The sequence below is a fragment of the Triticum aestivum genome, chromosome 3B (assembly GCF_018294505.1).
Source record: "Triticum aestivum cultivar Chinese Spring chromosome 3B, IWGSC CS RefSeq v2.1, whole genome shotgun sequence".
Classification (NCBI taxonomy): domain Eukaryota; kingdom Viridiplantae; phylum Streptophyta; class Magnoliopsida; order Poales; family Poaceae; genus Triticum; species Triticum aestivum.
Genome location: NC_057801.1, coordinates 639,045,844 through 639,117,932, shown reverse-complemented (window position 1 = coordinate 639,117,932; position 72,089 = coordinate 639,045,844).

Sequence of the window (72,089 nt, the reverse complement as noted above, 5' to 3'; positions counted from 1 at the left end):
TATCCGCGGATCCTGAGCTTTTCATGGGCTAAGTTGGCACACCCCTGCAGCGTTTAAACTTTTGAGATTCGTGCCCGCGGTTATTTGGCAGATGGAAATTTTTAATGTCCGGTTGTAGAGAACTTGACACCAGACTTGAATTAAAATACACCAACTGTGTGTGTCACCATGATGTCTCTTTTTGGGTGAGTTTGAGAAGAGAACACGGTGGGGTTATGTTTGAACGTAGGTAGTTCAGGATCACTTAGTGATCATTACTATTTTCGACCATTTGTGTATATTCTCATCTTATTCTTGTACTCGTAAGTTAGCCACCATACATTGCTTAGTCGCTTGCTGCAACCTCACCACTTAACCATTCCATACCCATTAAGCTTTGCTAGTCTTGATACCCATGGTAATGGGATTGCTGAGTCCTCGTGGCTCACAAATTACTACAACAAAAGTTGTAGGTACAGGTAATGTGATGATCATGACATGACAGCGATGTTTTCTTGTTTTGGAGTTCTTCTTCTTCTACTTCTTCTTTGTTCAGGGGATAGGTTCCTGGTCGGCATCCTAGGCTAGCAGGGTGGATGTCCTTTGAGTTTCTTTTTGTGTTTCATCTGTAGTCTGATGTTGTTCTTATGTATGATGTTGTTGTATTCATATGGCATTGTATGTCTTTTGTATGTATTCCCATCTATTATGTAATGGTACGATGTAATGATATCCACCTTGTAAAGTGTTTCAATATGCGGCTCTATCCTTTGTAGGACCTTTGATTTCGATAGGATCGCATATTGGGTGTGACAGCCGAGTAGTGATGAGGTGACCAACTGAGTGGCGACGCGCGGGGCGGCCAAGTGGTGATAAGGTGACCAACCGAGTGGCGACGCGCGGGACGGCCGGGTGGTGATGAGGTGACCAACTGAGTGGTGACGCGCGGGGTGGCCAAGTGGTGATGAGGTGACCAGCCGAGTGGCGACGCACTGGGCGGCCGATTGGTGATGAGGTGACCAACCGAGTGATGACGCACGGGCGGTCGAGTCACTGCATGTTAGTCGTCTTGATGCAACCTTCATCCGAGTTAACCTGGATGTCATCGTGTTACTCGCCAGAGCAAAATACATGTCCGTCCGAGTGAATTACTGTGCTGTCCGGAGACGACGACGGGACGAGTGACCCTGCAAGTTAGTATAGCAAGTATAGCCATGAATATTTATTGCTGACCAAAAACGCCCCTAAGTTGATGCCTTTTGGAAGGACTTATAGCCCGTTGGTTATAGTGCATGCATGTGTGCACTAATAACTGCCGCGGTAAGAGGGGAAGTAATAAAATGAGCGCGTTAGTTTTGGCTGTAGTAAACAAGTAATTGGTGCCAAAAAATGCTCACCTAATTGGCCGCTTAATGAGGTGATTATCTTAATGAAATGGTAACTGGCCCATGAATTGCACTTGGGCAAGTGTGTTTGCCAATTGAGCGCATGCATGCACTAGCACTACCATACGGGAGTGCACGGAAGCATGCCTGAGTCAACCCGAGTGGAGCATGCGAAGATACATGCATGTGCGGCATAACTTTTTGGTACAGACGCATCTAGTAATTCTAGTAATTATGCATAGTGGCTATTGGGGCATGCGAAAAGACCATGTACGCAGAAAGAGAGAGCGCGCCCAGTGCGCCTAATTGGCCGCTTAATGAGGTGATTACCTCAACGAAATGACCAACCAACTACACGAAGAATTATGAAGCCCACGTTATGCAGTAGGGATTGTGGGGTACGTACTCTTCGATGTAGACGAAGCAGACGAAGGAGGCACATGTGTTGTGGTAGCATGTGCTACCGGTGATGTAGGCAAGGGCCGGCGAGCACGCCGCTTAGTGGCACCTGTGGCGCAGGGCTACCGAGCGCATCGCAGGGCGGGCGGCCCCGATGATGGGCCGGGGAGTGCGGTTGAGGCCGTCAAGTGCGGCGCAGGGCCGACGAACACGGCATAGCTATCCACCGCCCCAATGATCGGACGTGTCCGATCTCTTCGCCTACTTGTCCGCATGTGCGTCGGCCATGCACGAGGGAGTGGCGTGGCGTTCGCAGATGAGATCGAAGATGACATGTGAATGGTGCAGAAGCGCAACGTGATTGAAGAAATAACCATCCACATCACGGCTCGATTGACGCCAAGCCCCACGGTGGGAGCCAACTGTCGTGGGAACTATTCCGACAATAATAAGGGATAGGGTAAAGGAGCATGATCTATCGAGATGCAAATGGGTTACACGGTGGTTTTAGCGAGTTCGGGCCTCTCACGGTGGAGATAACAACCCTACGTCTCGTGCTCTAGAGAGGCTTTGTTTCATCGGAGTATGTATCCGGAGATTACAATGTGTGTGAGCGAGAGAGGAGAACGGATCCCCATGCATGAGCTAAGTCCGAAGAATAGAGAGGAAGAGAGAAGTAGAAGAAAAAGAGCCCCCCGTCTAGTGGTGGGGGTGGCTTATATAGAGTGTGCCACCCCCTTGCCTCTTATGTTACAAAGTGAGGGTGTTAATGCCATAACTCGGGCTACTACTAAGATGATGCTTCGAGTGCCCTGTCGATTGTTGGTGTTTGCATATCCAAGTGAGATCAGGTACTCCGAGTGGAATGAGTTCATCGGATGGAGTGCTATGATCCGAGTGGTTGTTGCCATCCGAGTGGATGGTTTGTCGATTGCCGAGTGATGCTCTGGGCCCATATGATATCTGGACCCCATGCTTTATGATCTTTGACCCTTCATGTGCCTACCTATTATGTGTGTCCCCAACATGGCTGTCACCCCAGGAAATAAGCTGTCAGTATTCTCAGATATGGTCACCTTTCTTCAGGTGAAGACATATGAGAGGATGACCAACAAATCATTCGATGCGATGTTGGCTGCTTTCCGCAAATCTTTCCCAGATGCGTCTGAGCTGCCACACACCTACAGTAAAATGAAGAATTTCCTTCGTGCAGTTGGAATTGGATATGATATGATCCATGTTTGTAAGAATAAATGTGTTCTATTTCGGAAGGATTATGTCAACTTAAGTGAATGCCCAAAATGCAAATCATCAAGATGGAAAGATGGCGATGATGTGAAGAGGATTCCTCATAATGTTCTGAGACATTTTCTAATTATACCAAGATTGCAGAGGTTGTTTCATGATGCTGAAATAAGAGAGGATGTACTGTGGCATTCTAGGAATCAGGAGTAAAAAGATCAGAATGTAATGAGCCATCCATCTCATGGTAGTGACTGGAAAAGCGTCAATCAGAAACACACAAAAATTGCTGCTGACCCGAGAAACATTAGACTTGGCTTAGCTTCGGATGGATTTGACCCATTTGGCCACCAGAGCGCCACATATAGCATGTGTCTAGTGCTTGTTATCCCTTACAACATGCCTCCAAATGTCTGCACCAAAGAATCAAACTACATGATGGCCTTGCTCATCCCAGGTCCAAAAAGTCATGGAAAGGATTTTGATTTATTCATGGAGCCTCTTGTGGAGGAACTTCAACAGCTATGGAGGAGTGTTCTCACTTGAGACCTATATAGCAGCCCACCAGCTGATTTCTTTCTGCGTGTTGTTATAATTTGGTGCATCCATGATTATCTGGCTTTGGGAACTATGTTAGGGCGAACGACACTTGGTTACAATGCATGTGTTCACTGTGATAGGAATCGCTGTCATACGCAATACTTAGCAAGATCTGTTACATTGGAAACCGCCCTTCCTTGCCAAGGACAAGCCGTGTCCTACAAAATACCGAAGATATGTGTTCAATGCAACACATGAAAACCGTGATGAGCCAAAGAGGCTCACCGCCGATAAGTTGCAAGTGGAATTAGAGAAGCTCAGGCATATTACACTAGGAAACCATCCTGATAATGGTAGTTGCAAAAGGAAGCATGGCAGGGTAGAAGAGAGAATATTGTTTACCCGCAGGTCCACTTTGTGAGACTTGGAGTATTGGAAAGATAAGGATCTGCGGTATAATCTTGATGTGATGCACACTGAGAAAAATATATGTGACAACATTATCAACACACTTCTCAATATTGAAGGCAAGACGGAAGATACCTTATAATCTAGGATTGATTTGACACACGTAGGTATCAGGAAGGATTTGCAGGTGGAAGATGAAGGTAAACCATGGGATATGGCACCAGTTGTGTATGTCTTGGTCAAGGTAAAAAGAAAAGAATTCTGCAAGGTCCTATCACGTGTGAGATTCCCACATGCATTTTCTTCCAACCTTGAAAGGAGAGTCAGTGCAGATGAAAACAAGGTACAAGGGTTGAAAACTCATGATTGCCACGTCCTACTTCAAAGGGTTATACATGTTATCCTTAGAGGATTGGGCCACCCTGACTTATATAGAGCAGTTGCAGAGTTGGGACAATTCTTCAGAGAACTATGTAGTAGAAATATCAAGATAGATGCTTTGAAGCGTCTTAGAGACAAGATACCAACTATTCTATGCGACCTTGAGAAGATATATCCTCCAGCCTTCTTTGATGGGATGGTGCATTTGGTTGTTCATCTACCTGATGAGGCACTACTTAGAGGTCCAGTACAGTATGGTTGGATGTACCCTATTGAAAGGCGGCTAGGCACTTTCAAGGGCTATGTTAGGAACTGAGCTAGACCCAAGGGTTCCATTGTAGAGTCCTATATTGCTATATAAGCATTGACATTCTGCTCAAAATACGTTGAAACAGCTGATCAATTTAGCAAAGAGGTGGGTGAAGACAATCCCGGGCTCAATGTTTTTGATTGTTCTGTTTGAGTTATAGGGAAGAGTCGACAAGACGACAAACCTAAAGATTTAGACAAAATGGTTTGGTATGTGTTGAATAACTGTCCTGAAATTCTACCTTATATCGAGTAAGTGCTAAGTACTACATCTTATACATCGTAATCTACTAAACTTGCAGCACATTCTTATATATTTAGATGTTTGACATGATCACTATGTTGTGCAGCATCTACAAAAAGGAGTTACTGCCGCAAAATCCAAGAAACATTAACAAACTGGTTATGGCAGGATTTGCGAAATGTTCAAAAGCCGTGTAAGCTTTTGAATTGCACTGTCAATTTTTTAATATATTGAGTACATAAGATGAACAACTTGTCTATTTTCTAACCACAAGTTAAGAATATGCGGGAGGATGGGTAGGCAGCTAATGAATACTCGGGTAAGACATTATGAATCTTGCATTGTTGGGGATGTGCGCTACAACACCCTTGCACGCGATGAAGGCAGGAAGACACAAAATAGTGCCATCATGAGCATGGATAAGTATGGCGAAGAGACAACTGCAATGTATGATAACATAACAGACATTGTTCAATTGTAGTATATCTCTAGTTTCGAGTTTAATCGTTGTGTGGTTCTGTTGTGCTTTCGTTGGTATAACCTGTTTTCCAGGATCGCAAAATCCAGAGCTGATGATTAATTCAAATCCATCAATGTCAAGGTGGCGTACCAGACCTACAAGCCTTTTATTTTGGCAAATCAAACAACACAGATATTTTTCTTCGAAGACATATTTGCACGTAGCAATGACTGGAGAGTATTGCAAAGATTTGAGCAGAGGAGTTCGTTTAATGAAGTTGCACAACAAGATGATGCTTACACATCTCCTGATGTAGAAGATTCCATATATGTTCCTAATATATTTGAGAACCATCACATCAATGGCGCTGGCGAAAAGATTGCCTGTCGGGCTGTGGACATACGAGAATTGATCAATAAGACGCCAACGTTCGAGGACATTGAGGATGATGAAGAAGAAGACACTGGGGGGAATTACGATTTAGACTGATACACATGCCGAAGATGTTCACGTTGCTGCTGTGGATGATGATTAGATTTTTTTTGTCGTATTTGCCTGTCAGAAGACGTTTTTCATCTACTATGTGAAATTGTGTTTGCTATGACAACTGAAACCTAATGAACTTGTTGTTTAGTATTTTGCTATGAGAATATCACTAATTATGTCTGTTGATTTGTGTTTGGTGATTGTATGACGACTAAAACATGATGACATTGTTGTTTAGTTGTACTCATATTTGGCTATGAAACTTGTACTTGATGACATAGTTTGTTGTTGGACTGCAATTTGCTCGACGTCTTCGAATGGGAACAAAGTTGATCAGACAGGGCCTCTGCTAATTTATTTATTTATTAGCAAAAGGGACTCTGCTATTTATTTATCTATGAGCAAAAGGGGATACCCCCCCCCCTCATTTCCGTTAATATAAATCATTAGATGTTCACAATAGTACGCCCAGCCTTCTAAACAGGTCTCATTCATTACTAGTTTCAGCAAAGTGCTCATGTCATAGCCACTGAATACATCACGAGTGCTACGTACATAGCAAATAAAGAGAATATCATCCTACAGAACACATCGATTTAGCCCATTATCTTCACATGGTCTTTCATCTCCTCATTGCTGTCAAGGTCGTTCAGCAGTAGTTGCTTGGCCATGATCAGAGGAACTGCATCTTTAACCTTCTGCTCTGCATCTTCCTCTTCTGTCATTCCTACAGGTACTTGTCCAACACCCCAACCTGCCGATATTGGGATTCCTCGGCTCACAAAATAATCAGCATAGTTGCATTCCCCCACATCAGCAACTTCCCAGAAATACAAATCACACGAATCTTCCCTTTTCTGCACGAATCAAATTGGAAGATCATCAACCAAACTATTAAAAAATCAGCAACTGAAAGCAACGGAACAACACTTAAACATATTATTACCCCATGATTCGGGCATTTGTAGAAGACTCGGCCAGGGTTGAGGATTGTGGTTGAGATGCGGCTGATGACTCTGCGTGATTTGTAGCAGTGGCACCACACCAACGGCAACGGGTTGCGATGAGCAACCGGCTACGGTGCGTGTGCCGGCAGAGGTGTGATGAGACCCACAGGCGATGGTACGGGTGGCAACTTGGCGCATATCTAGTTGTTGCCTGCTGAAGAGCAGGTGGAGGAGCAGCCAGCGGACATGGTTGTTGCGACAAGAGCTTCTGATGCTAGGCAGAGTAAGTAGAGAAGAGGAGAAGTGAACATTGGATATATCAGTTTCATTACTTGCAGAGTAGCATAGCACCATATATAGTCTAGGTTTGGATGGGAACCAGCAAGGAGCATGTCTCTCTTTTTCCTAAAACTCACCAACGCCTCTTTACTGGTACACTAGCCTGTTCTGTACGCCTTGTCTTTGATTTTCCTTCTTTTCTTGCGAGGAAGGAAGGAGGACAAAATTCAGAGTTCCTGGGACCCGAACCCAAGACCTCTCGGTTGAAAACCAAGGGTGCTAGTCACTTATGTGGCGAATGTTCCCTGGGAGGAGGAGGGTAGACAAACACATTTTCCTCGTAGTTTTAGTTGCAACGCAAGATCGAACAGCCGCAGTTTCGGGAATGTTATCAGGCGAACGAGCCCAATTTTTCTTTTCTTCCTATATATAAAAAAGTATGCTACTTGGTGTCACCTTAGTCAACAAACGATTGTGCCAACCTTGACCATTGGATTGACATTCAATTTTTGTCATGTTTCTTCCGTCTCTTCTTCCTCCAGTCGCCAAAGCCAAACCAATGCTGGCCGGACGCCTGCCCCCGCCTCCCACGGCTGGCTGTGCTGCCGCGCACGCATCATGGCCACATCGCACCCTAAAACTCTACACATCTTCCCCGGCTCCTGTTCGTTCCCGTCCGAGGCCTCACCATCGTCCTTCGCCTTCGTTCTCTCATCGCGGAGTTGCACTCCGGTGTTGTTAACATGGTCAACAACCGAGAGGAATAAGGAGATGACTGTACATGGTGAGGATGACAGTAGGGACCCACCAGGATCATGGCAGTAGGCAAGAAAGTGCCTCCTTTATTACAAGAAGGAAAAGGGTTCCTCCTGATGGTTTCCTCACATATGGGTGGCGCACCACTGTCAACGTAGTCAATAAGAGAGATAACTGCACAAGGAGCGGCAGACACCCAGGACCCAACAGCGCGCGCAGTAAAAAAATTCGGGACAGAGAAGGGTATCAACTGGGTTGTGCGGGAGCTGTGGCCCGTCTAGCCCAGGGTTTTATTTCATATGTTTACCACATGACCAGCCCTGTTTTTTTCCTTTTTGAAAATGGCTAGCCCAGCTATTTTGTTTTTTTGCAGAATAACCAACGTAAGCCTACTTGGTTTTCTACGCCCTGGTGGGCCAAAAATCTTTTAAGACGAGGAGGGATGCATTCGGGCATGCCCAGAATATGGGCTATAATTAATAAGAAATGGGCTATAAGTAATAATAAATGGGTTGTAAAATGAAAAAAAATACAGCAAATAAGCAATTAGTTCCAAAATATTTTTTCTTTCGAATTTTGATATTTTAAATTTCATTGTTTTGTGTGGGTAATATTTCATTGGATTTGAATTCAGGTATGTTTAGTCTTTAAATTAATTTGAATTTGGCTAGAAATTTCGGGCTGTATGTTGTTTGGGACAGATTTGGAGGCTGACTTGTGGATCTACTAGGTTGGCGCGTATGAAAGGATTTGTCAACTTAATCCACAAACGATTCTAGCAGCAGTGACTGTGGGATGTTAATCCAATAGTCATGTTGCTTCTTCAATATCTGATCTTCTTGCTCCAGCCGCCCAAACCAACGCCGGTGGGACTGCCTGCTCCCGCCTACCATGGACGGCTGTGCTGCCGTAAAGGCCGCACCGCCCCACCCTACTCCATCGCTGGCCAGGCCATTCCTCTACTCACCCACACCTCCTGTTATTTTACGGCAATGGCAGCCAAACCACTAAACCCTCGTACTCCCCACCGCGTGGGCAACCACTGTCAAGTCTTCTCGGACTCCAGGTCGTTCCCTTCCTAGGCCTCGCTGTCGTCCACCGCCCTGGTGCTCTCGGCGTGGCGTGGTCAACATGGTCAATGAACGACATCCATCGGAAGAGGACTGTACATGGAGAGGCTAACAACTGGGTCCACGGCCGCACACAAGGAAGTGCCTCCTTATTACGTGCAAATTAATGATTCCTCCACCTGACAGCAGGGACCCACCAGAATGGCCTATGTATTTCATGAAAAAAACGTTCCTCCTGCTGACAGCTCGGACCCACCAGCTATATTTTTGCACGGAAGGAGTGCCTCCTTATTACGCACAAAAAAATGAATACCCCCCTGCTATCTAGGACCCACCGTAGTTGGAGGATGACTTGTGGGCCTACTGACGAGGACGAAGGGCTTTGTCAACTTAGTGAACATGAACGATTGAAGCTCCAGTGACCATACAATGTCCATCCAACGGCCGTAGTGCTTCTTCAACCTCTGGTCTTCTTACTCCAGCCACCCAAACCAGCGTTAGTCGTGCTGCCTGCTCCTAACTGCTGGAACCCACCAGCTACATCTTTGCACACAAGGAAGTGTGTCCATATTATGGGCAAAAAATATGATTCTCCCCCTGACAGCTAGGACCCACCAGCTATATCTTCGCACGCAAGGAAGTGCCTCCTTACCTCCCTGAAAGCTGGGACCCACCCGGTCAAACCATATGTAGGTTTGTCTATCTGGTCGCGAACGTGTATGTACATACTGGTCGATCTGTCTGTCTGTAGGCTGCAGCATTGAACCGTGGCCGAGTAAGGAAGGGCACGGGTCATAGTAGACGCGCAGACATAGCATGTCATGCTGCCTCATCTATATCATGTACACGTACATACATACAAGGGTGCAAGAAAGTAAATATGACCACCTACTCGCGCATATGTACGGCCAGGGCTCATGTACATGGAGAGGCAGCGGAGAGTAGCGACGACGACCTGTTCATCAGCAGCCAACCGGCTGGGTCAGAACGAAGGAACGGTGTCATGTTCACTGGGAGGCAACAGAATGTATCTTGTTCATCGTGAGCCAACCGACTTGGACGGAACAGCCAAAACGAGGCCTGGCATACCGCGGAATGGAGGAAACGGCCTTCTGTTCGACCGCCTATGGTCAAAACGGGATCCTGTTCACCAGGAGGGTCTGGCGTACAGCAAAATGAAGGAAACAGACTTCTCTTCAAACTCCTATGGTCCAAATGGGGTCCTGTTGATCTGGAGGGGTGTGGCGTACCGCAAAACAGAGGAAACAGACTTCTCTTCGACCTCCTACAGTTGAAACTAGGGTCCTGTTCATTAGGAGGGGTGTGGCGTACTGCAAAATGGGACTCCACAGGATACTGTTCATCCATCGTCTACTGCCTCGCTCCAGCCTCCACGGGCTACTGTTCATCCACCGTCGACCTCCTCCACCCTCCACCTGCGACTGTCCATCCATGACGTCTCCCACCTGCCTCCACCAGCTACTGTTCATCCATGGGCTCCTATTCATCCAGCCTCCACCGACTACTGTTCAACCAGCCCTCCACGGGCTACTGTTCATCCAGCCCTCCACTGGCTACTATTCAACCAACCCTCCATGGGGTCTTGTTCATCCACCCCCAATCGGCTTGATCGGGGTCCTGTTCATCCAGCGGCAATGGCCTCTACTACCACGGGATCCTGTTCATCCAACCCCCACCGGGAACTGTTCATCCCACCCCTAACAACACTCACTGCTCATCAAGAGGGAGCAGGTTCCGTCGGCTTCAGTTAGCAGCAGTAGCGAAGGAATTGCTCGATCGGGTTCAGTTAACAGCGAGGGATCGATCGATCGCTCGGGTTCAGTAACGCGTACCCAGTGCAATCACTCGAGTTCAGTTAGAGCCCAATGCCTCGCACCGATGCGCGTACATGTATGAGAGAAATGTGCAATCCCTCCGTGCATCACACATTGCCGACCACCCACCACAACCAGGAACTCCCCGATATTTTCCTCGCCCTCGCTTCTACCACGGTTTTTTCTGTCATGGATGGCCCAAAGAATGTCATGCAGGTGTGTCTCCGGCCCGCCCAGGATGAAAAGCCCATTTTTGTCATAGAAGTAGGATCCGACCACATCTGTGATGATACCGGGCTTTGTCACAATTATCGTCATAGATGTTTAATAAGCATGACACACACAAAAATCATTCGGCCCAAAATGTCATGGATGTGTCTTTTCTTTAGTGATGTGGGTTGTGCTAGGGAGTAATTGTGGTTTAGTAAGAACATTGGTATTAAGGTTTGTGATTCCCAAAGCATGCACGTATAGTCTCCAATTATGCTATGAAGTTGGAGCATGATTTATTATTGATTGTCTTCCTTATGAGTGGCGGCCGAGGACGAACGATGGTCTTTTCCTACCAATCTATCCCCCTAGGGCATGTGTAGTACTCCCTCTGTCCCATAATATAAGACGTTATTACATCAAATATACTCACATATTGGATGTACTAACACCTTGTATTATGGGATGGCGGGAGTAGTACTTTATTTCAAGGGCTAATAAACTTTCGCAATAAGTATGTGGGTTCTTTATGACTAATGTGAGTCCATGGATTATACACACTCTCACCTTTCCGCAATTTACTAGCCTCTTCGGTACCGTGCATTGACTTTTCTCACCTTGAGATGTAATGCAAACTTTGTCGGTGCATCTAAACCCCGTGATATGATACACTCTATGACACATAAGCCTCCTTATATCTTCCTCAAAAGATCCACCATACCTACCTATTATGGCATTTCCATAGCCATTCCGAGATATATTGCCATGCAACTTCCACCATTCCGTTTTTATGACACGCATCATCATTATCATATTGCTTTGCATGATCATATAGCTGACATAATATTTGTGGGTCAACCACCGTTCATCATTTTTTATACATGTTATGCTAGATCATTGCACATCCTCGCCAGAAGCATTCATATAGAGTCATATTTTATTCTAGTATCAAGTTGTAATTTTTGAGCTGTAAGTAAATAGAAGCGTGTTTATCATCATATTCATTATTAGAGCATTGTCCCAAGTGAGGAAAGGATGATGGAGACTATGACTTCCCCACAAGTCGGGATGAGACTCTGGAGGAAAAAAAGAGGGGCCAAAAAGAGCCCTAGAAAAAAGAAAAAAAGAAAAAAGAAAAGAAAATGAGAGAAAAGGAGAGAAGGGGCAATGCTACTATCATTTCCACACTTGTGCTTCAAAGTAGCACCATGTTTTTCATATAGAGAGTCTCATATGCTTTCACTTTCATATAACTAGTGGGAATTTTTCATTACAGAACTTGGATTCTATATTCCAATGATGGGCTTCCCCAAATGCATGAGGTCTTCATGATCAAGAAAGTTGGATGCACACCCACTTAGTTTTTTTAGCTTTCATACACTTACAGCTCTTAGTGCATCCGTTGCATGGAAATCCCTACTCCTTGCATTGACATCAATTAATGGGAATCTCCATAGCCCGTTGATTATCCTTGTTGATGTGAGACTTTCTCCTCTTTTTTTTCTCCTACCACGGTACTCTATTCCACCCATAATGCTATATCTATGGTTTGCGCTCATGTATTGCGTGGGGGTTGAAAAAGCTGAAGCGCATTAAAAAGTATTAACCAATTGCTCAGCTTGTCATCGGGGTTGTGCATGACAAATACTTTGTGTTAAGAAGATGGATCATGAGAAGGCTATATGATTTTGTAGGGATAACGTTCTTTAGCATTGATATTTCAAAAGACATGATTGCTTGTTGGTATGCCTTATTATTATTGTTTTTAAGTCGAACTATAGACTATTGCTTTGAATCATTCAGATCGTATTATTCATCCCACAAAAGAGAGATTACATGATGAACATGATAGGTAGCATTCCACATCAAAAATTCTGTTTTTATCATTTACCTACTCGAGGATGAGCAGGAATTAAGCTTGTGGATGCTTGATACGTCTCAAACATATTTATAATTTTTGATTGTTCCATGCTATTATAGTATCAATATTGGATGTTTTATATGGAATTATATATCAATTTTTGGGACAAACCTATTAACCTAGTGCCCAGTGCTAGTTGTTGTTTTTTGCTTGATTTTGGCTTTTTAGGAAATCAATATCAAACATAGTCCAAACAGAGGAAAAAACTTTGGATTAATTTTTTATGGACCAGAAGAGACCCTAGAAGGTTCGGGAGAAGACCCGACGAGCCACGAGGGAGCGATAAGCTCGAGAGACGCGCCCCCTACACTTGCGGGTCCCTCATGGCACCTCTTGACCTAATTCCGCCTCTATAAATTATCAAATATTCCCCTAACACCAGAGAGCCACATGAAATAATTTTTTTGCTGCCGCAAGTTTCTGTTCTCGAGAGATCCCATCTGGAGGCCTTCTCCGGTACATTGCCGGAGGGGGAATTGACCACAAAGGGGCTCTACATCAACCTTGCTACCCTTCTGATGATGTGTGAGTAGTTTACCATAGACCTACGGGTCCATAGCTAGTAGCTAGATGACTTCTTCTCTCTCTCTCTCTATCTTTGATCTTGAATACACCATTCTCCTCGATGTCCTTGGAGATCTATTTGATGTAATCCTTTTTGGGGTGTGTTTGTTGGGACCTGATGAATTCTGAGTTTATGATCAGATTATCTATGAATAGTATTGGAGTTTTCTCTAAACTCTTTTATGCATGATTATTATTGCTTTGTATTTCTCTCCGATCCGTTTATTTGGTTTGGCCAACTAGATTGATTTTTATTCCCATGGGAGAGGTGATTTGTGATGGGTTCAATCTTGCAGTGATCTATATCCCAGTGACAGAAGGGGACAAGACACGTATTTGTATTGTTGCCATTAAGGATAAAACGATGGGGTTTATTCATATTATTGAGTTTACTTTGTCTACATCATGTTATCTTGCTTAAGGCATTACTCCATTCTTTATGAACTTAATACTCTAGATGCATGCTGGATAGCGATCGATGTGTGGAGTAATAGTAGTAGATCCAGTCAGGAGTCGGTCTACTTGTCTCGGACGTGATGCCTATATACATGATCATTGCCTTGGATATCATCATGATTATTCTCTTTTCTATCAATTTCCCAACGGTAATTTGTTTACCCAACGTATGCTATCTTCAAGAGAGAAGCCTCTAGTGAAAACTATGGCCTCCGGGTCTATTTTATCATATATTAAAATCCAAAATACCTTGCTGCAATTTTATTTTATTTACTTTATTTTATTTTGTATTTTTGTTCTATCTATCTATCTCTACAAGATTTGGTCCTTGCAATTAACCGTTGAGGGATTGACAACCCCTTGTTCATGTTGGGTGCAAGTATTTGTTATTTTGTGTGTAGGTACTACTAAGGAGATATTGTGTGGTTCTCCTACTGGATTGATAACCTTGGTTCTTAATTGACGGAAATACTTATCTCTAATGTACCGCATCATCCTCTCCTCTTCGAGGAAATCCCAACATAGCTCACAAGGAGCATGCATCTTCATATTGATCTTGGGTGTGCGTAGGCACGATTATTTTTGTTTTCTACTATGTTTACCATTATTGGCTTCGGAGCAGTTGAATGAGTAGGTGTAGGTTGTGATCTAAATCACATGTGGATGTGAGGGTTGATGTTCTTACTATGTTTGCCTCGAGTGTTGCTTTGCTTCAGTTTATTGATGGTATGATGTAGCTTTCTTACAAGGTTCTGACAATCGATCGGCTTTGGCTGTCGATGATCTGCTAATAGTTCCTTGGGCTTCATCATAGTCGAGAATAGTGAACCTTGGCGTACATGAGAGGGTGCCAAAGATGGATGATCTTGAAGGGGGTCATACGTATTAGACGAAGTTTAGTGTTGGGCGAGAGATTTTAATTAAGTCTCTTTCCTCACACAACAAGAAACTTAATCTAGCATTAATAATTATCGCCTTATATTGTGGATGTAGGTAGATATTATTATTGTTAAATCTGGTTAACCGTGTAACTAAAATTTGTTAAAACCGATTAGAGGGCGTCTAACTTGCTTTTACAGAGCATGCATATGATGTGAGATAGGCTTCGTCATGATAATGAGTTTATGTATGAGATGGTCATATGTTGTAATGTTAAGTGGCATGCATGTCACGGCATGATGGCTGGAGCCACGAGATTGCCTCGTTAATATAAATATCATAGAGATGGCTAGCAGGTTATATGTGACGATTGCAAGCATACAGGAGGACCCCAACATGGAGAAGGTGTACTAAGGCGCAGGACGAAGAGCTATAATATCGTGCCATGGCAGAATTTTTTAATTTGGTGCCACTGCAATGTTTTCTAAAATGGTTGCCATGGCAACGTTTTCTAAAATTGCCTCCATGGCAGCATTTTTGAAATTGTTGCCACGAGAACGAAATATTGGCCGTCACGACGCTTCAACAAAAGATTGAAGATGGTCATAAATGATTCCCGGCCCAGGGCTATACCATATCATGCTTTTATGAACTGCCTAGGATGTTTATCCCTTTGTTGTTTGCATGCTTTGATTGTGCAATAGTCAATTATTTGCGTGAGCTCTCATGGTTAAATCAAGATTAGGTGCTCTTCCCAATGTTGCAATCGTCTATGACATTCTAGCATCTCGAAGTACATTGATAACCCACAAGTATAGGGGATCGTTTGTAGCCTTCTTTGATAAATAAGAGTGTCAAACCCAACGAGGAGCTAAAGGTAGAACAAATATTCCCTCAAGTTCTATCGACCACCGATACAACTCTACGCACACTTGACGTTTGCTTTACCTAGAACAAGTATGAAACTAGAAGTACTTTGCGAGAATAAAACTATGAATAAATTGCAAGGTAATATAAGTGGATAGCTTTTGTCAACAAGAAAGTCATTTGTCCCTAGGCAATCGATAACAAGTACCGGTAATCATTCTTGTAACATATCTATGAGGGAGAGGTATGAGTTAACATACTTTCTGTACTTGGATCATATGCACTTATGATTGGACCCCTGTCAAGCATCCGCAACTACTAAAGATCATTAAGGTCGTGAAACCCAACCATAGCATTAAGTATCAATTCCTCTTTATCCCATACACAACAACCCACCTACTCGGGTTTAAGCTTCTGTCACTCTCGCAGCCCACCATAAGCAAATCATGAACATATTGCAACACCCTACAGTAGGGATCCCTCACGTTTGCGCGAGACAGAGGGCACCATAGGATAGCACCATAAATAAAATATACAATCATACCAACCAAGATCACGATTAATCCATAGGACAAAACAGATCTACTCAGACATCATAGGATAACCATAGATCATTGGGAAATGATATATGGAGTTGTGCACCATGTTTAAGTAGAGATTACTGCCGGGAGAAGGGGTGTTAAACTGCTGCATAGAGGGGGAGAAAGTTGGTGTAGATGGTAGCAAGATTGTTGATGTAGATCGCCCTCGCCCGGCGGCACTCTAGCGCCACCGGGAGAGAGGGGGAGAGCCCCCCTCCTTCTTATTCTTCCTTGGCCTCCCTCCTAGATGGGAGGAGAGTTCCCCCTCTGGTCCATGGCCGCCATGGCAGCGGAGGGGTGGGAGCCCCTCCGAGATTGGATCTTCATCTCTGTTGTCTTCTGTTTCACGATCCCTAGATCTGGCCCTTCACGGTTTCTTAAATTCTCGGAGATCCGTAACTCCGATTTCGCTAAAAAATTTACACTATTTTTTCCATAAATTATCTTTCTTGCGCCAGAAGAAGGTCCCCAACCAACCTTCGAGGAGGGCATAAGATACCTGGGCGTGCCAAAGGATGCCCGACGCGCCCTGGTGGGTTGTGCTCACTGTGGGCCCCCGTTTGCATTGATTCCACCTCCCCAAAATCATAAATATTCCAAAATAATTCTCCATAAATTTTTATCGCGTTTGGACTTCATTTGATATGGATTTTCTGTGAAACAAAAAACATGCAACAAATAGGAACTCGCACTGGGCATTGGATCAATAGGTTAGTCCAATAAATCATATAAAAAGTTGCCAAAAATATGTGAAAGTTGTATAATATTGGCATGAAACAATCAAAAATTGTAGATACGATGGAGACGTATCAGCACCCCCAAGCTTAATTCTTGCTCTTCCTCGAGCAGGTAAATGATATAAAAGATATTTTTTGATGTGGAATGCTACCTAGCATAAACTTGATCATATGTCTAATCATGGCATGAATATTAAGACATAAGTGATTCAAAGCAATAGTCTATAATTTGACATAAAGACATCAATACTCAGGCATCCCAATAAATGATCATGTCTTTCAAAATATCAATGCTAAAGAACATTATCCCTACAAAATCATATAGCCTTGTCATGCTCTATCTTCTTAACACAAAGTATAAATCATGTACTACTCCGGTGTCAGCCAAGCAATTGGTTCATACTTTTTAACGCTCTTCAGCATTTTCACTCTCACGCAATACATGAGCGCAAGCCATGGATATAGCACTATCGGTGGGATAGAGTATGATGGTAGGGGTAAATGTAGATAAGACAAAAGAGTTAGATAGTCTCACATTGACGCGGCTAACCAACGGGCTATGGAGATGCCCACCAATTGATATCAATGCGAGGAGTAGGGATTGCCATGCAACGAATGCACTAAGAGCTATAAGTGTATGAAAGGTCCATATGAAAACTAAGTGGGCGTGCATCTAATCCTATAATGAAAAATTCCCACTAGTATATGAAAGTGACAACATAGGAGACTCTCCATATGAAAAACATGGTGCTACTTTGAAGCACAAGTGTGGAACTAGTATGCCCCTTCTCTCTTCTCCTTTTTTTTATTTTTATTTTTATAAAGTCCAAAGTCTCATCCCTACTTGTGGGGGAATCACAGTCTCCATCATCCTTTCCTCACTGGGGAAATGCTCTAATAATGAAAGTTGATGATCATCACACTTCTATTTACTTGTAACTCAAAAGAAAGAAAAATTACAACTTGATACCTATAAAAAATATGACTCTATATGAATGCCTCTAGCAATACCAGGATGTGCAATGATCTAGCGTAACATGCATAAAAATGATGAATGGTGGCTGAGCCACAAATACTATATCAGCTACGTGATCATGCAAAGCAATATGACAATGAATGCTCAAGTCCTCACGGAAGCGGTGGAAGTTGCATGGCAATATATCTCGGAATGGCTATGGAAAGGCCATAATAGGTAGGTATGGTGGCTTTTTTGAGGAAGATATAATAAGGCTTATGTGTGATAGAGCGTATCATATCACGGGGTTTGGATGCACCGACGAGGTTTCCACCACATCTCGAGGTGAGAAAGGGCAATGAACGGTACCGTAGAGGCTAGCAAATTGCGGAAAGGTAAGAGTGTGTATAATCCATGGACTCACATTAGTCATAAAAAAACTCATATACTTATTGCAAAAGTTTATTAGCCCTCGAAGCAAAGTACTACTACGCATGCCCCTAAGGGGGAGGTTGGTAGGAGTTAACCATCGCGTGCCCCCGACCTTCACACCAAGATAGACAATCAAGGATAAACTGTGCTCCAACTTCCTGGCATAAGGAGAGACTATACGTGCATGCTTCGAAAATCACAAACCTTAACACCAAATCCTACTAAACATGATCATCCACTAGTACCTCCCACATATTATCATCTCTATATCTCAAAACTATTGCAAGGAATCAACCATACTATATTCAGTGATCCACAAGTTTTATGTAGGATTTTTATGACTAACCATGCAATTGACCAATTCCATTTGTCTCTATGAATAGATAAAAGTGAAGCATGAGAGTTTAATTCTTTCTACAAAATATCATGCTCTAATGAATATAAGTGAAGCAAAAGAGCATTCTACAAATAACGGTTTTCTATGTGAAGAGAAACAGGCAATCCAAACTTCAAATGATATAAGTGAAGCACATGAAGCACTCTATAAAGCCATACTCAAAAGATATAAGTGAAGTGCAATGATCATTCTATTAATCAACCATGGACTATCTCATGCCAGCATGGTACATAAAAGAAAGAAAGAAATGAAAACTAAACATAAAAGACGCTCCAAGACTTGCACATATCACATGAACGAAACGAAGAAGAAAACACATATCGATACTTGTTCAAGAAATATGGGATGCCTTCCGGGGCATCCCCAAGATTAGTGTAACACCCACAATGCGGCTATATCTCCCACGTGTCGAAGCACGACTTAGAGGCATAACCGCATGGTGGTTTTGTCGCAAGAACGGTCATCGTCACACAATCCCATGTAATGAACAAGAATGGGATAAAGAGAGTTGGCTTACAATCGCCACTTCACACAATACATAAATTAAAATCATACATCATTCAAATACACTCATAGACCGGCTATAGTCAAATCCAAATGAAAAGAAGACAACCCCAAATGCTAGATCCCCGATCGTCCCGACTGGGCTCCTCTACTGATCATCTGGAAACGAAACATAGTAATGGCCAAGGTCCTCGTCAAACTCCCACTTGAGCTCGGTTGCGCCATCTGCGCTGGTATCCTCGGCACCTGCATCTATTTTGGTAGAATCTGTGAGTCACGAGGACTCAGCAATCTCACACCCGCGAGATCAAGACTATTTAAGCTCATAGGTAGGAAAAGGGGGTAATATGGTGGATCTGCAGCAAGCACTAAGCATATATGGTGGCTAACATACGCAAGTGAGAGCGAGAAGAGAAGTAATGCAACGGTCGAGAAGCTAGAAGCGATCAAGAAGTGATCCTGAAACTACTTAAGTCAAACATAACTCAAACCGTGTTCACTTCCCGGACTCCGCTGAGAAGAGACCATCACGGCTACACACGCTGTTGATGCATTTTAAAGAAGTCAAGTGTCAAGTTATCTACAACCGGACATTAACAAATTCCCATCTGCCTCATAACCGCGGGCACGGCTTTCGAAAGATAATATACCCTGCAGGGGTGTCCCAACTTAGCCCATCACAAGCTCTCACGGTCAACGAAGGATATACCTTCTCCCGGGAAGACCCGATCAGCCTCGGAATCCCGGTTCACAAGACATTTCGACAATGGTAAAACAAGACCAGCAAAGCCGCCCGATGCGCCGACAAATCCCAATAGGAACTGCACATATCTCATTCTCAGGGCAACACCGGATGAGACTAGCTACGAGTAAGACCAGACTTCGAGTTTCCCCGAGGTGGCCCCGCAGGCAGCTCAGTTCGGGCCAACACTCGAAGGAGCACTGGTCCGGGGGGGGGGGTAAATAAAGATGACCCTCGGGCTCGCGAAAACCCAAGGGAAAAAGGCTTAGGTGGCAAATGGTAAAGCCAAGTTTGGCCCTTGCTGGAGGAGTTTTATTCAAAGCGAACTATCAAGGGGGTCCCATAAATCACCCAACCGCATAAGGAACGCAAAATCAAGGAACATAACACCGGTATGACAGAAACTAGGGCGGCAAGAGTGGAACAATTCACCAGGCATAAGGCCGAGCCTTCCACCCTTTACCAAGTATATAAGGTGCATTAATTAAGCAAGAGATATTGTGATATCCCAAAATATCCATGTTCCGACCAGGAACAAACTTCATCTTCACCTGCAACTAGCAACGCTATAAGAGGGTCTGGGCAAAAGCGGTGACATAGCCAAACAACGGTTTGCTAGGACAGGATGGTTAGAGGTTTGACATGGCAATAGGGAGGCATGATAAACAGTGGCAGGTAGATCTAACATAGCGATATAGCGAGTACTAGCAAGCAAAGATAGAAGTGATATCGAAGGTATGGTCATCTTGCCTGCAAGGTTCTCAGAGTTGTCGAAGGCTTCATCCTCGTAAGCGTACTCAACAGGTTCCTCGTGCGCGTACTCGTCTCCCGGCTCTACCCAAAGCAAGAACACAAGTAATGGAACACAATAAATCACGGTGCAATGCTCAAGCAACATGATACAATACATGTCATGGTATGCGAGATGTGATATGCAATGCGTATGCGTGCTCCGGGAGGAAAAAGGATGAACAAGGCATCAACTTGGCAAACCAAGTATTCCGCTGGAAAGATGAGATGATTTCGGTTGAAATCGATATAAGGATCACCGGGAACGGATGCACGGTTTGCAAATGGCAAGCAAAACAAGAATGACACAAATCTGCGATTAACAGCACGATGCTACTTAGCATGCAACAAGAAACTATGCTGCAGCACCCCAACATAAAAACAAAGCATATGGCAGTGATCTACAGGAGATGCTTAACAAAATAGGAACACTGAGCTACGGCTAAATCACATCATAACAGGTTCAAACAAGCATGGTGAAAGTGCAAAAAATATCAGGTTGGACATGGCATAAACAGCATCACGAAGCAATGTTCATAGCAAGTTATCAACATGCTACAGGAACTTATAATAGCAAAACAAGAAATGGCATGATTCTACTCAAAGCATAGATCAAAAGTCCCTTAGTGACCATGAGCCAAAAAGGACCAAAAAATATGATGGCACCCATGTAAACATAGCAAGTTTCGTTAACAGATTCAGCAAACGGAGCATGGCATTGGCAGAATTATGAAGGCATCTTCGCGAGCTCGATGCACTCAGTACAGAGCATTTCATGATAAACTAAGCATACATCCATCAAGAAGACATGGCATAGAAGCTATACATGGCAAGAATAACATCATAGCATACACGGATCAACTACAACAACCTTGGCAAAATTGAATAACATGTAAACAATCTGCCAGGAAACATTTTGAAGAAAAAGTAGAGCACGAAAATGACATGCTAGGCTACTCCATAATTGCAACCAGGGGCATGGATGGATATAGCATACTCATATGTTCAAAACACCCTTACTTAAGTATCTCAAAATATGCATGGATCTCTCTGTAGCATCATGTTTACATGGCATCAAAATATCAGCAGAACAAGGACTGAAATCAGCAATATCACGAAGCCTAGTTTGCATGCTTGTGCTAGTCACCACATTGATCACAAAAATACATGGCAAGTTCCTATGTAAAGAAGACATGGCATAGTTCAAAACACATGTATGGCTCAAGTACATAAGATGCACACATCAATCATGGCAAAAATGACAAAAGTGCATGTTCTGATAACAATCTGAAACTAACATCACATAGCCCTCTTCCAACAGCATTTCGGGCATCAAGATGAGCTCAAATGGAAATGATGCAGTGAGATGAAATGATTTACTCGTCGATACGAACAATTCGGTATGCTTCACGCCCAAAACGGAGCCACAGGTGCAAAGTTGTGGTGCGATGAACATGCAACAAAATTACTGATAGAAAATAACTTAGGGGATTTCGCGGGAGAAGAAGTCAACCCTACAGATCCAATCTGGATCTGGCTCGCACGGAGGACGAAGTGGCCGGAGGCTCGCCGGAGAGGACGGCCGGAGGAGGAGAGCTTGGGGCCGAGGGCGGAGGGCGCGGCCGGCGTAGAGGAGGTGGCGACCGGCGACGAAGTCCGGCGGGGTGCGGCCGCGGCAGGGGCGCGCGACGGCGGCCACAGAGACCCGCGGCAGCAGCGACCGGCGGCGGCCGGCGGCTGGACGGCGGCGGGGGGCGTGGGGGAGCAGGCCACGGCGGCGCGAGACCGGGAGGGCGGCGGCGCGGAGGCGCGAGACCGGGTGGGCGGCGGCGCGGAGCAGATGGACCGCGGGGGCCAGCTGCGGGCTCGGCGGGCCGGGGCGGCGCGTGGTGGCCGGGTGCCATGTGTCGCGCCCTGGTTCGCCGAGCGGCGGCGGCGCAGACACGTCCTGCACGGCCCGGACGTGTCCGGCGGCATGAGGGAAGCGGAAGCTAGGGTTTAGGGTGGATTTGATCCGGAATTTCGGAGGGGAGGTGTTTTTATAGATAGAGGGAGCTAGGAGGCTCCAAATGGAGTGCGGTTTTCGCCCACACGATCGTGATCCGACGACGGAGAGCATCGAAGTGACTTAGATGGGTTATTGGGCTGTTTTAGAGGGATGTTGGGCTACAACTCAAAAGAGGCCTTTGCGGTTATGCGGATAACCGTTGGAGTACCAAACGAGCTCCAAATGACCCGAAACTTGACAGGCGGTCTACCGGTGCTATACCAGGGCCACTTGGCAAGGCTCGGTCCATTCCGAGAACGTTTAACACCCGCACACGAAAAGAGACAAGAGGGGGTGCGCCGGTGCATGTGGGAGTGTCGGATTGCAAAATGGACAACGGGGAAAATGCTCGGATGCATGAGACGAACACGTATGCAAAATGAGATGCACATGATGACCTGATATGATATGCATGTCATGAATAAAATACAAAACAAAAGACAAAACCCAACCACAGAGGGAATATCATAACACATGGCCGAAATGGCAAGATTTGGAGTTACAAAGATGGAAAGTTACATCCGGGGTGTTACAATTAGACACTTGAGTCTCCTTGGATATTTACTTGGGGTGCATTGGGAATCTCCAAGCTTGAGCTCTTGCCTCTCCTACTTCTCCTCATATCGAGACCTCCTCGATCTTTGATCACTTCATCCACACAAGACTCAACAGAAATACTTGGTAAGATCCATTAGTATAACACAGCAAATCACTACTCTAAGTATTGTTGCAAACCAATTCATATTTTCTTGCACTGTAGCTACTTTAATATAACTTTTCTATGGCTTATACCACCAATAGAATCGAGAGTTTCATCAAAACAAGCAAACCAATGCATCAAAAACAGAATCTATCTTAAATAGGACAATCTGTAGCAATCTGAACATCTACCATACTTTCGGTACTCCAAAAATTCTAAAAAATTAGGAAAAAATAAACGAATTGTGTAGCAATATTGTGCAAAATGCTTCACAAACATTTTACGTCCAATAAAAAAATGAAAATTCACACGCTACAGCCAAAGTTTCTGTCCCTGCACCGCACATACCAACAAACAATCTAATCATCCTAAAGGCAAATCTTGGCACATGATATAATACAATGGATTTGTAAAAGGGGATAATTATTTTTGTTGAGAAGTTTCTGTAATCGAGAATCACAAAGTTTCCATGGGCATGAACAAAGTTCAAGGCTAGCTCCCACTTTCACAATGCTCGTCCCTCTCACTTTCACTTTTCTTTTTGTGAAGTTTTAAGTTCCCATCTATATTTTTTGTTTTTAAACCTTATAAAAGCACTCAACAGAATAAAATTAATCTCTAAAACTTCTGGGTTGTCTCCTTGGCAGCGCTTTCTTTAAAGCCATTAAGCTAGGCATAAAGTGCTCAAGTAATGGATCCACCCGGATCCCAAGGTATATCAAAGCCAATTTTAATTAGCAACGATTTGGAATTTAGTAGTGAGCACAAAGTAACATATATCAAGCAATTATGAAGTCTAACTCTCTTCTTATACATCAACATGTCATACAAGAACAATTCATGCACATCAAGTAAAGGCCAATACATAGCATAAGAAGTTTCTTCCAATTTTATCGTGTTGGAAACATAGAGAAGCGGAGATGTAGTTCCTCTCTCATAATAATTGCAGGTAGGAGAAGCAAGCACAAGCATATTACATTCATCAAAATTATCATGTGCAACGGTAAAAGGCAACCCATCAATATAATCCTTAATAAGAACAAACTTCTCTGATATAGTGTAGTTTGGAGAACTCAAAAAGATAATAGGACTATCATGCATGGGTGCAATAGCAACAATTTCATTCTTAACATAAGGAACTATAGAAAGTTCATCTCCATAAGCATAATTCATATTGGCATCTTGGCCACGAGCATAGCAAGCATCAAGTTCATCAAAAAGGGATATTTGCAAAGAATCAACGGGATCATAGCAATTATCATAGCATTCATCCTTCGGTAAGAACGAAGGGACATTAAACAATGTATGAGTTGAAGAGTTACTCTCATTAGAAGGCGGGCACGGGTAGCTAATCCGCTCTTCCTCATTTTATTCTTCACTCTCCTCATCATCTTTTTCATCCAATGAGCTCATAGTTTCATTAGTTCCTTCTTCCATAGACTCCTGCAAAATATTAGTCTCTTCTTGGACAATGAGACTTTCTCAATAAACACATCAATATCGTAATTGTATTTATAATTATCATAGCAATATTTAAGGATAGCAAAATTTTCAGGTCTATAAACTAAATCATCAAAATCTTCCAACTTTTCAAACAAAGATTCAATTCCATAAGCACCCTTAAAAGCAACAAATTCTTCTATTCGTTCCACATGATAGTAATCATATATACCATTAGCATAAGAAGCCAAGGTTTCATTATCATTAAATTTGCATGAAAAGGGAAGATGTGGAGCATTTATCCTAGAGCAACAAGTATAATCATATCTCAAGCATAGCTCACGAGCATACCAATGCAACATAAGAATTTGATCCCATAAAAATTTCCCTTTATGAGTCAGGCGATGATCCCTATAGTATTCACGTTGATCCAACATTACTCCCATTATATAGTTGAATTGGGTTTTCTCAGGATTATCAAAGTAGTGCATAATATCTTTCACATAACAAGCATCGAGGGTTTTAGGAGGTTCCCCATCTCCAGGAGTAGCAAGTACAACTTATTTCTTTGGTGTTTCGTGTTCCATATCCATAACTAAAGATAAAGAACAACTTAGAACTGAAAATAAAAACTACTTAGTGATAAAGCAAACAAGCACACATGAGAATATTCACCCCATGCTATTGGTCCCCGACAACGATGCTAGAAAAAGGTCTTGATAGGGGATCATTTGTAGCCTTTTTTAATAAATAAGAGTATCGAACCCAACGAGGAGCTAAAGGTAGAACAAATATTCCCTCTAGTTCTATCGACCACCGATACAACTCTACACACACACTTGACGTTTGCTTTACCTAGAAAAAGTATGAAACTAGAAGTACTTTGTGAGAATAAAACTATGAATAAATTGCAAGGTAATAAACCTCGATAGCTTTTGTCAACAAGAAAGTCATTTGTCCCTAGGCAATCGATAACAAGTACCGGTAATCATTCTTGTAATTCTATATGAGGGAGAGGCATGAGCTAACATACTTTCTCTACTTGGATCATATGCACTTATGATTGGACCCCTAGCAAGCATCCGCAACTACTAAAGATCATTAAGGTCGTGAAATGCAACCATAGCAATAAGTATTAAGTCCTCTTTATCCCATACGCAACAACCCACCTACTCAGGTTTAAGCTTCTATCACTCTCGCAACCCACCATAAGCAAATCGTGAACGTATTGCAACACCCTAGATCGGGGATCCCTCACGTCTGCGCTAGACGGAGGGCACCGTAGGACAGCACCATAAATAAAATATACAATCATACCAACCAAGATCATTATTAACCCATAGGACAAAACGGATCTACACAAACATCATAGGATGACCATAGATCATTGGTAAATAATATATGGAGTTTATCACCATGTTTAAGTAGAGATTACAGCGGGGAGAAGGGGTGTTACACCACTGGATAGATGGGGAGAAAGTTGGTGTAGATGGTAGCAAGATTGTTGATGTAGATCATCGTCACGATCCTAGCCACGACGGCACACACGCGCCACCGGGAGAGAGGGGGGTGAGCCCCCCTAATTCTTCTTCCTTGGCTTCCCCGCTAGATGGGAGGAGAGTTCCTCTTCTGGTCCATGGATGCCATCGTGCGGAGGGGCGGGAGCCCCTCCGAGATTGGATCTCCCGCTCTGTTCTCTTCTGTTTCGCATTCCCCAGATCTAGCCCTTCATGGTTCCTTAAATTCCCAGAGATCCGTAACTCTGATCGCACTGAAAGTTTTACACGTTTTTTCCATAAATTATCTTTCTTGTGCCAGAAGAAGGGTCCCAACCGACCTTCGAGGAGAGAATAAGATACCTGGGTGCGCAGGGGGTGCCCGGCACGCCCTGGTGGGTTATGCTCATTGTGGGCCCCCGTTTGTGTTGATTCCACCTCCCAAAAATCATAAATATTCCAAAATAATTCTCCATAAATTTTTATTGCATTTGGACTTTGTTTGATGTCGATTTTCTGTGAAACATAAAACATGCAACAAAAAGGAACTGACACTGGGCACTAGATTAATTGGTTAGTCCAATAAATCATATAAAAAGTTGCCAAAAATATGTGAAAGTTGTATAATATTGGCAGGGAAACAATAAAAAATTATAGATATGACAGAGATATATCATACATCATGTCCACATGAGTACAAATGGGATGAGAGGTGTAAGACGGAGATGGTCAGACCATGCATGGAGTTAGCACTCAGTTATCTTGAAGTTCTGGCAGAATTGTTCTGACCTCGGAGCACGAAGCATCAAAAGATGAAAAAGAGTCATATGGTGATATGCTCGGCAATAGTTTGCCCACCAATCAAATTTCTCGACATCAGTGGTGTCCACATCAATGGTCGAGAACTAGAATTGAATCTTGAATCACTCACTATTAATTATGAGAGATATTAATTTGAGTGGGAGTGCACTTTGAATTAAAAAAAGTTAATCACTAGTCTAATATTAATTATGAATTGTATCTAAAATTATTTGTATGTCTATCATTGTAGATCAAATGGCTCGCAATATGTTCAACTTAGCCCCTATGTTAGAGAAAGAAAATTTGTTTGCTAATGGTAGAAACTATGCGGATTGGTTCTTGAGATTTATTCTCGAGAATGCTAAGGAGTACGTGATGGATCAGCCCCGGGATGATGCTCCTGCAAAGGATGCACCACCAGAAGAAGTTATAGTTTATGCTGCTCGTAATGATGACTATGATTCAGTCCAGCGCCTTATGCTAACTTGCATGGATCCTGAACTACACAAACATTTTGAAGGGTCTACTACTCAATTTATAATTGGGTCACTGGAAGTTCGGTAGAAGAAGCGGGCAGGTATAGAACGTTTTGAATTAACCAAGGACTTGATTGAATACAAGAGGAAAGAGGGTTCCTCAATGAGTGAGCATATAGTAAACTTGCTGGATATGTTGATAGACTGGCTTCTCTGGAATTTGGAATTCCTCCAACACTTGGTACAAATATTGTGCTTGCTTCACTCCCCCCTTCCCCATCTTACGATGGCTTTATCATGAATTACAACATGAATGGAATGGATAAAAGTGCAAACGAGTTGTTTTCTATGCTCAAAACTACGGAAGCTGGAATGCAGAAGAACAAAACAGTGGTGATAGTCAATAAGACTGCAAGTTTTAAGAATAAGGGAAAGTCCAAGAAGAAGAAATCTACTGAAGCTGGTAAGACCGAGTCTCAGAAGAGGAACAAGGGCAGAGCCACTATAGAGACTGAATCTGTCTACTGCAAATAGAAGGGACACTAGAAGCATAACTACAGGAAGTATTTGGCAAATAATAAGAAATGGTTCTTTCGGTAAAGGTAAATTTCATGAGTATTTTATACTAAACACTTGCTCTTGTTTTGCAAACCGATATAGGGACTACAAAGAGCTCGCAAGGAGAGAAGAAATGAAGTCATGATACATATCGGGAACGGTGATGGGATTGCTACTCGGAGACCGTGAAAATCATGCCTTTAGTTTGTCGTCATGATTTATCTTAGGACTGAAAGAATAGTTATTTTGCTTCGAAGTTATGTAATGCATTATCCTATGGGTTATGTGATGGATATTCTTATAAGTTTTAAACAATAGTTGTTCAGATTATTATGAGAATATAGTTTTTGATTAAACCTCTGTTTTATGATAGTTTATTCTTGAAGAATCTTGAAGTTTGTGATCTATAACATTAAAGCTAAACGTCTTAAGAAGGCTGATAGAACCATGGCACTGCTTGGTTATATTGGATAATTAATCTCCATAGAGATGAGGTATAAAAGTCTTTTATTTGAATTGATAGAATACATTATGATGTATAAAGTCCAATGCATATAACAAGGTGCGGTGAATATTTATACTTTATCAATATTATGAGTAAATATGATTTAATTAAGGACTAAAATATTTGAAATAATTCAAAGAAATCCAGGATGAAGATATGATATCATTATGGAAAAAGATAAACACGACTCTTCTTTCATGAAGAAATATATCTAAGTCATAAGTTTAGCAAGCAATTGAATAATTGTGGAACTATTATACCGATCTGCTCTTGTTAAAGTTTTGGGGATTTATAAATGATACAACAAAATATTCACCAAACGATACACCATCTAAAATGTTTGATTAAACTATAGAAGTTATAGAGTATTTTAGACCTATGCTTGATTGTAGGTTTTATGGTCCTTCCACGAAAATTCAAATGACAAAATGTTTGCCAAGGAATGAATGTTTTTCGAGAAAAGGTTTACTCATTAAAGGAGTAAGAGGTATGATGATACAACTTATTGAGATTATTGAATCTCTGACTTAAGTTAAAACAAGACTAAATTAGAAGTGTTCTGGAGTATTTTTGTACGTAGAACTAAGCGAAGAAACTACTACATTAGACGTAGGATCTTAAGTTAAGACTGTAACAAAATGTGAAGATCAGGAAAGATTATCAAATCTACTGAACAAATCATGTTAGAAGAAGATGAATCTACGCACTACAAGGAAGAAATGATGGCGCCCAGCAAGAGAGGTATGGCTTAAATCATTAAAATCCATAAATGAAGTCCATATACAAGGAATGAACTTGGTGAAACCTTGAGAAGGTGTGCTAGGCACAAAATGTAAATGGATCTTCGAACATTCATGCATAGTGATCCTGAAATAAAAGTTTTACAAAAGATTTTTTGTAGAAATGGAAGGTTTGATCTTGTCAAATCTTCTTGTGAGTCGAAATACTAAAAGTATAAATGGATTACATTGGACAATATTGTATAGTATTGATATATAAAAAATAAGTAACAAAACTGTTTTTGAAAAGGAGTTTCAAACATGATGTAAAAGATACAACAAAACGGTTTTGTTAGGAATATCATAATGATATAAACATTTCAAGCCATGTGTATGATTTGAAATAAAGTATCATGTAGCTGGAATTTGATGAATTATTTATGGTGTTAAACTTTATCAAGAAGCTTGTGGATATTAGTGGTAGTTGTAACATTTCTAATCGTACATATGTATAACATATCAATTGATCAAAAATAATATAAAGTATATTAGCACAAAAGATTAAAATCATGTTTCTAAATGGGACTTAGAATTATTGGATGAAAATCTATATATACTAAGACCTGTACTATGATAAAGTTTTAAAAGGTTTAAAATGAGAAAATGTTTTCTCAAAAGTCACATAGCATAACACTGTGCATAAACCAATATTGTAAAATACTTGATGAGCATGTGTGGATGAATAGAGTTCAGTCTGCTTCAAAGAATGAATTCATCATGTATGCTATCAAACGTACAAAGCCATATGCTTCATATAAGCTAATTGCTAGTGGTAAGAACTATAGTGATCCTAGAAAGGATCACTCGCATGATTGCTTAAAAAATTAAGTACCTCAATTGGATGAAGGTTTTTCTTCTTGTCCATGGAGGAGATGAAGAGATTGTTGTTACACAAACTATTTGTTGTAAAGGTTACACAAGACAACTTGATGACCGGTATAAATAAACTGTTGGGCTATAATTTTTTGAAATAGTTTCAGAAAATGAACATAATTATGGATTTTATAAATGATATAGATTGAGACTTGAGAAGTTTTCAATAGAATATAATCTGGATCAATAAAAGTGTATTGATAAACTATGATGTAGTTCGGAATAAAATTGACTATATGAAGATATAGTAAATGGACTATATGGATATGTAGTGTTACTATAAAACGAACTGTATAGAGATATAGTATTACCATTAATGTAACATAAGAATTATATAGAAAATTAGATATTATAGACACAAATAACATTAGGATTTGAGGAGTATCGAATCCGGTGATGAAGCTCTACCACTAGCAAAGCATGAGCAACACCAGATAGCCATGGGTGCTAGAAAAGCATGCAAACAGATTATTGACTCTAGTGCAAGTGCGAGACTATTGGAAATATGCCCTAGAGGCAATAATATTTGTTTTATTATGTTTCCGTATTCATAGTTAAAGAGTTTATATTCTATGCTATAACTGCTATGATCCCGGAGTATGTGATTCAGTGGAAAATTCATATGCACATGTGGAGTGATAAACAATTAAATAAAAGGTTCCTAGTCTTGCCTCTAGGACTATCTCAAGTGTTGTTGGTGATAACATTTTTCGGATCTTAGGATATCATTAAGTGTAACGATAGTCCTAAACAATATTGAGATTATGACGTTGGAAGAACGATCATATTGAATCGACCCAAACTTGTTTTTTATGAATTGAGTTTATATCGTCTGTAATCAATTGTAATAACACATAGTGTTAACATGTGATTTTTCTCCTTACACCATGAGAGTATCGTAGTCGCTTCTTACCGTATGGTGGACTTTGGCGTTTCTCAAACGTCGCCTATAACACGGTGATCATAACGACAAATTCCAGGCTCGAGAGTGAGATATTCTCCTTCGACGATGGAGAGATATTCTTAGGGACCTCTTGGTGTGATGGCATCCATCATCGTCTAGCCAGACACAAGTGACTTCGTCACAGGGATGCCGAAACATGATAATAAGAAGAACAAACCGGTAACGAGGATAACTCTATAGTGAGCATGGAATAACTTAGGAGGATACCGATGCATCTGTGGTGTTGTGAAGTATTGTAAAGCAAAGGGAACATCATATGATAACCAAAGGTTCACTCAAATATCATTCGTATGCTCATAGGGATCGATATGGACGTCCACTGTTCCGTTTACAGTAATTGAACGAAGGGGTTACATTCATGTATATGAGTTACCAAACCTACGGGGTCACAAGCTTAAGGCAATCACGATCTGTTGAGTGCTAGTAGGACAGGAGTGATGAGAATGTATTTGTGGAATTGTTTCACTAATATTTGAATAGTCCCGAGATGATCCCGAAGCACTGCGGGGTCATGGAAAGGGTTTCAGAGAGTATCGGGTAATATTGGGTAGTACTGATAAATAATATATGGGTGGAAAATGTTTATGGGGTTGTTAAATCATATAAAAAAGGGTCTGAAAATATTTAGAACACTTTTATTTTTAATTTAATATCAACGGGCCTTAAAAGGCCAAGTGGTGGAACGCAACTTAGGCCACCAAGGCCAAGTGGGGGAGGCGCCCCTTTGCCATGGAAGGAAGCCGAATTGGAGGGGGAGGAGGACTCCTCCTCTCCTCCCTTGGCCGGCGCCCCAAGGAGAGCATTTCCCTCCTTAGTGGATGCCCACTCCCTCCCCTCCAACCTATATATACTAAGGGTTTTTGTTCTATCAAATACACAAGTTTTGGAGCCACCTCTACTTCTTCTAGTTCTAGCTCTAGTTGGTCATAGTTGAATAATTAGAGCTAGGTATAGTTCCTCTAATCCTCATAATTAGTAGACCAGTGTGGCTCTAAGCTCATCCATCTAGTTTTCCGGTGATGATTAGCTCGGGACGGTGAAGCATTGCTGGATGGTGTAGGCTGCATGCTTGCAACCAAGTAGACAGGTCGTGCTTTTGGTTTCGGTTCGAGGGACTATTCGTGGGCGGTTTGCTGGATCATTCATTGACGGTTCAAGGGACTCCAAGTATGATCTACAACGACACATTCTTCTTCCGCTACAACTCAGTGATGGTAACGATCATGATCTCTGTCGGATTACGGGTTCCGGCAGACCCTTGAGGTTCGAACTCAGGGGTGCGCGCGAAGATCTCTCCTCTACCAACTCACGTCTCCTCGCCTCGCAAAGGATACAGGCTAGCGAAGATGAATGACACAAGAGACACGAGGTTTATACTGGTTCAGGCCACCATTGTGGTGTAATACCCTACTCTAGTGTGTGGTTTGGTGGATTGCCTCTGGAGCTGATGATGAACCGTACAAGGGAAGAACAGCCTCGCGAGGGATGTTCTTGTGGAGGTGTTGCCTCTTGGGAAGGATTGGATCCGGATCCCTTTCTACTGTGGTGGCTAGCCCTATTTATAGAGTGAGGCCCTGGTCCTGTTCCCAAATATTGAGCGGGAAGGGCGCCAACAATTGGCCATTTTGAAGGGGAACATCTAGTACACTTATCCTGACTAAAGTTGGTCCTTGCCTGCCAAAGACTCTGACGCCACGGTGACCTCCATCCTGTCGTTCCGCTGGTTTTGGTCCTGTTGCACCGAAATGGTAGCCTTTGCCTGATGCCTTGGCTTGTGCTTGCTCCCTTTGCACCAAAGGGGAAACAAGGACACTGCGCAGGTCGGCGCCTGCCTGGCGCCCACCTGGCCTCGATCGTCATGGCTTGCGTCACGGGCACCTCACAAGGTACCCCTGCCTTAATATCTCCGCCTCCTCGCGAGCTAGCCTGACGAGGCTACTCCTGAGGAAGCTTCCTGTTGTCCGCCCCGCGAGGCTTGGCCCCTCGTGAGGGTCTTGAGCTTGAGTTGATGAAGATGGGTCACACTGGGCCACTGCTTGAGCCACGCCGCAGGCCACAGACAGGCAAGTCTGGGTACCCCCGTTCCCAGAACACCGACAGTAGCCCCGGGCCCAAGGCGCGCATGGACTTGGCTTAGAAGAGAAGCGAAGGGGAAAGTGCAAAGCGCTGCGGGCCACAACAGCCTGCGGGCTTGGGCGCCGCGTGGCGGTTGATTGGACATGGGCATCTCCGCTTCCCCACGCCCCTCATTACGCGCCCGGCTAGGCGGACCCGCGGTTGCACACAATCATTCCCTTTTCACCATCCTCACGCTCCCCGGCCTTCCTTTCTCCCCGAGCTCCAACCTCCGCCTCCAATCCAACTCAAACTACCCCCTCCCCCTTTCCATCGCCATGGTGCCAACGAAGAAGGGAAAGGGGAAGAAGCTCGCGCCTTCACCCCGCCTGCCTCTGGCAGTGGCTCCTGCCGTCGATCGGTCAATCATACTCAACCCTGAAGCCTTGGACAAGGTCAGCTCTGCCCTTGCTTCCATCTTCAACGAGTGCGGGAGGACGACGGTCTGGCCCGCATCTCACTCCTCCTTCGACGGGGTCGTCACCGAGGTCCGATTCTTCGCTGACGCCCTGTGGGCGGGTCTAGTTCCCCCTTTTTCTGCCTTCTTCAATGCGGTGCTCTCTCATTATCAGATCCACTTGATGCACTTGGGTCCTGAATCGATTACTCTCCTTGCCGTTTTCGCTTTTTTTGCGAGGCCATGGTGGGCATTCCTCCTTCCATTGCCCTCCTGCGCCACTTCTTCTCTTTGCGCCTGAGTGACACTACTCAATGCTCGGGGTGCATGAGCTTCCTCGCCGTGTCAGAGACGGCTGCCTTAGGGGTCGATTTCAGCCTTCCTCCTCCTACGGCTGGGTTCCGAGAGTGGTGGTTGTATGTGGACGTTGGAGTGCCCAGCCACCTGCTCTCGCACCCAACCTTGCCCGCTGTCCCCAACTCGGGCTGGGGTCATGAGGTGCTCATGAGCACCCGGCTCGCCTTCGTCTGGCGTCGCTTCCGGAGTCTGAGGGCGCTGGAGTCTGAGGGCGCTCGATGTGACGGCGCCCAAGGTGGTGAAGGAGTTCCTTCAACACTGCATTGCTCCTCTCCAGCGCCATTCCTGCCAGATGTGGGACTTCACGGGGCATGAAGACCGCATGAGGCTCCAGGAAGAAGATCTGGCGCCCGAAGCGCTGAGGTCAGTGCTCCTGGTTCTGACTAGCGGTCCTTCCCAAGGTAGTCTTCGGCACGGGGCTGCCCTCTTGTATCTTTGCTCGGGTAAGGCCGACTTTGTGAAGTAGATGCCCAGCTTCGACGAATGGGGCCTACACCCAGTCGGTCTCACAGGGCCCCGCGAGAACCCAGTTGTTGTGGTTGCTCTTCTGGTTGCCCACGACGGTCCTGCCTCTGGTGACGGAGCTGGGGGACGAGGATCGTTAGGAGATGAGGGATCTGCTGTCGAGATGCTGACGCCGCGCAAAGCCCCGGGGGTGGCATCCCCCAAGGCCCGTTCTGGAGCGATGGCAGGCGGGGAGTTGCGGGCTGCAGCTCCTGAGGCTGGGGCTCCCGAGGCCCCGACCGCTCCTCATGAGGCGGCGCCCGGCGGCGTGTCCCAGGCCGATGCATCCGACGCCATTCATCTTGATGCCTCCTCCATGCCGCAGACCGACCCTTGTGCCGAGCGCTTAGGCCGGTTCCGCGTAGACTTTGAGGCCCTCCGCAAGAGAAAGGAGGCCTTGGGTGGTGATGATCGCCCCTGCCTCCTATTGAAGCGCAGGAAGTACTTTGCCATCGACGAGTAAGTCCTCTTCTTTCTCAGTCCCTTGCCTTTCTGTTGCTTCAACTGATCATAGCCTTTCAGGGGCCCTCCTGCTGAGCTCATGGAGACGGCTGGGGAGCCTTCCCTCCTAGCTTCACCTTCACCGCCGACTTCGAGCGCCCCGAGTACGAGTACCGCTCTTGCCATGGGGCTGGTCGGAGAAGTGGGCCATCCTGCCGAGCATCTCAATCCTGCATGCCTCATGCTCCTCCTTTGCGAGCTCTCCTGGGGCACAGCCAGCCTGCCCCAAGCTCCTCCCTTAGTCGTGGACGGCGACTGGCTAAGGTCGATCTTGAGTTCCTCCTTGGGGGGCGAACCAGCGCCAGGCTGGGTCCCTGGCGGGGCACGCCCTGCGATCACGAGGATGCCAGCCCCCAGCTCCCTGCCCAGAGGGGGCGTGCTGCCACATGGCCCTCCGCATGCGCCAGGGGAGGAGGACGACGCGGAAGACATGCTTAGGCGCGCTCGGGAGCGCAGCGCCCTTCGTCGAGAGTTCCTTCAAAAGGCGGCAGATGCAATGGATCAGCTCGGGGTAGAGCTTGCTGGCGAGGATGCATGCCTCGAGGCCGAAGGCCTGCGCCTCGCTGACGAGAGGCGCAAGCTGAAGGTGGCCGTCAGCCTTGTGCGTCACCAGCGTGATCTTGAAAACGCGAAGGCTGAGGCGTCGCTGGTAGCCTCGCGGGAGGCCTGCTCCCAGGCCGTTGATGAGGCCCAGGAAGCAGACCGCCGGCGCAAGGCTACAGAGGAACATGCGTGGGAGCTCCAGGCCTGGAGCAACTCTCTGGAGCGGCAAGTTGAGCTGCGCCAGGCGGCCCTTGTGTCGCTGAAGGGAACACCTGATGACGAGGCGGATCTCCAGAGGCGTGAGGAGGCGCTGGTGCTGGAAGCCATCGAGCGCAATCTCGACCTTGAGCGGTTGGAGATGAGGGAGCGCCTGGTGACCCAGGTGTAGGATGAAGTTGGCGCAAGGGAGGCCCATGTCCAAGAAGAGGTCAACCGCCGCGTGGCAGAAGCTCGCTTGAGTCTTGAGCGTGAGTACGAAAGGAGGTTGGGGTTGATCAGGGCCGAAGCTGAGGGCAGGACCGCTGCCCTCAGGACCAAGCTGGCTGAAGCGACGCGGCGTGCGGACGCCTCCGCAGCCGCCCTTGACGCAGTGCAGGCGGGGCTGGCTTCTTCCCGTGCCGAGCTTCTTCTTCTCCAACAGAGGGTTGATAGCGCCAAGGCCGTCGCACCGCAAAATGAGGATGAGATCCGTCAGTGGCAGACTATGGAGCATGTGCATGGCCCCATGCTCCGGACACTCAGGGAAAGGGCCAACGCGGCCCTGGGCAACATCTACGAGGTGACCTGTAAGTGCATCTAGTGCCCCTTAGTGATTTTGGTGTATTGAAGACTTATAGGTTAAGGGACTGATGCGTTTGTGAGTGTACACAGGTCTATTAGTCTATGAGGAGTTTGATATTTACAAAGAAAGTCGACCCCTAAAAATGAAGTTCTTCGACTGAAGACTTTGGATTTCTCAAGACTTTCTGAAGACTTTGAAAGTGAAGATTTTAGTGTAACCTTGAAGACTTGGTAATCATTCAAGGAACATGAAGCGTGAAGATTTTTGTTTTTGTAGTTTCATTTTCTCTTTCTTGAGTCATAGGAAACACCGTACTGTTAAAAGGGGGTCGAGGAAATACTAAGGAAAAATTTCCATGTGATGCTCAACTCAAAATCCTACACCTACCAATCCCTTCGAGTGAAGCCATTGGAAATCTCGCACAGTTCAGTCATATTCTTCAGTGACAGAGACGAAGTTCTTATGGTCTCTGAGGAATTTGTTCTGACTGAAGAGTTAGGAATTCACCAGTGCGGATTGCTTACCAAGTGAGGAACATGATAGCCCTGAGGAATTCGAACCCCAAATATTCTGACCGTTGCTGTGCTATGCACCAGCTGTCCCAAAATATCTACCCACCTAATGGTCATATCGGACAAGGGCATTTATGTCTTATCATGTCGGGCTGCTCCCCGGCTATAAATAGCCGCCTCCTACAACCACTAGTTGGTTGGCTGCTCCAAGACAAACTGACACTTGTCATTTGAGAGCAACCCATCCTCCGAGGACTTTGAGTGAAAATCATCAAGTGAGGAAATCCCAAACCCAAACCTACAAAACCCCAAGTGATTGAGCATCACTGAAGAGATTGATCCTGCGTGGATCCGATGCTTGTTTCCTTTGAAGATTGTGCTTCTTCCAGATGGTTAGGCGTCAAGGTCTAGAGCATCCAAGAGGAATTGTGGATCGCCGAGTGACCGAGTTTGTGAAGGTTCAGAAGTCACCTGAAGACTTACCACGAGTGATTGGGCGAGGTCTGTGTGACTTTAGCTCAAGGAGAATACGGTGAGGACTGTGTGTCCGGGACTAGGTGTCCTCGAGTTTAAATACTCAGCTGCTCCAACCAGATGTACAACTGAGACAGTAGTTGGAACTGGTCTCCCAAATCATTGTCTTCACCGAGCTACTGGTTCTATTTCCTCAACTCTTTCATTTCCTCATGTATGTTGTTCTGTGCCTTTTCATATCTATTTGAAGACATTGACTGAAGACTTTCTCAATTTCCTCAGTTATATTTCTTCAGTCAGTCTGTCTTCTTCCTTGTGTTATCCTGTGTTTATGCTTTCTGTACTCTGTGCTTGTCTTCATTTCATCATGATGACTATGCTTGTGTTTTGTTATGTTCCTTTCTGAGTACTTATTCCGCTGCAAGTAGTTCTTCATTTAGGAATTTCCTCACCAGCAAATTCCTCAGTGAAGAATTCATAAAAATCGCCTTTTCACCCCCCCTTCTAGTCTATATAACGCACTTCCAATTAGTATCAGAGCAAGGTACTCCCTTGTTCTGTGTGATTTCGGTTTAACCACCTGGAGTTCTAGTTATGTCGACTGCAGGATCGAGGAGCGTTTCCTGCCCCATCTTTGACGGTCATGAGTATCCTCGGTGGAAGGCCATGATGAAGAAGCAACTCATGGCTATGGACAGCAAACTGTGGACCATCACTGAGGTTGGTCTTACCGATCTATGCAAGATGGCGGAGGCTGATGACATTCACAAGTACACTTTACTGAACCTCACGGCGAAGGATGTCATCTGCTCCTGTCCGTCCCGAAATCAGTTCAGGAACGTCATGCACCTCAATCACGCGAAGCTAATCTGGGACCGGCTTTCTGAAGTCTATGAAGGTCATCGTACTCGACATGATCCTTGGTTTGACGATTACAAGGACTCTCTCAAAGAGATGACTTTCGCACCTGAATCGTCATCCTCTTCATCGTGCCTCATGGCAGAGGGTGCCAAGGTAACTGAATGCTACCTTTATGAATCTAGTGATGATGAATCAGGTGATGAATTTGGACCTAGCTATGTCAAACTTGCTTCCCTTGCCACTAAACAACAAAGAGCTTTGGAAAAAGTTCAATACATGCTAAATAAAAGCGATGATATGTTGGGTGAAGAAATGGATCAGTCAAAAGCATTGGCTGAAAGTCTTCAGGGACTCCATTCCAAGTTTGACGACCTTCAAGGTCATCATAACACTCTCTTATCTGATTACGAGAAGCTTTCTCTTGAACTTCCTCAAAGAAATCAAGATCTTGAGAAGCTAAGAGTGAGTTATGAAGATCTTCAGAAGGAGCGCGATTCATTACTTGCTCAACAAATCAGCGCTACTCAGGAAGAATTTGTTCCTCCATGTCTGAAGTGCATCGAACCTGAATATGCTAATTCTTCACCTGAATGTTCAAATGCTTCAACTATTACAAATTCTTCATCTGTCTCTGCTATCACTAATTCCTCATCTGAGGACATTGCTAGTACTACTAATGATGCAGGGCTGAAGGAATTGTACACAACAGGCATGTACAAAAGCCTCAAAGGGCATCAGATTCTTTGTGATGTGCTTAAAAAGCAGATCCTAAACAGAAACCCTAGGAAATAGGGTATTGCCTTTGAGAGGAAAATCAATGTTGATGGAACATATTGGAAGCCTGAGCAGTACCCCAAAACCGCATGGGTTGCTGCAAAGGGACCTCCTGTTGATCCATCCAACTTATCTGGCTTTACATGTGAATCTCCTCATTCTTCCGATGAGTCATTTGACTCTAACTATAAACTATTCAAAAATCAGAATGGTGGAGTATTTGCTAGATATGTTGGCACTAACTGCAGGAACGGTTCCCCTATGAAGAAAATCTGGGTTCCCAAAAGTTATCTTGAAAGTCTTCAGGTGATTGTCCTCATGACACCACCTGTGAAGAATAGGAACCCCAGATCTAATTCTTCATATGGACCTAATTCTTCATGTGGATCAAATTCCTCAAATGGATCAAAGTTCTCATATGATCATCATCGTGCTAACCCTTCTGTTTCGCAGGGTAGAGCTAAGGGCTATGAATATGAACATTATTCTTCAAATCATTATGTTCATAAGTCCTCGAAGAATTTCTCTGCTTATTCATATGCTTACCCTAACCCCTCTTATGTGAAATGAAGCAGACTAGCTTCTATGCCACCTTTCTCATATGGTGCTCGCAGAGTGATGAACTCTTTGCCACCCCTTCAGATGTGGGTGGTGAACAAAAAGAACTAATCTCTTATGCAGGGTCAGGTCTCCAGACGTGCTTAAAATGTCTGAAGAATTTGCTGGAGACCTGAACAATGCCTGAAAGGACGCAGGCTAATCATGAAGAATTGAATTTTCATTTCTCACGTCCTCATACTAATTTATCTGTGCTATTGCTTGATGAAATTGAACTGATGATATTGATGTCATATTCTTCACTGATGAAGTATATGAGTTCGTAAGATTCACTAACTCATCTGCAGGATGATCAGCCCAAAGCAAACGAGTGGGTACTCGATAGTGGATGTACAAATCACATGATCGGTGACAAGAATCTATTGATGGATGCTCCATTATCACCGTCACATCTGAAGCATATCATCTTCGCTGACAAAGGCAAAAGTCAGGTATTGGGTCTAGGTAAGGTTGTGATCTCAAAGGATCGACACATGGACAAAGTCATGCTTGTCGAGTCCTTAGGATACAACCTCATGTCTGTCTCAATACTTTGTGATCTCGATATGGTTGTTGTCTTTGGAAGATATCGTTGTGTTGTGATCATGGAAGCTCACCATTCCAAAGTCTTTGAAGGCTTTAGGAGAGGAGATCTGTATATTGTTGATTTCTCTACAGGACCACAACCAGCCGTGTGCTTACTTGCAAAAGCTTCAGGAGGCTGGCTATGGCATCGACGACTTGGTCATGCTGGCATGAGGAATCTGCACACGCTTGTGAAGAAGAAGCATGTCATTGGCATTGAGAATGTCAAATTCCTCAAGGATCACTTATGCGGAGCTTGTGAAGCTGGAAAGATGACAAAGGCCAAGCATCCATCGAAGACTGTCATGACTACCACTCGTCCATTTGAATTGCTTCACATGGATCTCTTTGGTCCTAACCACTATTCTGCAATTCTTAATGATGCATCTCAATATGGATTTGTTATTGTTGATGACTATTCTCGTTACACATGGGTGCACATTGTCACTTACAAACATGAAGTGCAGGAAGTCTTCAAACGATTTTCCTCGAGGGCTTCAACCAACTTTGGTGTGAAGATCAAGCACATCAGAACTGACAATGGGACCGAATTCAAGAATTCCGGTATGGATGGTTATCTTGATGAACTTGGTATTACTCATGAGTTATCTGCTCCTTATACTCCTCAGTAGAATGGCATCGTGGAGCACATGAACAGAACCCTTGCTGAAATGGCTCGCACTATGCTTGATGAATACAAGACGCCTCGTTGCTTCTGGATTGAGGCAATTGATATTGCATGCCATGTCATCAATAAAACTGCTTATGAACTCCTCACTGACAAAAAGCCAAATGTGAGTTATTTCAAAGTCTTCGGTGCTAAATGTTGGATTACAGATCCTCATCACACTTCAAAATTCTCAACAAAAGCACATGAAGTTTTATGCTTGGTTATGGAAAGGACTCGCACACCTACAGAGTCTTCAATGGCGTTCTTCACAAAGTTGTTGAAACTGTAGATGTGCGGTTCGATGAAACTAATGGCTCGCAAAGAGAGCACCTACCTTCTGTGATAGATGAACCAGCACCTGAAGATTCTATCAAGTTCAAAGCTACTGAGGATGTCATTCCTACTGAAGAATCTGCTAAAGAATTCATTCCTGATTGTGATGATCACTGAGCTGGCGCACCTGAAGAAAATGGTGCTGAAGAACATGCTCCTGAAGGGAATGCTGATCAAATTCCTCGAAGACAACCCACTCATCCTCGCATTGCTAACGAAGTGGAAATTGAGAAGATCATTGATGACATTGAAGCACAAGGTCCTCTCACTCGCTCAAAATCTTCACATTTATCTAACTTTTGTGGGCACTTTGCTTTTGTCTCTATCTCAGAGTCCACTAAGGTAGATGAAGCATTTCTGGAGCCTGAGTGGATTCAGGCTATGCAAGAAGAATTACATCAGTTCGAGCTCAACAATGTCTGTGAACTGGTCAAACGTCCAGATCCTCGCAAGCACAACATCATTGGCACAAAATGGATCTACCGCAACAAGAAAGATGAAAATGGCCTTGTGGTGAGGAATAAGGCACGGCTTGTAGCTCAAGGCTACACACAGGTTGAAGGAATTGATTTTGATGAAACTTTTGCACCTGTTGCTAGACTTGAGGTTATTCGCATATTACTTGCTTACGCTAACCATCATGATATTATCTTACAACAAATGGATGTGAAAAGTGCATTCCTCAATGGTAAACTTGAGGAAGAAGTATATGTTGCTCAACCCCCAGGTTTTGAAGATCCAAAGAATCCCGACAAAGTCTTCAGACTCAACAAGGCCCTGTATGGCCTCAAGCAAGCCCCTCGGGTGTGGTATCACACTTTGAAGGAATTCTTCATGAAGAAAGGCTTCAAACCCAGTTCACTCGACCCAACTCTTTTCACTAAATCTTATGATGGTGAATTGTTTGTGTGCCAAATATATGTTGATGATATTATCTTTGGCTGCACTGACCAACCTTATTGTGATGAATTTGCCTATATGATGAGTGAAGAATATCAAATGTCTATGATGGGAGAATTGAAATTCTTTTTAGGTCTTCAAATTCGTCAACAGCGCAATGGTATATTCATATCGCAAGAGAAATACCTCAAAGAAGTATTGAGGAAAGTCGGCATGCAAGATTGCAAAGGGGTCAAAATTCCAATGCCCACAAATTGCCATCTATGCACTGATGAAAATGGTCAAGACTTCGATCAAAAGGTATATTGCTTCATGATTGGTTCTTTATTGTACCTATGTGCATCTAGGCCAGATATTATGCTTAGTGTTTGCATGTGTGCCCGATTTCAAGATACACCGAAGGAATCACACCATAAGGTTGTGAAGCATATTTTTTGATATCTAGCTCACACACCAACACTTGGATTATGGTATCTCAAGGGTTTCATTTGATCCCATTGGATATTCAGACTCTGACTATGCTGGCGATCGCGTGGACCGCAAGTCAACATCAGGCACTTGCCATTTCCTCGGATGATCTTTGGTCTGTTGGTCCTCGAAGAAACAGAACTGTGTATCTCTCTCCACTGCAGAAGCTGAGTACATTGCTGCTGGATCATGTTGTGCTCAATTATTATGGATGAAGCAAACACTCAAGGACTATGGAATCAACGTGAAGAATGTGCCTCTCTACTCTGACAATGAGAGCGCTATCAAGATTTCTCGCAACCCAGTTTAGCACTCGAAGACAAAGCACATCCAGATTCGTCATCATTTTCTTCATGATCATGTGTTGAAGGGCGATATCTCCATCTGCCATGCAAGAACTGAAGATCAGCTGGCCGAAATTTTCACTAAGCCCTTGGATGAGAAGAGATTTAGCAAGTTGCGGTGTGAGCTAAATATCCTAGAATCTTCGAATGTTCTCTGAAATGGACACTCATCCTAACACTTATGCTGACTTGATGACTTAGATGCGCAACACACAAAGTAACGTTTTTCTTCAATCAATGAAGACTAACCCTCTAAGTGTGAAGAAATTGATGAAGAAATTGATTCTCAGAACCCTACGACAATTGTACGCGGTGTCTGGAATCAGCTTTCTTATACGGTGGGTTACGCCACCACCCAAAGTTGAAAATCTTCAATTTGAGTTTTTCTTCGCTTTTGAAATTCCTCGATTTTCTCAAATTCTTCAACTTGCAATGTCTTCACAATTTCCTCCGGTTGTCTATATATATATATATATATATATATATATAGAGGACAACACTATTCTAATCCCAGGATTAGAATAACTATTTGGATCACAATGGCAGCCCTATAAGAAGCCGACACATATCCTCCGGAACTCCGGAACACGCGGACAAAAAAAAAACCTCCCGACCTTATCCCCACGCCCGCTCTACGCCATCCCCGCCCCCTCGTCTCCTTCACAGGCAGCAGGCGCCGCCGCCACCACCTCCCTCCCCGGCAGCAAGCACCGCCGCCCCCACCTTCCTCCCCGGCGGCAGGCGCTGCTGCCACCACCTCCCTCCCTCGCAGCAAGCACCGCCACCCCCACCTCCCACCCTGGCTGCAGGCACCGCCGCCGACACCTCCCTCCCCAGCAGCAAGCACGGTCGCCCCCACCTCCCTCGGGTGGTAGAAGCGCGGCCGCCCCCATCTCCCTCCCCGGCAGAAGCACCGACCCCAGCCAACGACACGCCACAACCATGACCCCAACCGGAGACACGCTGCACCGCCTACCGGAGCACCTCGGGGTCGCCGGATCTAGCGGGGGTCCTTCACCTCCCTCCACTCGCCGGCGACCATGAGTCCACTTCCGGATTGGGTGCTATGCTGTAGTTGGAGGAGGTATTGAACTTCAGATGGAGAAGGGCACGACCTGCAGCTGGCTGCACGCAACCGCCGTCCCACGCCATGGATCGAGCAGCCGCCATCCCCAGCAGGCCCCGAGACGGATCCATGCCGCTCCTCCCCTTCCCGGTCGATGCCGCTAGCATAGCTCGGACGGGAACCTCCTCTCGGGTGTTATCATCATATCAACTAGGGAGAAGTCCAAAGACAGGGGCGCATGCAGGAATCGCTCATCAGCGGTGATTCGTTCTAGGGAACATCGCCTCAGACGGCGCCCGCTGGTGCGCCAACAGCAGCCCAGTGCGATACAAAAGTGTGGATGACGCTTACTTCCGTCCACCATGCCTCGCTACGGCGGCGCTTGGATCCCACCATCGTGCCACTGGATCCTCCGCCTTCAAGCCCCTGCATCTCCAGTGAGCGCTGTGCGCGTACGGTCCTGATCCAGTGCATGCGGCTTCGATCCAGCATGTCCCAGCCGCCGCCGTACAATGCTGCTCCGGCCGCTGCTTTGGCCGTCCAAGTGCCCCACCGAAGTCCGTCCGAGTTCCTCTGTCCGTGCTCCTTTGTGTCGAAGCTTCAGCAAACGTTGCGTCGAGCCACTGGCACATGTTCGCATCCTCCATCATCTCACTTTTCTACTATTCCTCATGTTCTAGCCATTGGCACATGTGCGTCTTCAGCCAAGCGTTGGTTCCTTCCTCCTGTCCAATTATGTATTGTTTCAAAGTGATTTGATATCTGAAGGTCAACCTTATCTGCAGATGCAAAGAAATTTGTGTTTTGGTCCGTTGGTTTCAGTTTAACAGGAGCTTCAGTAATGGAAAACTTGAGTTTTCTTCCAAGTTTATCTCGAAAATGCATGACTGCCGACGGTCCATTTAATCAGAGATGAAATACTTTTAGAAGCAAACGAATCTAAGGCCCTCTCCCCGGGTGGTTTTTACCAGGCGATGTACTCGTGTCTAGTGCCGTCAGTGTTCACTCAGGGGCATATTCCTTTTCTTCAGTTTTGTACATATAGTCGTAGAACTATGTAACTTGGTCTAAGTAAGTAGGTACAGAAGGAGAGGAGGGCCTTCTACTCAGACCGGCCGGCCACTTCTTCAGACTGATGTTCACATCTACTCCAGCTAGCACCACTCCTGAAGTGCCCCAATCATTGCCGTGCCAAAGAATAGCCGATTGTTCACCCATATTTTGTTTCTCTTCTGTATACACTGCATGTGATCTCTTCATGTTTCTATGATTATAAAGTGTTGCCGTTTGTTGCTGCTGAATGGTGAGGTGAGCAAGGGGAGAAGATTAGCTGCCATTGCTAGTGTTTCTTCTTTTTTATCTCTGAAGTTATGTGAATCAAGTTACAGGAAATAGAAGAAAAAAACTTTAGAAAGAAAATTATGCTTATTGAGCTACTGTAGATGTGTAGCATTTAGGGCACATGGGTGTTGTTTGTATATGTACCTGTCAACATGTTCTTGACAGAAGTTCTAGTGCGTATATTTTTTGAGCAATTCAAATGATAGAAAAAACATCTTCATTATATGAATGCGACAGGTGGTGCTTTGGCCAGATGATTGTTGTTTTCTGTAGAAAATTTGGACAAATAAATGACATGTTTGCAACCGAGTTTTGTTCTCGAATGCATGCAAGATGTACAAACAAGCACAAAAGTATGAGCTGTGTAATTTTGTTGCCTTTAGTGTTAGCTAAAGTGAGAACAAAAAATTCCCAATCAATTTCTTTTTAAAGTTCACATGAAAATCACGTGGGAAGTTCGAATATAAGCACACATTCACACATAGTAAAAACTATTGCAATTAAAGAACGATAAAATGTGTAGTGAAGCATAAATGTTTCGATTTCCGGGGAGTTTATGAAAAAAATATCAAGATGTAAATCATGCTAAAAAATACCGTTTACGTGGAAATCAAGCGGGGAGTTTGAATATAAAAGGCACACATTAAAATATAGTAAAACTAGTATATAAAAATCATTATTTCATGTTTCTAAAAAAATAAGAGCATGAAGTTCAAATTTAAAAAAGGTTCATAAAAATGGGTTTTTCCATGTTTCTGAAAAAGATGGAAAAATTCGATGATTATAGAAAACTCAGATTTTCCTCGTTATTAAAGAGTGGAAACAAGAAGTTCAAAAATAAAATAACAAGAAGTTCAACATTTAACATAGAGCACTTCAAAATTTCATAAAAAGATTAAGGAAATAAACCAGGAAGTCCATATTAAAAAGATCGAGAAGTTCGATGATTATAGAAAACTCAGATTTTCCTCGTCATTAAACAATGGAAACAAGAAGTTCAACTAATAAAAATAGAGCGCTTCAAAATTTCATAAAAAAGATTAAGAAAATAAAACTAGGAAGTCCATATTAAATAGATGGAGAAGTTCGATGATTATAGAAAACTCAGATTTTCCTCGTTATTAAACAATGGAAACAAGAAGTTCAAAAATAAAAAACAAGGAGTTCAACTTTTGAAAATATAATGCTTCAAAATTTCATAAAAAATGATTAAGAAATAAAACCAGGAAGTCCATATTAAAAAGATGGAGAAGTTTGATGATTATAGAAAACTCAGATTTTGCTCGTTATTAAAGAATGGAAACAAGAAGTTCAAAAATAAAATAAAAAGAAGTTCAACTATTAAAAATAGAGCGCTTCAAAATTCATAAAAAAAGATTAAGAAAATCAGATAAAAAATTCATAAAAAACTCAAATATTTTCACGTAACCAAGAGAAGATCAGGTTGATAACTGCCAGAAGTTCATGTACTACACGGTGTGCATTTTGTATTAAAAAAAGAATAAAAAGCAAAGGCTAAAAGTTTTGTTGTTATAAGTTCAAGTCCTTTGTCAGAGAAAGTTAAAAAAATTATTGTGAGAGAGATTTGTACAAAAAGAATATCATTTGTGTAAAACTGACGAATGGATGAGAAAATTACAAACAAAATACGTCACAGAAGTTCAACTGAAAACAGCAGGAAGTTCAACTACTACAGTGGATGAATTTCAAATGAAAAACTGATAAAATCGTCGCGGGTTTGAAAAAACATTCAACACGGGAAAGTTGCATGTTCACAGCAGATTTCCACTGGTATATTACTTGCTCAATTCCGGTGAGTGTTCTGATGAGTGGATGGAGAGCTACAGGCAAAAAAAGCACGTGAAAAACAGAGTGAAGTTCAAGGTTTCATACCGAGAAGTTCAGGTACATCACGCGATGCATTTTTCACGAATATGTTTCGCGATAAAGGCAGAACGAATGATCTCGCCATTTTCCAAATTACTTGAAAACTGTAGGGAATCACATAAAACCATCAACATGAAAAAGTTTTGCATTTTCCTTAGCTTTTCAACGGTATATTCTTTGCCCCATTCCGAAAAGTTTGTGGAAATTACAGCGAAAATACGTTTTTAGCCATTTTGAAAACTGACATAAAACACTAAGGAATTGGGAGAAATAATATATACCAAAAAGGTTCGCATTTCCTCAAGCTTTCCAACGCCATATCATTTGTTGCATTCGGACATAGGGTTTAAAAATAGATCGAAAATACGAACTCGGTGAAACTTGTACCATTTTCTAAATCACTTTTAAACCGTTCAAAAATAGAAAAAACTTTCTACATGAAAAAGTAGTGCATTTTCATAAGCTTTACAATGCCATATCATGTGCGTCAAATGGTTTAGCCGTTTAGAAATGACATCAAAAATACGAACTCGGCTGTTCGGTTTGTGAAATTTTACGATTTTGTAAATTACTCTTTAACCGTAGGGAATTAGAGAAAACTTTCAACATGTCAAAGGAGCAGTTTTGCAGCAGCTTTCCAAAGCCATATTACTTGCCTCATTCCGATAAACGGTTTAGAAATGCGATCGAAATTACGATTCACGTTTTTTGTGTGAAGAAAAAATGGTTTTCAAAACTGCTCTTAAGCCGCTTATATTTTGCGAAAAATTTAACTTGGGTCATGATACTCGTTTCCATAGCTTTCCAACGGTATATAGCAAGCCCTATTTGGGAAATGTTGCGGGAAGTCAACCTAGCACAGGGGGAAGTTCAGGTCGAACAACTCACGCAGTAAAATCGCAAAAAACGCGAGTTCTTCACGACCCGAGTGCAAAATCCGCCTATGAGCGTGATTCCTATATAAAACGAGTATTTAGTTGCTAAAAATCGTTTGAAGATTACACTTGCATCACATGGAACACGACTAACCAGAAAAACTCGCGCTAGAAGGCACGGTTGCGAAGATAGCCCGAAGGTCGGGTTCGTACAGAGGGAGTTCAGGCGCGTGTACAAACAAAAATACATCATAGAACTTCAACGTGAAAACACCAGGAAGTTCAACTACTACGCTGAATGAATTTCAGATGAAAAACTTTTAAAATCGTTTCGAGTATTAAAAAATGATCAACACGGGAAAGTTGCGTGTTTACAGCAGCTTTCCATCAGTATATCACTTGCTCAATTCCGGTGAGTGGATGGAGAGCTAGGAGCAGTGGATAGAGATATACGAGAAAAAAAGCACGTGAAAAACAGAGTGAAGTTCAAGGTTTCATACCGAGAAGTTCAGGTACTTCACGTGATGCATTTTTGGGGAATCTGTTTCGCGCTAAAGGCAGAACGAATGATCTCGCCGTTTTTGAAATTACTTGAAAACGGCTAGGAATCAGAGAAAACTGTCAACATGAAAAAGTTTTTCATTTTCCATAGCTTTTCAGCGGTATATTATTTACGCCATTCCGATAAAGTATGTGGAAATTACAGAAAAAATACGTTTTTAGCCATTTTGAAAACTGACACAAAACAGTAAGGAATTGGAAGAAATAATATATACCAAAAAGTTTCTAATTTGTTCAAGCTTTCCAATGCCATATCATTTGTTGCATTCAGACATAGGGTTAAAAAATTAGCTCGAAAATACGAACTCGGTAGAACTTGTACCGTTTTCTAAATCACTTTTAAACCGTTCAAAATTAGAAAAAACTTTCTACATGAAAAAGTAGCGCATTTTCATAAGCTTTCCAACGCTGTATCATGTGCCTCAATTTGTTTAGCCGTTTAGAAATAAAATCGAAAATACGAACTCGGTCGTTTGGTTTGTGAAATTCTACGATTTTCTAAATTACTCTTTAACCGTAGGGAATTAGAGAAAACTTTGAACATGCGGAAGGAGCAGTTTTGTAGCAGCTTTCCAAAGCCATATTACTTGCTTCATTCCGATAAACGGTTTAGAAATGCAATCGAAATTACGATTCACGTTTTTTATGTGAAGAAAAAAACGGTTTTCAAAACTGCTCTTAAATCGCTTACATTTTGCCAAAAATTTAACTTGGATCATGATATTGGTGTCCATAGCTTTCCAACGGTATATCGCAAGCCCTATTTGGACACTTTTCAGCTGAAGTTCAATCCAGTACAGAGGGAAGTTCAGGCGTGTTACTCAGGCAGTTCAGGTTGTGATCAGAATATTATTCTGATCCCGTGATTAGAATAGTGTTTATGTGTGTGTGTGTGTGTGTGTGTGTGTGTGTGTCTATATATATATATATATATATATATATATATATATATATGAGTTTATGTCCTCTACAACATTCACTTATTGCTAATTCTTCAAATTGCCTTTTTCCGCTAAGTGAATGTGATCGGACCCTTCCCCCTCTATGCTGAACTCAATCTAATCTTTTCACAAATTCTTCATGTGCGTTCTGATTTAAAACTCGTTCAAAATCTTCACTGTGTCCTTGACAGCTGAAGAAATTGCGAACGGTAACTTAGAACTTATCTTATCTAAATTTTCGGCTTTGCCGCTCAAACTGTTCCGCTTCTCACGACAAATACTTATCTATTCACCCACGATCCTACACGATCGCACCTCACAGTACGTGGGTGACACATGTCACGTGAATGAGAAGAGCCAGGGGCACGTTCATCCAAAATCCTCGGGCGCACATTTTTTCACTGCCGCTATAAATACCCCTGCCTCTTCCTCACTTCACTTTTACTCCGCTCGATTTCTCTCCCGCTAGAGCTTCCCAAACCCTAGCACCGCCGCTACTTCCTCATCGCCGGTGAGGAAGAGCTTCACTGCCTCGACCTCGTCGCCGTCGTACTCGCGCCGGTTGCGGATCTCTTCACTCCGCCGCCGCCGTAGCCGTCTTCCTCTACCGAGTTAGGGCGTGGAAGATCCGAATGGACGAACTTCACTTCTACACCTCTCAGTTCGTCGTGTTCTTCACTTCGGGTAATTAAAAGTTACCTTTATTACCCGCTTTGATTCATGTGTTTTATTAAAAAAAATCTTCAAAGGTGTTTATTCTTCAAAATTTCACACACTAAACACCTCACATGTTATATGTTCTTGATTCGTTTCTCTAAGCAATGTTTTTCTTCAAGATTCCTCAATTGTGTGGATTTTCAAATCTGTACAACTCTGGAACCTAAGATAAAAGAACGCTTAGTGAAATTCTTCAAGACTCGTCGGTCAAATTCCTCAAACCTATTCTCTTTTTGAAAATCTTCTGAGAACGCATCTGACCTCTCCAAATTCCTCGCAACTATACTCTGTTCACAGGTACAAATGTCCGCTGCTGAATCACTAGGTTCTCATCAACTTAACTCATTTGCAGCGTTCCTCGAAGAAAAGTTGCATACATCTTCAGAAACTTCAGTTGTTCGTCCCCAGCTGAAGAAAATGGCTGATGGCAAGAAGCCACAAAAGGGAGGAAAAAGGCCTGAGGTCAACAGAACGTTTGAAATCCCTGAGGATATTTATGCTGGATATTGCACTCCAGATGAGGCCAAGTTTGGCAAGGAGGACAAGAATCAGCGCAAAGTGCGCATACAACGTATTGAGAGGAGATGGGCACGAGAATGGAGGGAGTACAGGTATGTTACTCCCAAGTACATGAAGAAATTCACGCTCAACCCTCCATGCTCAAGACCTCCATTGAGACCTGGCCAATTGGCAGATCCCACAAGCATCAAGCGCGGTGAGGACTATGCTGCTGAATGGGCTAGGCGCCAGGCCAAACTGGCCAAGCAAGCAAAAGAGGCAAAAGAAGAAGTGAGGAAATTCAATGAAGATTCTGCTACTGCTGCCAACGCTGCTGAGGCCTCTGGTAGTAAGCCCAGGAAGGCTATGCCAAAGAAGCCTGCCCACAAATCCAATGCTTCTCCTTCAATGCCCTCACGGCCAAGATCCTCAGCAATGCCCTCACGACCAAGCTCCTCAGCAATTCCCTCACGGCCAGCATTTTCAAAGCCCTCACGGCCAATTCCTCAATCTGCTCCTCCTCCTCAAAAGTCCTCAGTTCCTCCGACAAAGTCTTCGGCTGCTCCGACAAAATCTTCGGCACCTGTGCATCTTTCCATGTGCCGAAGGACTCAAGGCATCTCTATTGCCTCAGGAGCATCTGCTAGCTCCACTGTTGCACCGAGTTCCTTAGCCGGACCATCCCTGCTGAAGAAAAAGGCCACTGCAGGACGAGGCCTTCGCCCAAGTCCTCACAAGAAGCAGGTTGCCTTCCAAATTCCCTCTGATGACAATGAGGCTGATGATGAAGAACTTGCTGAAATCATCAGGGACAGGCAAGCCAAGGCCGCTAGAGCCAAAGGTAGCAATGTGCCACTAATGCTAGTTCCCAAGTTGATCCTTGATTTTATTGACTTGTGGCACAAGGACCCCACTACACCTTTGCCGAAGATGAATCTCACTCCTGGTCAAAGCCATGTTCTCACTCACTTCATTGAGGAAGAGAAGTGGAAGTATGAAGAAGGACGGAGATTGAAGAAAGCGCAATACAAGAAACAGCACTACCTCCAGGATAATGTCCTCACTCTCACTCCAGATCAGCTCCTTGCCTTACAACAGGAAATCAAACAACTGAGCGATGACTTTGCTCGCTACTATGCTGATTGGAAGGGCGCAAAGGTTCGGTTCGTCAATCTGACAAAGACTTTCACTTCAACTGCCTCTGCTCCGGTGCATGTTGAAATTCCTCAGGCTGAAGCATCTGCCCAGCCCACTGAAGAACATGCCAGCACCGTTGATGTCAGTATGGCTACTGAAGAAAATGAGAATATCAGGGTTGATGACTCCATTCCAGCCACTGATGATATTGCTAGGGCATCCACTAGTGATGCACCTGAGGAAAGTGAACAAGTCAGGGAAACTGCAATAGTTGCATCTGAAGAAAATGCACCTCCTGCACCTAGACCAACTCCGATCCTTCCATCTGCATCAGATGTGAAGAAGACAAAGGCTGCAGAACGTGCAGCGATGAAAAAGAGGAAGGCATCAACTTCTTCAAATTCTTCAGCTCCGAAGAAGATGAAGACGCTGATCAGTTCAATTGACTATCCAATTGATATTGTTCCTATCTCATCAATGCCATCAAAGGACCTTGTTCCTTTTGGTGAAGAATATGATATTCTCGAGGAATCTGATGAAGAAACTCCATCTGCTGCTTCGATAGAGCAGTTGGACAAAGAAATTGAAGTGGATAAGATCCCTTCAACCCCAGTCATTTCCTCACCGATGCCTTAGTTCACTGCTGAAGAGGCAGGTGTTGAAGAACTTGAAGATGAGGATGTGGACATCGGATGTACCACACCAGTACTGAATGATGACTTTTGAGAATGTCAGCACCCCAATTCTCCATTATTCACTCCTCTCCAAGTTGTTCCTCAGTCCCCAGTCGCTACAGAAGTACGAGTGGAATCTGATGAACCTCGTGCAACCCCGTCCGTCAATGAGGAAATTCCAGCCACTAGCGCTGATGAAAATGTGAATGAAGAAGAAAGGACTCAGGCTGCAACTGCAGAAGAAACTGAAATTCCTCAACATGAGGAACCTGAGATTGCGATTCCTGAGGTGGTACTGCAAATCGCAGACACTCCTCAGCCCAAGCCAAAGAATCCCTTCTTCAAGAAGCCAAAATTCAAGGCTGATGATTTCTTCGGCGAGCACGTATTCTACACTAAATTCAACCCTTATGAGAATGCTCGTCTTAGAAGGAAGCGTTTTTGGACTGCCAGCCAGGCAAACTTCTATTCCTCAGTTCTCTTTGACAAGGACAAAGTCTTCGATCATGAGCACATTCCTCACGTGGACATGGAATCTATGCCTTGCTTCATGCTGGTTCTGAGTATGCTTCACAATGCAGGCTTGCTAAATTTCTGCATTGACATCATTGATTGGAATGAAGAGCTTATTCTTTAGTTCTACGCAACTTTGCATATCACAGGCAATGCTGTTGACGTAAACTCATGGGTGTTGGACTGGATGACTGAAAACACTCACTACAAGGCACCAGCCTCTGAATTGCTTCGTGCCTTGCCAATCAGTCCTCCACCAGAAGGCGCTCGCTGTCTGTATGATGAACCTGAACTTACTGATCACTATATGCAAGTGCTCACGAAGCCGCTGAAGCCTGGACAAGCTCACAGGACCAAATTCCTCGTGAAGGATTTGATGTATGTGCCCAGAACCATCTACCGCATTCTGACGAAGACCATGAGTCCAATCAAAGGTCATGATTCATCTGATGAAGAAATTGTGGGGATGATGAAGAATATGCTCTTCAACATCATGCATGGTATCCCTATCAATTACCATGATTTCTTCATGAGGACTCTTGCGAATGTTGCACTTTCACCATTTGAGCTGAAGCCTTATGCACCATGGATCATGAGATTCCTCATATCAAGGACTTCACTCAACTACAAGGCTGATACTCTTAACCATGGCAGCTACTTGCCCCCAATTGAAGTCCTCAAGTGGACAATTTTCTCATCTGATGAGAAGGGAAAGTCACCAGCTGTGATCGCTGAAGGCATTCGTCCATTGGATGGTCAGTTCCGCAAAGCTGCATCTTATTCCACCAATGATGACTCCGCCACACATGATTCTGCTGCCAATGCTCCAAAGTCAAGTCCTCAAGCTACTGCTCCTCGTGTGATGACTGACCATGAATTGCTTATAAGTCTTCACCAGAAGGTCGATCGGAATCACAAATGGGTTAAGCGTCAGTTTGGCTCTATTCTTCACAACATGACCTCTACGCATAATGAAGTGAAGAAAATGCACTACTACCTCCATGAAGTGTTTGATCACACCTGGGCTATTCTGTCACATCTATATGGTGAAGAAGATCTGAAGCAAATGGGCTTCAAGGAAGACTTTGACTGGTATGCACCTCCACCGAAGAAATTCAAGAAGGTCAAGGTTCCTTCCTTGGTGGCCAGCTCATATTCTTCATCCCGTGCCACAGATGAGCATGAAGACTTGGACGACACTGCAGCAGGCCCTACAACGACTCAAGACCCTGACAACACTGGCGCTCCTCCATCATCATGATATTCTTCAAGGGCGTTAGTCCTCAGTTTCAACCCTTTTGGTCATTCGATGACAAAGGGGGGGGATTTGAGTTAGTCTTCAAGCGGGTCTATATATGGGCGTTTTTTGCTAAGTTACAACTCTCGTTCTTTCGATGACTTTGCTGGATCGAATTGTAATCTTAAACTCTATGGTGGCTTGATACTTTTGCTGTGTTCTTCTGCATGCTTATTCCTCATTAATGTTAATGCACGTATGCTGAATTACATCAGTCACCATATTTCATCATGCATTTCAAATTCCTCATATTATATGTCAAATGCGTGTATGAATTACAAGATATAGGGGAGATCTCCATGATTATACTCTTCGAGTGTGCATTGCTTCAAAAGCAAATTCCCCACATTGCACATCTTCAGGGGGAGTTCTTCTATATCTTGCAATCAAATTCCTCAATATCAGTATTTACACTTCATACGATTATCCCCGTTGAAAAGTTAACCTATATTGTCATCAATCACCAAAAAGGGGGAGATTGTAAGTGCATCTAGTGCCCCTTAGTGATTTTCGTGTATTGAAGACTTATAGGTTAAGGGACTGATGCATTTGTGAGTGTACGCAGATCTATAAGTCTATGAGGAGTTTGATATTTACAAACAAAGTCGACCCCTAAAAATGAAGTTCTTCGACTGAAGACTTTGGATTTCTGAAGACTTTGAAAGTGAAGAAATTGGTGTAACCTTGAAGACTTGGTAATCATTCGAGGAACATGAAGCGTGAAGACTTTTGTTTTGGTAGTTTCATTTTCTCTTTCTTGAGTCATAGGAAACACCGTACTGTTAAAGGGGGTCGAGGAAATACTAAGGAAAAATTTCCGTGTGATGCTCAACTCAAAATCCTACACCTACCAATCCCTTCGAGTGAAGCCATTGGAAATCTCTCACAGTTTAGTCATATTCTTCAGTGACAGAGACGAAGTTCTTCTGGTCTCTGAGGAATTTGTTCTGACTGAAGAGTTAGGAATTCGCCAGTGCGGATTGCCTACCAAGTGAGGAACATGATAGCCCTGAGGAATTCGAACCCCAAATATTTCGACCATTGTTGTGCTATGCACCAGCTGTCCCAAAATATCTACCCACCTAATGGTCATATCAGACAAGGGCATTTATGTCTTATCGTGTTGGGCTGCTCCCCGGCTATAAATAGCCGCCCCCTACAACCACTAGTTGGTTGGCTGCTCCGAGAGAAACTGACACTTGTCATTTGAGAGCAACCCATCCTCCGAGGACTTTGAGTGAAAATCATCAAGAGAGGAAATCCCAAACCCAAACCTACAAAACCCCAAGGATTGAGCATCACTGAAGAGATTGATCCTGCGTGGATCCGATGCTTGTTTCCTTTGAAGACTATGCTTCTTCCAGACGGTTAGGCGTCAAGGTCTAGAGCATCCAAGAGGAATTGTGGATTGCCGAGTGACCGAGTTTGTGAAGGTTCAGAAGTCACCTGAAGACTTACCATGAGTGATTGGGCGAGGTCTGTGTGACTTTAGCTCATGGAGAATACGGTGAGGACTGTGTGTCCGGGACTGGGTGTCCTCGAGTTTAAATACTCAGCCGCTCCAACGAGATGTACAACTGAGACAGCAGTTGGAACTAGTCTACCAAATCATTGTCTTCACCGAGCTACTTGTTCTATTTCCTGAACTCTTTCATTTCCTCATGTATGTTGTTGTGTGCCTGTTCATATCTGTTTGAAGACATTGACTGAAGACTTTCTCAAATTCCTCAGTTCTATTTCTTCAGTCTGTCTTTCTTCTTCCTTGTGTTATCCTGTTTTTATGCTTTCTGTACTCTGTGCTTGTCTTCATTTCATCATGATGATTATGCTTGTGTTCTGTTCTGTTCCTTTCTGAGTACTTATTCCGCTGCAAGTAGTTCTTCATTTAGGAATTTCCTCACCAGCAAATTCCTCAGTGAAGAATTCATAAAAATCGCCTATTCACCCCCTCTAGTCGATATAATGCACTTTCACGGCCGTCGCGGAACCCCGCGTAATCAACTACACTGGCAACCACCGGTTCTTCACAGACGTGGTGACGCAGCTGGAGACCCACTCTGACAGGGCCAATGGGCTTGTTGAGGAGAGGAGTCGAGCCCTTCTTGGACATGCTTTTTCCCGAGTCTTCAGTTATCTTCAGGACCGGGACCCCCACTTCGATTTTGATGCCGCCATCACGCCGGTGCCCATAGCCGTTCGGGGCAATCTAGCGCAGTGGATGGAGGACAACGTGGACGCCCTCGTCAGGGCCTTCGCCACTAATGACGACGGCATGGTCGTGGCCGCCAATGAAGGCGGCGTTGTGAATGAGCATGATGGTGATGAGGGCGACGACATGGGTGATGGTGAGGCCAGTGACGCCAGTGATGCTTCTGGAGGCGCTCCCGAAGATGCATTGGGAGACTTGTCTGATTGATCGTGTGTCATTCCTGCTGTTTATCCTGCGCGGAAAGAGTTCGGGCTCGGCCCTAAAGGTTGTAAGAGCATTTTGGGAGGGGAAGCCCCTCGTGTGAAAGTTTGCAGTTAATGTACTTGTAGACATGGCGCCGTATGTATGCTCATGCTGAGCGATGGGCCCCACGATGAGTCGTTTGACTTGTTTACCTTTGACCCGGACGGGTCCCGAGCGAGCCTGCGGGGGACGCAGTGCCTCGAGTGTCTTCTGAATGAACCCACTGGTCCTGCGATAAGAACCTCCCGAGAGGGCGCGGTGACATCGGTCTGGACGATAGACGTGCCTGGCCCGACCCGGCTCACGAGGGGCTCGCGAGGGGGGGGGGGCAGATGACGCTAACTTTGGACGCAAAGCCGAAACTAGAACGCGAGAAATTGCTTGAATGAGACTAAACACCCCTCCCCGAACACACGCAAGTCTCAAGCTCAAATTCAACTTAAATTCAAATCGAAGAAACTTGACGACGGAGAGAAAGGCAAAAAAGCAAAAAGCCGCATCCGGCACCTAGTCTAGTCTTCGACGTCTTCTCACCAGCGCGGAGGTAAGTGCTACCACTGGGCATGGGCGGGAGCCCCCGAGGCTCGAAGGCGGCTCTCCGGAGACTCCGGGGCGTGTACAGCCCCAACTCATTATTACATGAGAGTGTCACGGGTGGCGAGCTTCACAGGCACTGGGCCTTCTTCACAGGTACCGTCCTTGCTTCATATCACCAGACGAGGGCCCCGCCTTGCGCCATACTCTATTGCCACCGACGGTGACCGGAGGCCAAGGACACCGCCGATGGGATAGAGCGGTCGCCAGCGGTTCCCCTGACGACCACGGGTCCTCTGCCCGGGGCAGGCCCTGAGGCACCTCCCCGGTAGAGGGCCTACCTCCTGAGAACGCCTTGCTCCGAGCGCCGCTGGGGCGAGCCTGGGTCTCGGCCCCTCTCCTGCAGCCCTCGGTGCCCTCCTCCTGAGGGGTAGGAGGCTACGGCATTGGGGCAGCCATCCGCTGCGGTGACCTGTACCTCCTGGGACCCATGGTTAGCATAAGCTTGCTCCTGAGAAATCAGCGGCACCCGATAGTTGCCGCCACCAGGGCAGTTGTCGAGGCTCTCTTGGGGTTCCTGAAAGAGCTTAGCTTCTGGCGCCTCCTCGCCCCAGCCTGGCCCGAGGAGTGAGCCATGGTCTTCCTCCAACGCGCACTCTTGATCCACCATGAGGGGCCCATAGGCCTCTGGGGCCGCCGCCCCGAGGGCTTCGCCGTAGTGCCCCATACACCACGCAGTCCTGCTTGAAGCGTTGTCTTGAGGGTGGTAGCGCGAAGGCCCGCCGAGGCCGTAGGCTGCAGCGTGCGCTCCCTCGCCGGCCGGAGGTGGAGCCAGCACTGCTTGACGCCCAGTGCTGACGGCCAAGTTGGCGTTGGGGAGGCCTTGGAATCCGCACGGAGTTGAGCGGGCGCGTATGGGGCCGCCATACGGCCCGTCCTGGATCTGGGGTGGCAGCTGGATGCAGAAGGGATGAGCTCCCGAGGCGGCGAAGCCTAGGAGCTCGGCCACCCGTTCTAGCAGCACGTTGGGGCCGCTCTCCAGCAGCCTGCACTGTAGCAGTTCTCGGGCTACTGTGAGCGCGGCCCTTGAGTTTGCCTGTTCCGGTCGGGTGTGCGGCGTCGTGGCTGCGGTGTGGCTTGAGGCCCTTGCTACCGACCGTACCTGCCGCGGCATGAGGGCAGGCGGCGCTTGGCCGTGTCGCCCGCGCCCTGCAGCGCCCTGTGGAGCGCGAGCTACCTGGGGCATGAGGTTGAGGTCGCCCTGGGCGGGCAGCATGGCGTGAGCGGGCCACGCCGCCCAGCGGTTGGCATTGGCCGTCGGGTCGCCGGACATGAGAACAAATAAGCGATGGAGCGTGGGACGGTGGAAGAAGGATTCCGACGCACCCCTACCTGGCACGCCAAATGTCGGATTACGGGTTCCGGCAGACCCTTGAGGTTCAAACTCTGGGGTGCGCGCGAAGATATCTCCTCTACCAACTCACGTCTTGTCGCCTCGCAAAGGATCTAGGCTAGCAAAGATGAACGACACAAGAGACACGAGGTTTATACTGGTTCAGGCCACCATTGTGGTGTAATACCCTACTCCAGTGTGTGGTGTGGTGGATTGCCTCTGGGGCTGATGATAAACCGTACAAGGGAAGAACAGCCTCACGAGGGATGTTCTTGTGGAGGTGTTGCCTCTTGGGAAGGATTGGATCCGGATCCCTTTCTACTATGGTGGCTAGCCCTATTTATAGAGGGAGGCCCTGATCCTCTTCCCAAATATTGAGCGGGAAGGGCGCCAACAATTGACCATTTTGAAGGGGAACATCTAGTACACTTATCCTGACTAAAGTTGGTCCTCACCTACCAAAGACTCTGACGATGACGCCATCCTGGGCTCCACGGTGACCTCCATCCTGCCGTTCTGCTGGTCTTGGTCTTGTTGCACCGAAATTGTAGCCTTTGCCTGATGCCTTGGCCTGTGCTTGCTCCCTTTGCACCAAAGGGGAAACAAGGACACTGCGCAGGCCGGCGCCCGCCTGGCGCCCACCTGGCCTCGATCATCATGGCTTGCGTCACGGGCACCTCATGAGGTACCACTGCCTTGATCTCTCCGCCTCCTCACGAGCTAGCCTCACGAGGCTACTCCTGAGGAAGCTTCCTGTCGTCCGCCCCGCAAGGCTTGGCCCCTCGCGAGGGTCTTGAGCTTGAGTTGATGAAGATGGGCCGCACTGGGCCACTGCTTGAGCCACGCCGTAGGCTGCAGGCAGGCAAGTTTGGGTACCCCCGTTCCCAGAACACCGACAATGTCAACTCGTTATTCATCTTCATATTGATCTTAGGTGTGCATAGGCACCAATTTTTTTTATTTTATACTATGTTTCCCAACAAGGCTATGGCACTTGATATTTGGGGCTCCTCTGTAGCCCCCGGGTGCAACCTATGGTTCCACTTTGTTGTGGTGATCTTACAGCAGATGCCATAACATGGCTAAAAGTGGAGGCTACGTGAGGACGCTGGTGGGTTCCAGAAGTGAGGTTAGTACGCGTAAGAGCGGGACACAAGGCGTACCCAGGTTTGGGTCCCCCTGTGGGAGGTAACACCCCTACTCCTGGGGAAATGGGATGATATGCACTATGGTTACAATGATGCTCCTTGAGCTGTTTGGGCGGAAAAGGAAGAAAGGGCTAGGCCTTAGTTCTTGCCTCTCTTGTGAGTGTGTGTGAGTGGGTTTGTGTACTAGTAGGTGATCGACCAAGGTCCTCTACATGGAGGGGCACGGGGGGGGGGATTCTTTTAGGCCAGCCCGTCGGGGTTACAATGGTAAAGTTACATGGGCGTGGGGACTTGGTGTCATCGTCTAGGAGCCGACAGTGGGGGTTGCCGGGTCCGCCAAGGACGGGTCTGTCAAGGTCGCCGGGGATGGGTCTGCCAGGGCCGCCGGGCACGGGTCCTGCCGGCTGCATGGCAATGTGGCATGTCCCATCCTACGCCGCGGGGTGGCAGGCACAACTCCACTACAGTGTCGTGCCGCCCACCACGGTCAGCAGTGCAAGGTGCACTGTAGCCACGCACGCTTTGGCCGACGCAAAGGGGAGAGCACTATAGCCACGTTGAACCTGCCAGGAAGAGTCATCTTGTAGTATGTCTAGAGGGACCGACTGTTGTCTTGTGGCCTGCCGGCGTACGACCACCCGGCCTAGGCGGGTAGTCGGGCTCTCCGGCCCTGCGTTGGGGAGCCGGCAAGCAGGCCAGCCAGGTTGAGGGGCGTCAGCTGTCCCGATGTTTTGAAAAAGGATCCGGGTTTCATTGCCTACCCGGGGGTCATCTCCCCGACTGTAGTCCCTGAATCTACGAAGGCCCGCCCGTTCCAATCAGGGGGGCCTTTGAAACTTGTCCCCCTGAGGAGGCGGTTTATTGGTTAAGTGTACGCATCTGGCCGGGTGGTGTTGTTCATCCGGACGCCGGTTTCGAGGCCATGATCATCGGCAACACCCACTTGATGCTGGTTTCCAGAAGTTGGATCGCGGCACCCGGCGAGGGTGGGAAACGGAAATGTCCATCGGTTGCCCCTTGATTTGTATGGTGAATCCCGCCCGCCGAGGCCTGGCGGGCTGCCACATGGAGACCCACGGCTGGGGGGGCAGCCTGGCCACGCATGCGATGGGACGCGACAGCAGGCTGGGCCCGGCCAAGCCACGCCCTCGGCCCATGTGCACGGGATTAACTACGACGATGCTTGGCAGTAGCACTCCCCGACGATGTTAACGCACGCGGGCAACAATCCCACTCCCCCACGATTTCATGTGGCTATACATGAGCGGTGGAAACACCCACGCACGCGCTCCCACTCCCATCTCTCCTTCTTCATCCTCTTCTCGCTGCCGTGCTCAGGCGCAACCCTACCGCGGTGCTCGCTCGCCCGAGCCACCATGCACAGCGCTAGCCATCCACAACATGCAGCCCTTCGACATTCCTTCTTGCTCTGTTGCTATGACTGTATGCCTGAGGTGCTCCAATTGTGCTACCCAAAGGCTCTTGGGAGGGCTCCGGCATGAGGAGGGCAGATATCCGCTACCTCCACAACATGTGGCGGTTGCCGCCGGTGGAGGCGGTGGTGGCGCGCGCGCCCAGTCCAGAGAGTGTGCTGATATCTACTACACAACTTGTTCTTGTAGACTCGTGTTGGGCCTCCAAGCGCAGAATTTGTAGGACAGTAGCAAATTTCCCTCAAGTGGATGACCTAAGGTTTATCAATCCATGGGAGGCGTAGGATGAAGATGGTCCGACTAAGTGAGCGCAAATTTCCCTCAATTCATCGCAACAAGATAGAGAGGGGAAACACCATATGATCCGACTACATTAACAAAGCTCACATTACATCTAGATCATGCCAAATCAAGAACACGAGAGAGAGTGTGAGAGAGAGATTAAACAAATAGCTACTAGTAAAAACCCACAGCCCCGAGGGTGGACTACTCCCTCCTCATGGTGGCCGCCTGGATGATGAAGATAGCCTCCGGTGATGATTCCCCCCTCCGGCAGGGTGCAGGAACAGGGTCCATATTGGATTTTCATGGATACATAGGCTTGCAGCGGCGGAACTTCTGATCTAGAGTTATTTTAGGGGGTTTCTGTATTTATAGGATATTTTGGCATCGGTTTCACGCGAAGATGGGCTTCAGGGGTTCTTTGCTCCATTATTTCTCTTTTCTCCCCAAAAAATGGTCAAAAAGTTTCGTCCGATTCCAAGAACATTTATTTCTACACAAAAACAACACCACGGTAGTTCTGCTGAAAACAACATCAGTCCGGGTTAGTTCCATTCAAATCATACCAAAACCATATAAAATTGTTCTAAACATGGCATGAATACTTCATAAATTATAGATAGGTTGGAGATGTATCAGGTGCCTACGTCGGAGGAGGGTGAGCGTGTGGTCTTCTACACGCACTTTGTGTGTGGGTTCGGCCTCCCTGCCAGCCTCTTCTTCCACAGCTTTCTTGACATCTTCGGGCAGCAGCCACAACACCTTGGGGCCAATGTCGTGCTGCGGCTCGCGGCATTTTCCATGCTCTATAAGGGCTTCCTCGGCCTGCTGCCGTACACGGACCTGTGCGGCAAACTCTTCTTCCTCAAGTAGGAGGGGGTGGTGGCCGGCGTCATTTCTTATTGTGGGGGCGGTAGTGGTCACCGGCTGGCTGAACGGACTGTTCCCTAAGCTGCCGCTCGAGGACTCAGCCAAAAAGTAGCATAAGTCCTTCTTTTACATGTGGAACATCAACCTGCCATTGGACCTCATCAACCTCTCGCCTTTCGTCAACGCATCGCCGCTCGCCAAGAAGAATTAGGGCTACCATCCCAACATCCCGTCGCAAGAGATCCTAGACATATGCAGTAGGATCAGGGAGATGAAGGCTAGCGAGTGGCTCATGCCAGCTGATATCATCGTGGCCTTCATCGCTCGCCGGGTGCTGCCGCTGCAGCGCCAGTCACACAGGAATTATGACATAAGAGACCAGCATGACCCCACCTGGATGTCGACCAAGGAGTTAAAGTCGGCCGGGCTCACCCAGCGGGTCCAAGGACGGGCTGAGCGAGATGATGTGGCACTTCAGGAAGGAGCCCTATCACTAGGGGAACCTAGCGCTGGCAGTAAGTCCCTGGTCCTTGTACTTTGCGACTTCAACTTTGTTCCTACGCCCTGACGCGAAAGAAGAGCTGCAGCTGTTTGCGAGCCAGCAGACCCATGACGGGTGGACTCCCTAGATCCTACTGGACGACTTGCCAACTCGGGCAGAGAGGAGGCCGGCGTCGAGGAGGAGGAGGAGCGGCCCAAGCACGCCAGGCCAGTGGGTCGCGTCATGCGGGTAAGTCTCCCGCCTTCAGATCTCCTATGTGTGTGGTCGGACAATGATGAGGAGGGCCTGATCGGTGCCCATGGTGCAGCGCCTCTGCCTGGGGGGACACCAGCGTCGAACCCCAAGATGGCTGCAGAAGATGGCCAGGACTAGTCCCGCGAGCCGACGGCTGCCTGCTGGCCACACGGGAAGGAGCCGGTCGAGCCGTGGTCGGACACGAAACACCTGGCAGAGGCACAGCCGACGCGTGAGAGGGGCACCATCAAGAAGAAAAGTCAGGTCGCCCCATATGTGGGACCAAGGCAAGATATCCCGAGAGCCATCAGGTAAGTGCCCCTTGTTGCTTTCTAATCTCCCGCTCACTGCTTCTCCGTGCTCTTCTCATGTTCTTTTTAGGCCACACAGGTCCACCCTTTAACTACTGGTGGCAGCGGCAGCGGTCACGTCCGAAGGTGAGGCTGTCCGGCGGAAGACCCAACGCAGCCACGTGGAGCGCGAGCCAGGCCAGACCGCGGAGTTGGACCTCGTGGCCCAGTAGACCGATCGGGACCCTGACGCAGGGGAGCGCGCCGCATTGCAGGATTGAACGGAGGCCAAGAAGGAGGCAGCAGAGGCCGCAAAGAGGGTCACAAAGGCCTTAGCCAGGGTGTGGGCTAGGGCCTCCGAGGCGCGGAGAAGGATCACCGCAGACCCGGCCTGGCCGGCTGTAGGATCAGAAGTATGTCTAGAGGGGGGGGGGTGATTAGACTACTTGACCGAATAAAAACTTATCCTTTTCCCAATTTTAGTTCTTGGCAGATTTTAGCTAACTTAGCACAAGTCAAGCAATCTTAACACAATTCAAGCAAGCATGCAAAGAGTATATGAGCAGCGGAAAGTAAAGCATGCAACTTGCAAGAATGTAAAGGGAAGGGTTTGGAGAATTCAAACGCAATTGGAGACACGGATGTTTTTGTCGTGGTTATGATAGGTGGTGCTATCGTACATCCACGTTGATGGAGACTTCAACCCACGAAGGGTAACGGCTGCGTGAGTCCACGGAGGGCTCCACCCAAAAAGGGTCCACAAAGAAGCAACCTTGTCTATCCCACCATGGCCGTCGCCCATGAAGGACTTGCCTCACTAGCGGTAGATCTTCACGAAGTAGGCGATCTCCTTGCCCTTAAAACTCCTTGGTTGAACTCCACAATCTTGTTGGAGGCTCCCAAGTGACACCTAGCCAATCTAGGAGACACCACTCTCCAAGAAGTAACAAATGGTGTGTTGATGATGAACTCCTTGCTCTTGTGCTTCAAATGATAGTCTCCCCAACACTCAACTCTCTCTCATAGGATTTGGATTTGGTGCAAAGAAGATTTGAGTGGAAAGCAACTTGGGGAAGGCTAGAGATCAAGATTCATATGGTAGGAATGGAATATCTTGGTCTCAACACATGAGTAGGTGGTTCTCTCTCAGAAAATGTAAGTTGGAAGTGTAGGTTCGTTCTGATGGCTCTCTCCATGAATGAAGAGGAGGTGGAGGGGTATATATAGCCTCCACACAAAAACTAACCGTTACACACAACTTGCCAATCTCGGTGGGACCGATTTGAGAAACTCGGTCGGACCGATTCAGCAAATCTAGTGACCATTAGGATTTTCGGTGGGACCGACATGCAACTCGGTAGGGCCGACATGGTTAGGTTTAGGGCATAACGTAATCTCGGTGAGACCGATTACACAAAATCGGTGGGAACGATTTTGGTAATAAGCTAACCAGAGAGTTGGTCAGGTAAACTCGGTGGGACCGGTTTGCTCATTTCGGTGAGACCGAAATGTCACGAAAGGGAACCAGAGAGTTTACATTGCAATCTCGGTGGCACTGAAATGTTACGAAGGGAAATAGAGAGATTACAATCCCATCTCGGTGAGATCGAGATCCCTATCAGTGAGACCGATTTGCCTAGGGTTTGTGGCAGTGGCTATGACATCTGAACTCGGTGGGCCGGATAGAAAGAATCGGTGGGGCCGAGTTTGACTTTTGGTTTAGGTCATATGTGGATGTGAGAAAGTAGTTGAGGGTTTCGGAGCATATCACTAAGCACTTTGAGCAAGAACCTCATTAAGCAACACCTCATCCCTCCTTGATAGTATTGGCTTTTCCTATAGACTCAATGTGATCTTGGATCACTAAAATATAAAATGTAGAGTCTTGAGCTTTGAGCTTGAGCCAATCCTTTTATCCTTAGCATTTTGAGGGGTCCACTTTTCTCAGCCGTGCCATGCCATTTATTGAGCTTTTCCTAAAATATTTATATTGAAATAGTATTAGCTCAATGAGCTATATGTTGTTAGGAATTACCAAAACCACCTAGGGATAGTTGCACTTTCAATCTCCCCCTTTTTGGTAATTGATGACAACATATAGATCAAAGCTTCGACAAATGGTAATAAGATTGAAAAACATTGTCGCTTTGAGAAGTATGTGAAATGTGAGAGCTCCCCCTAAATTTGCGCATAGTTTAAGATTTGCTTTGGACTGAAAATGCACAATGAGTTAGGATCATGAGTTACTCTCCCATGTCACAGACATCTTGGTGGAGTGCCCAAAATGATAATACTTAAAATACGTGCAGTCATCACCAAGCAAAGTGAATGATCATATAGATAAAAGGATAATGTCATCCAACAAGCATTAATTGTAGCATATGATCAAACACATGATCATCCAAGTATCACACAGGCATAAAGTATCTCAAACAAGCAAACAAAGTTCAACCACCAAAACAAGAGAGAATAAAAAGACAACGCTCTCTCTCAAAGCCTATGATCTATACATTTTTCTCCCCCTTTGGCAACAAGTTACCAAAAAGTTCATAGAAAATGCATAGTACTAAATCGACTCTCAGGCTTGGTCTTCAGCTGGTGGTGTAGAGATAACGCCAAGGACGAAAGCATCGGTTGATGAAGTTGGAGTTGGTGGAGCAGGTGCTAGAGCTGGTGGCATTGAAGCTGTAGCTGGTGCAGATGAAGTTACTCTTGTGTCTGAACCAGGCACTACAGCTGATCTCTGAGCTCTGGACACTCTAGCAAATGCATCAATGGTTGTCTTGCCCTTCCTCTCCTGCATGTCATCTTGAAGTTGCTCAACAACTGACTGTATCTCAGTGACCTTCACATCCAAGTGATACAACTTCTGCTCCATGATCCTCTCTAGGCTCTCCTGGTTTTGAGTCAGGGTGGCCAATCCCTTCTCAATCCTTAGAGTGGAGGCAATCAAGTAGCCAAGCTGATCTTGCTTGCTCTTCAGGAAATACTGAGACTCCTCCTCAATGGTTGGCATCTTGGCAGCCTTTTCAGTTCTTGCCTTCTCCTTCTTTGCTTGTGCTTGCACAAAAGATGGTTCATCTTCATCCATAACCACTATGTTGTCCTCAAAATCTGGATAGATAGGCATGTGATCCTTGTCCAATAGGTTTGTGCCAGTGCCCATCTTGGAGTTAATTAGCTCCTGGATCTGTGGGGCATACCCACAACTTCTCTTTTGGTCAGCAGCTGTCCTCTTGATAGTTTCCACTATGAGGCTCATGACCTTGAACTTTTGAGGCACATCAAATATGTGAAGCACATTGATAGCATGGCCTCTGATCATCTTGTGATCACTTGACTTAGGTAAAAGAGTGTGCCTGAGGATCCAGTTGATGGTTGGCAGTCCTGACAGAAGGTAATGTACTGATCCAAACTTGTGTGTTTCAACAACAGCATCTCGGATCTCCTTGTACATATGTGCCATAGAGTTATGATCCTTCTTCTTCTTGGCATAGACATCCAAGTCATCCTCTTTCTCCCTAGGTGCATTGATTAGATTAGCCCATTCTTCAATAGTTGATTGGTACCTAGTACCTTCAGACATCCATACTATCCTTCCATCTAGATAGAAGTGTGTTGTGGAGTAGAACTGCATTATAAGCTCATCATTCCACTTTGTGAGCTTCTGCCCAACAAAGTCATCCACTCCACAAGCATTGAAACTGTCATACACACCAGGATAGTGCTCTTCATTCTCCTTGATATATTTCTAGTCCACCCATCTCATGTCACAGAAAATTGGCTTCTTGTCAAGTAGCACTGTCTCATAGAAATCATGTTGCTCCTTTGTATGGAACCTGTAGTCCACAGCAGTTCTCCTCCTGACTGCATAGGGATCAGTCAACCTCCACTGTCTGAGTCCTGCATCCTTTCTCAGCTTCATATCCTCAGCTATAGGATGAGCATCATTATGATCTGGAATTTTGGGCTTCAACTTTCTTAAGACATGCTCCTCATCATCTTCTTCTTCAACAACAACTTCAGGCACTGGGGCCTTGTTCTTCTCTCCAGCAGGAATGTTCCTAGTATTCCTCTTGGGTGCAATTTTAGGCTTTGGAGCAGCTGTCTTGGGTGCTTCTTTGGGCTTTGATGAAACAACCCCTGACCTGATGGCATCACCCAAAAGATTCTGAGCTTTAGGTGCTGGTGCAGCAACCTCTTCTTCTTCATCTTCCATCATGGAAGGCTTTCCAACAACCCTGGCCATGGTCTTCTTGACCCTTTCCTTCCTCTTCTTCTCAGTCACTTCTGGCTCTTTGGGTTCTGATCTCACAGTTTCTTGAGTTGATCCTCTGACCTTCAGCATAGGAGTCCTCTTGGCTGGGACTTTCCTGTTCAATCCAGGCTTAGTGGCAGCAGCTGTGCCATACTCCTTCTTGAGCACCGTCTTCTTGGAAGTAGCCTCATCCTCTTCTGCCACATAATCTTCATCCTCAGAGTCTGAGGTTTTCTTCTTTCTGGCCCTGGTGGCTGCTTTAGGCAAGTTGCTGGGAGTGCTCCTATTGCCCTCATCTGAGGAACTGGAGGGACTAGTGCCCTCACTGAAGTGAACTTGCTCTTCTTGTCTGTTCTGGTTGTTACTCTGATCAGACATCATGCAAACACTGACAGCAGACCCTGTGAATAGATATAGATGAGATAGAGGGGATGAGCATCACAAAATACAGAGGTTTTTGCAACAGAATGAGTTAAAAACTTAGTTTTAGTTTTCCATAGAAAGCATTTCAGATCTACCGATTTGTAAACTCGGTGATACCGAAGCATCTTTAGGAACATAAACTAGTGAACTCGGTCAGGCCGAGTCACAGTTCGGTGGCACCAAGACTGCCACGGTTTCACAAAGTCCTGAACTCGGTCACACCGATTTGCAATTCTCGGTCAGATCGAGAATCACATGTGCAATGGCCTTGGCCAAATCGGTGGAACCGATTTCTACAACTCGGTCGATCCGAGATGGTTTCGGCGGAAAGCTAACCCTAAATTTTCAATCCAAACCTAATCTACGGAGCGTTTTTACTGGATAAGATGGTCTCAATCGTGGCAAGATACATGGCGAACATAATGTGCTAGGAATCAGAGTGAGATTAGCACAAGGATCAAGTCCATACCCTAGTTGGGCGATGGACTTGCTATGGCGGCAACGGCAGAGATGATTCCCGTTGACGGCAGCGGAGACTAGCGGCAGGAGGCAGCTAGCGACGAAGAGGACGATCCGGAGACCCAGGAGGCAGAGCTGGCTGAGCGCGGGCGAAATAGTTCGGAGAAATTTCCAAAATTTTGCCCATGGGTATATATAGCCCGACCCTGTCGGTGTGACCGAGTGGAACAACTCGGTGGCACCGAGATGCATTACTGGGAGCAGTTACTGCAAGTCGGTGTGACCGAAATATTCAAATTGGTTGCACCGAGATTGAAAACCTAGATTGACTTAGTGATCTCGGTATGACCGAAATGGAAGAATCGGTCAGACCGAAACACACAAAGAAGTTTTGGAAGTTTAAGTCTATGACAAATCGGGGACTCCGAGTGCTCCTCACACAGAGTGGTTTGAATCTAACTTGATCAAACTTTGTGATGTAGCAAGAATAGAGTGTGAGACAAGAAGAGCATAGATAGCTAGACAAGGTTCTTAGGCATTCTTGTCCATCCACTTGGCAAAAGAAAAGAATCCAAACAGTCAAAACAACAAGTGGATGTCCTCGAATGAGTGAAATATGCAACCAACATGCTCACACAACAAAATGACAAATGAAGTATGTGGCAAAGCATGCACAACCATTCTAGCATCTATCAAGCAATTGGCGATGACTAGGTCATCTATATATGAGTATATGGACTTAGGAGTCAAATGAGAACATTTGACCATAGGTCATACTCATCATTTAAGCTTAAGTGGGGTTACCACTTTTACATAATGCATTGATGTGTTGCTTTAACTCAATTCTTAGAGTAAAGCTCCCCCTAGATGTGAGATCCCCCCTTAGAGGGATGTACTAACCTTGGGTTTTGTCGATGATGACTTCATGTAGGTGTTGAAGATGTGGATGCTTAATGTTGATGTTGATCATTTGGAGCAATCCTTTGGAGTGAGTTGCACTTTCAATACCTACATGGATTAGTCCCACAAGGAACAAACAAGGATATCCATAGACATAGAGTGATGCACACACAAAATGATGTCTATGAAAGCATTAGGTTACCTTGTCCCTTATCTTACCAACAAGAGGGTTTGTGACTCCATGAACTAGTGCAAGATGTGGAAGTTGATTGCACTTGTCCTTGCCAAAATGATATGACTGAAGTATGTTGGCGGAGTCACCCTCAAGAACTCTCTAGTTCTTCTTCTTTGGGATCCACACCATCTTGATGGGAATCCTTGGGGTTATAGTTGTACTTGACGAAGTAGAACTTGACGTAGTCTTGGGAACCCACTTGACCAAGGCCTTGGGAGCTTCTTCAAATGCATCAATCTCCTCTTGAAGCTCATCCTTGCCTTTTTTGCTTGTGGTCTTGTGGTGGAAGATCATCTTGAGCTTGTGTCCCTTTGAAGGAATTAGGATCATACATCTCTTGTTGAGGAACAAACTTCGTCTTGGGGTATTGATCTTCTTCCCACTCAACTCCATTGGCATTGAACTTTCGTTCAAAACCAACACCTTGGTTCTTCTGGTGCCTTCCTTGCTTGCGTACAATTTCCTCGAATTTCTTACTCCCGGCAAGGCTCTTGTAAACACCTTTCTCTACAATTCCCTTCAATAAGCTATTTTCTTGCTCAAGTGTAACTTGGCTAAGAGAATCATTAGTGGAATCAAGAGAACTACTAGAAGCAACAACATTTGATTTAACATGATTATTGTTACTACTAGAGGAAGAATCCTTCTTGTTCTTGTTACTAGACTTGACTTGAGGCTTGTAAGTAGATAAGAGTAGACACTTGGCAATGTAAGAAGAACTTTTCTTGCGAAGATCATCATTGATTGCCTTTAAGAACTCATGCTCTTGCTCAAGGTTGAGCTTTTCAAAGCGTAACTTCTCATGAGTCCTTAAAAGTTCTCGATGATCCCCTAAGATAGTTTCATGAGCTAACTTAAGAGTGTTTAGTTCTTTAGTTAGGAGCTCAATCTTCTCCTTATCATCATCATTCGTTTTATCTTGATTAGCATGATTAATTGACGTTTCATCATAGTATTCATCACTAGAGTTGTCAATATGTAAATCATCATCACCTAGCAAGTCATCTTCATCACTATTGAAATCAACATACTCGGGGTGTGTTACCTTTGGGCCTTTAGCCATGAAGCATCTTCCAAGTCCCTCATTTGGTGAATCAAATATGTCGTAGGAGTTGGTTGACACAAGTGCTAGACCAGCAACACCTTCATCTTGAGTATGTTCGGAGTCGGAGTGATAGCTTCTCTCGGAGTGATTGTCGGAGTCGGAACCGGATACCCATTCACCAACATGAGCTTGATGTCTTCGTTTTGGGTAGATCCTTGATGACTTGTCCTTCCTTTCCGAATCCTTGCTTCTCCGGGATGTTCTTCGTTCATAACGATCATCTCTACTCCTTCTCTCTCTTGGTGGTGATTCTTCTCTTCTTCTTCTCCTCTTAGGTGATTCTTCTCTTCTTTTGTACACTCATTGGAATAGTGTCCAGGTCTTCCACAATTGTAGCAATTGCGCTCTCGACTAGAAGATCTTTTGTCATTGTAGGACCTTGACTTGGAGCTTCTCTCTTTGCTTCTACTCTTGTAGAACTTGTTGAAGTTCTTCACCATTAGGCTCAATTCTTCATTGAAGGTTTGTTTCTCACTTGATGATGTGGGGGCTTCACATGAGGCTTTGTAAGCACCACTTGACTTGTTGTGGAGCTCCTCCTTATCCTTGAGTGACATCTCATGAGCAACAATTCTTCCAATGACTTCCGTTGGCTTGAGATTCTTGTAATTTGGCATCATTTGGATCAATGTGCACACGGTATCATATTTTCCATCCAATGCTCTTAGGATCTTCTTGATGATGAATTTGTCTGTCATCTCTGCACTTCCTAAGCCGGCAATCTCATTTGTAATAAGAGCAAGCCTAGAGTACATTTCAGCGACGCCTTCACCATCCTTCATCTTGAACTTGTCAAGTTGACTTTGAAGCACATCCAACTTGGATTCCTTGACGGAGTCGGTACCTTCATGCATATCAATCAAAGTATCCCAAATTTCCTTTGCATTCTCAAACGGCTGATTTTGTTGAATTCTTCGAGGCATAATCCATTGAAGAGTATATCACAAGCTTGAGC